Source organism: Hippocampus bargibanti, linkage group LG05, assembly GCF_051943395.1.
Source record: "Hippocampus bargibanti isolate YZ-2025 linkage group LG05, ASM5194339v1, whole genome shotgun sequence".
Lineage (NCBI taxonomy): Eukaryota > Metazoa > Chordata > Actinopteri > Syngnathiformes > Syngnathidae > Hippocampus > Hippocampus bargibanti.
This window is the reverse complement of record NC_142738.1, coordinates 23,482,501-23,534,879: the sequence shown is the minus strand read 5'-3', so window position 1 is coordinate 23,534,879 and position 52,379 is coordinate 23,482,501. Positions and strand designations below refer to the sequence as shown.

Below are 52,379 nucleotides of genomic sequence, written 5' to 3'. Positions count from 1 at the left end.
CGGAGGTCTGATAACTCCTAGTTTGTGTTGTAATGGGTGGTTAAAGTCAAAAAGTATGTATTGGTTCAGTGTGCGTAGCCTTCCTTAAAGACTTCTGCTTTTGGCGCTCTGTCCTCTTTTTATAATTACTTTACAATCCAAGAAGGCTAGTTGGTTCTCTTGAATGTCCTCACGACTAAATTTAATGTTGAAGTCTACAGAGTTGAGGTTAATCTGTGAAGGATTGAATTTTCTTGTTTCTTAATTATGACAAAAGTATCGTCCACATATCTAAACCAGTGTCAAGGGGTTTGGTCCCTGGGAAGGATGTGAGGGCCTGTTTCTCCATCTCTTCCATGTAAAGATTAGCCACTATGGGTGAAAACTGTGGAGCCCATAGCAGAAACCATGAATTTGTTTATAAAATTTTTCCCGAAATTGAAAATACGTAGTATTAAGGCAGATTTCTAATAATTGGCAGATGTGATCCGGTTTAAGTTTGGTTCCTCTCATGCAGAGAAACATCCGCACAGCAGCCTCGTCCTCACCACTGAGGACTGCTGCTGGGGTTGGGACAGATGTAAAGAGAGAAGTCACATCGTATGAGGGCCAAAGTTTCCTCAGGTTCCAATATGAGGTCTTTGATCCTCTCTACAAACCATGTGGTGTTCTCTACGTGATATTCTGTGTTACCTACCAACGGAGCCTAAATTAGTTTTTAAATATGGGGCTACATTGTATGTAGAGGAGTCAATGCTACAAACAATGGGTCTGAGGGGGAAACCTTCTTTATGTATTTTTGGGCAGGCCATAGATACATGGCGTGGCCTCTCCCGGGTATAATCTAAAATACATCTGTTTTGTTGTATATGTTTTCCTTTCTCTAACTTTTGGAGACAGTCAATCATTTCTTTCTTGTATCTATTGGAAGGGTCCATTTTTAGTTGCTCATACGTGTTAGAATCACTGAATAAACCTATTTATTTTGTTTTCATAATCCAAAGTGTTGAGATGCACTGTGCATCTGCCCTTGTCTGCCTGGCAAAATAGTAATATTTTTGTCTTTTTGTAGAGTTAGTTTACGCCTTTCTCTCTTCTAATGTGATGTTGGACGGGGGAAGTTTGGCACTACTGAGATGAGACTGATATTTTAATGCGTAGAATCATCAGCCTCTGCATACGAAAGTTTGTTATTTTTTAATAGCCGATTCAGTAGCTGTGATGTAATCTATTGTAGTCTATAGTTTTAGGAGTCACTGAGAAATTTAAACATTTGGTAAGTACCGCCTTTTCTGTCTCTGAAGAGATCTCTGTCTGACAAATTTTTGATCCAATTCTCCCTTGAAAACTGTTCATTCCTAATATTTCGCGTGTTTACCCAGTAGCTGAGATTGTTTCAGTAAATGTAATTTTTGAAATTTACCCTTTTGTCTTCCTCTTTGGTTTTGCCTATGGTGCCTCATATAACCGGATTTAGTAAATGCACCACACTTCCTGATAGATTTTTGTGGGTAATTTTAGTTTGTAATCGCTGATAATAAGTTTTTATTTCTGACTGTTTGTTTTTTATCTTCTAGGTTAAGTCTCCTAATTCCGCACCATTAGAATTTTCCTAGTATAATTTGGTTGCATTTTAACGGCTAAGTATCCGGGTTCCAGGGGTGCTTGCTTCAAGCATTTAGGAATTTAACCGAGAGTAGGGACCTATCATAGCTGTGTCCGGCGCCACCATGTCTGGACATTAGGGTTATATAAATAGGGCCGATACGACCAGTCAGACTTTAGTGCGCTGACGAAGCCTCTTGGATAGGAGGCGAAATGTCCGAAACCTTCACATTTGTACAGATGACGGCTGAAGAAACCTTCTCATCGATGGAACACTCCTGTACGACTGAGAGCTTACACAGACATAATGTTCACTCTCAAATTTCGTCAGCAGGTGGGTGTCTTGTGTTTAAAAAAACCATGAATTATTTGGAACAAATATTTTTAACATTGACAAATTTGTATGAACAGCAATCACAAACATATAAATGGAAGACAATATCAAGTACAAAAATAATTGCTTTTGTTTGAACAGTGCACATATTTGCAACATTACATGACACTTATCAACTTCAAATCTTTAGGTTTGTCACATTCTCGTTGCCATTCCTGGGCGCGCCCCGCCCCTCCTGTCATCCTCCTCCGCCAATCTTGGGGGAGACGGCCCACTCCAATCATCATTCACCTGGGTTCCACAGCTGATTGTCATTCTATGATTGTGCCTTCTGCCTATATCTGTCTGTCGCTCACTACCGTCTCCGTCGGAGTATTTTTGGACATTGCCGTTTCCACTTACGTGTTGCCAGGTCTGCTGTCATTTAGTTATCTTCCTCCACTCTTCCCTGTTTGTTATTTTTTTTCATGCGTGCCTCAGTAAGGACTTTTGTATCCGAGTATCTGTCTCGCCGTGTATTTTGGATCCACACTCCCCGCTGTCCTTTCGTCACTCGAGCCCAGCCCTCGAGGCTTCGAGTGACGTGACATAATACTCCGACCAAACTATGGAGCCGCCGGCGAAGACAGATATCTCGCGCCCTCACCGAGCAAGCGGAGCGTTTGAGCCAGCTGGCCCGAGCCATCGCGGAAATCAGCCAAATTACCACCAGGCTGGCTCAACGCTTCGAGGCGGCTGAGGCACGCATTTCCGCTCTCACGGCCAAGTCTTCCCCGCCCGTGAGTAGGCACGCTCCTCAATTTCCTCTTCCCTCCCGCTACGCAGGCGAAACCGGGCGCTGCGCTCAGTTTTTAATGCAGTGCACGCTCGTGTTTGAGCAACATCCATACGCCTGCGTTAGCGATGAGGCGAAGGTAGCCTTCATCACCAGCCTGCTCACGGGAGAAGCCGAGACGTGGGTGCTGGCCATCCGAGAATCCCGACCGGAGCTGCGCACCTCGTACCCGGACTTCGTCGCCGAGTTACGCCGGGTTTTCCATCATCCGGTGACGGAGTCCGAAGCGGAGAGGAGACTACTGGACTGCGTCCAAGGGGCCCGTTCAGCCGCGGAATACTCTGTCGACTTCCGCATCCGGGCCGCTGGCAGCGGCTACGGCGACCGAGCGTTGAGGGGGGTGTTTCGTCGCGGATTGAACACCGACCTCAAGGACGAGTTGGCTACCCGCGACGCGGGCACCACCTTCGACGACCTGGTCGCCATAGTCATCGGCCTGGATCACCGCCTTCGGGAGCGACAGAGGGAGCAGCGCGGCCGACGGCCCAGACAGCCACGCAGCCGGTCCAGATCTCCCACACCCGGCAGCGAGCGTGTGCGGCGCCTGGAGGAATCCCCCGAACCCATGATCATAGGGGGGGGGGAACGACCACACTACCCCCGGGGCTCGTCGCACCCAAGGCCCCCAGGCGAAGACCTCAGGTCCACGCAAGTCCCCGTCAAGACGGCGACCACAGCGACCTCTGGAGGTCAAATCCACGACCCCCGTTACGCGGTTGGAGCTGGACAGCGAATTAATCGGCCCGTCCAGCTCCCAAACCGTGCGGGCCATAGTGGACTCGGGGGCCGACGGGTGCATCATTGACCCCCAGCTGGCGGACTCGTTGGGCTGCCAACTGATCGATCTCCACCCCCCAAAGGAGATGGTCGACCTGGACGGCAGACTGTTAGCCCGAGTCACCCACCTCACGGCCCCGCTCAAACTCCGGGTCGCGGGGAACCACGTCGAGCACCACCAATTTTTAGTTATGCCCTCCCGGAATGCGCCGTTGGTATTGGGTCTCCCCTGGCTCAATACCCACGACCCGTCAATCTCCTGGGAGGGTCCCACCATTCAGGGCTGGAGCCCCTACTGCTACGCCAACGGCCTACGGTCGGCTACGGCAGGGCGAGACTCCTCCCGCGGTGGACCGCCTGAGGCCATCTGCCTCAAGGGCGTGCCACACTGCTACCACGACCTGCGGGAGGTGTTCAGCAAGGACAACGCCCAATCCCTGCCGCCCCACCGACCGTATGACTGTGCTATTGACTTGCAGCCAGGGGCTCCATTACCGGACTCCAGACTTTTCCACATCTCACAACCGGAACGGGAAGCCCTGAGCACTTACATAGACTCCTCCCTCGCGGCGGGACTCATTCGGCCGTCACAGTCTCCGCTGGGCGCAGGGTTCTTATTTATTGACAAGAAGGACGGAACCCTGCGTCCGTGTGTCGATTATCGGAGTCTGAACGACATCACCATCCGTAACAAATACCCCCTCCCCCTCATGGACTCAGCCTTCACGCCCCTTCAATCAGCAACCATTTTTTCCAAATTAGACCTCCGTAGCGCGTACCACTTGGTCCGCATCCGGGAGGGGGATGAATGGAAAACTGCATTTAAGACACCGTTAGGACATTTTGAATATCTGGTGATGCCGTTCGGACTCACGAACGCGCCCGCCGTCTTCCAAAATTTGATCAATGATGTGCTCAGGGACTTCCTCAATGTTTTTGTTTTTGTTTATCTTGACGATATTCTCATCTTTTCTCGTTCCGCAGAGGAGCACCGGCAACACGTCCGACGGGTCCTGGCGCGGCTCCTGCAAAACCGGCTCTATGTGAAGGCAGAGAAGTGTGAGTTCCATGTCCGCTCTCTGTCCTTCCTAGGGTTCATCGTGGAGCGGGGGCAGCTCAGGGCCGACCCCACTAAAACCAAAGCGGTGGTGGAATGGCCGATCCCAAAGACGCGGAAACAGCTTCAGCGATTTTTGGGGTTTGCCAACTTCTACCGCCGCTTCATACGCGGGTATAGTCAGAAGGCACTCCCCCTCACTAACCTCACGTCCACCAAGATTCCCTTCAGGTGGACGCCCGATGCTGAGGGGGCATTCAATCGCCTCCGTCTAGCCTTCACCAACCCCCCTGTTCTGCGTCATCCCGACCCGGATCTCCCGTTCACGGTCGAGGTTGACGCATCCGAGTCCGGAGTAGGGGCCGTCCTGTCCCAGGCTCTCCCACAGACCAGAAGCTGCACCTGTTTGGCGTTTCCCGACGTAGACCCGCTGGGCAAAAGGTCGGTAAAGGATGCAGGTTTCTGGGCCCAGCAGAGGAGCACCCTTGAGGATTGAGACACCCCCAATCAAGATTGAAAATGAGAGGGTTCATCGGCCAAGCAAGGACTTTGTTATCACCGTCAAAGACCTCAGAGCAATGCTCTTTGAGGTAAACACCTGCCTTTGTTCATGGGATTATCAGGGATGTCTATTCGTGCTGTTTGCAAAAGATTTTTGATTTACAGAGATGCTGGCAAAAGAATGGAAAGAACGAAGTGGAAGTGAAGGATGTAGGGAATGGGGTGAGCATACCCAAGGTAACAAAAGGGATGGCAGTGGTAAACATATCAGGTAAGGCAGAAAGACGGATCTGGGCGAAACGATCCCTTCAATTCTGTCAACAAGCGATGAGAAGGCCTTCCAAATCTGTCCTTTCAAGCCAAAATCCGCCATTAAACGCTTCTTCCCTCAAGCCATTAACTCTAAGAAATAACCATGTGAACCTGAATGCCTCCAGTTTTTGAACTCAGGATGGTTCTAGGAGAAACATCCTTGTTCTCATACTTGTGAATAAAGAATCAGTCGATTTTCGCAAAGGATGTTGTGATCTGCCCGATTGTGACAGCCTTCCTCAGCCCCAATAACTACTATCCCATGGTCAGCCCAACGAATTCCTTACCTATTTGGCACAAGGATTCTCCAATTACACAACATCGCAGCAAAACCAGGGTGCCCTTTAACTTGCCTTGTATCCAGATACTTTGCATGTGGCTCCTTCATGGCCTGTCCGGTCTATGCCTTAATAACCACGCTTCTGACTTTACATCACCTGAGGCCCTTACGCACTCTACACTGACTGAGTTTTCAGGTCACCTGACCTGGTGGACCATTGTGGTTTCAAGACCCAACTGGAACCATGCGACTAAATGTAAACCGAATTGCTCAACGCAAAACTACATGTCGGATGGAATTGGTGACCGATTTTAGGCCCTCAATGGTTGACATGACTTGATGAAGGCGAACCACAACCGTTGCCATTTCCTTAATTTTGGCGCATTTCTTTACATACTTAAATCCGGCGGGGATTTAGGACTACGTATAACATTTTCTCATAACTTTTCGAAATATCATTCCAACCATTCGATGCAAAATTACTGGGAAGGATATACCAAAACATTACCAGTGACGAACTGATTCCCTGACCCCAGAGGAATAAGTAAATGCAAATTGCCTCGAAGAAGGTTTCTTAAGCGTCGCTGTACAAAGTGAACGTTTCGGTTGCACCAATCCATGGCTTCGTCAGCGACAAGTCTCGGTCGATGGACTATTAATACCTAGACAGAGGTGCGCCGACACGCTGAAGTCCCTTTCTTTGGGGCGAGACCCCTCCCGTGGCCCCGATTGGCTCATCCTGACTAGAGGCCATCCCCCACTCCACCGGTATCCCTCACGCATACTACCCCGTCAGCATTGAAAGTGCCTACCGTTTGACTAGGAATTAGGTTGGAAGGAGCCAAATGGCTCCCACCCGCCGTTTAGAGGATTTGTGTTTTAAGACGCTTTACCCCCTTTCGACCATATGTTCTTTGCAAATTTTAACCTATGTGCAAAGATGGTGCTACTACGGTGTTAATTATGCCCTGAAGGACAGGATAATCCGCACAAGCTTTTGAATTATGAGCCCAAGTGGAACTCTCAACATTCTGCGGACAAGATGGGAGAACTAAGTCTTGGGTTTAATGCAGCCATTTTTGTGGACAACCCTCCCCAAGGGTGTCCGGTGTGACGTGGAATTATGTCCAAACGCTCTTGTATTTGGAGAACCGATGAGGATGTCTCTAACCGTTTAGACCACCAATTATTGGTCAGTCGTTCTCGAGAAAGGGAACGACCCTGGGGAGAGCGTTCTGAGTTCTCTTGGTGACCTTTTCTCCCATCAGGATGGTCATTAGGCACCTATTGAGGCTGCAAATCCTTGTGTCCAATGGGTTGTCAAAAGAAGTGCAGTGTCGTAGCCTGCAAAGATTCTGCCTTACGTCGCCTTTCCAGTGGTTACCACCAGGTTTGTGTTCTGAAGGCCTCACGATTAGGTGGGAAGGTACGAATAACGTGTGAGGATTGATTCGTGTGTGATCAGGGAAAAGCTCACGTATCTAAAGCAGGACTGTTTCGCCTGGCCCGATGGGGGCTGTTTCCCATCCCCATTAAAATTACCATATCGGTGAAAGCATAGCACATCCGAATTTGTTAAAATTTGTCCTTACAACCCTACTAGGCGAGGTAAATCCCTGGTCCGGTCCAAGTGGTGCCCCCATATCCGCCGGCGCCTCACGCCCACTGGTCTCTCCTGGGTGGCCAGTGTAGCAGGTCCTCGTATGTGCCAGTTTCCTCAGGTCCATAGGTCTGGAGGCTCAAAACCCGGCTCCACTATCGTCACCACCAACGGACTCAATGTTACATCCGGCTACAGGGGTGCCCTGAGGTGGGAGGTTGAGAGAAAAGTCCAGCAAGCCCAGGGGACGACCCCCATCCCCAGGGGCTGTCCGAAGGATCGCCTGTTCGTCCCCCCCCCTCTTCGCACGGAGGTGCTCGTCTGGGGGCACACCTCCAGGATTGCCTGTCACCCGGGGGTCAACAGGACGATCCAACTCATCGCCCAACGATTCTGGTGGCCGGGGTTCCGGAGGGACATCACCCTCTTCGTGAAGGCCTGCCCGACCTGTGCCTGTGGGAAAGCCTCCCATCAGGCCCCGGCAGGACTCCTCCGGCCGCTACTGGTACCGTCCAGACCCTGGTCCCACATCTCCGTCGACTTCGTGACAGGCCTCCCCCCCTCCCGTGGCAAGACGGTCGTCCTTACTGTTGTGGACCGATTCTCCAAGTCGGCCCACTTCGTCCCGTTAACCAGGTTGCCGTCCGCCATCGAGACGGCTCAACTCCTGGTTAACCACGTCGTCCGTCTCCACGGGATTCCGACGGACATCGTGTCGGACCGGGGACCGCAGTTCGTGTCCAAGGTATGGAAACGTTTCTGTCGGTCCCGAGGGGCGTCTGGATACCATCCCCAGACCAACGCACAGACGGAGAGGAAGAACCAGGACCTGGAGGCGGCCCTCCGGTGCGTGTGCCTCCACAACCCGGCGTCGTGGGCCCTGCACCTACCCTGGGTGGAGTACGCCCACAACTCCCTGGTCTCCGCAGCCACAGGTCGGTCCCCATTTATGTCCGCCTGTGGCTATCAGCCGCCCTTGTTTCCCACTCAGGAGGGCCAGGTGGAGGTCCCGTCTATTGAACATCACCTCAGACGGGCCCACCGAGTCTGGAAGGAGACCAGGGACGCCCTGACACGCACCGCATCCCGGAACCAGCGGGTGGCGGACCGTCACCGGAGACAGGCACCCAACTACCAGGTCGGGCAGAAGGTGTGGCTGTCGACGAGGGACCTTAGGCTGGCAGGGTCTTCAGCCAAGCTGGGCCCACGCTTCACGGGTCCCTTCCCCATCGAGGCCATCCTCAGCCCAGTCTCGGTGAGGCTCCGGCTGCCACCCACCATGAGGATCCACCCCGTTTTTCATGTTTCCCTCCTCAAACCAGTGGAGACCAGCCCCTTAGCCCCCACGCCCGCCCCCTCACCTCCCCCCCGGATATTGGACGACGGACCAGTCTACACCGTGTGGGAGATACTGGACTCCAGGCGCAGGGGCAGAGGAGTGCAGTACCTGGTCGACTGGGAGGGCTATGGACCTGAGGAACGTCAATGGGTCCCACGTTCCTGGATCCTCGACCCATCCCTCACCCGGGCGTTCCATGCGGCTCACCCATCCAAACCTGGTGGGCCGCCGAGAGGCGTCCCTTGAGGGGGGGGCACTGTCACATCTCCTTGCCATCCGGGGCGCGCCCCGCCCCTCCTGTCACCTCCTCCGCCAATCTTGGGAGACGGCCCCTCCAATCATCATTCACCTGGGTTCCCACAGCTGATTGTCATTCACTGATTGTGCCTTCTGCCTATATCTGTCTGTCGCTCACTACCGTCTCCGTCGGAGTATTTTTGGACATTGCCGTTTCCACTTCGGTGTTGCCAGGTCTGCTGTCATTTAGTTATCTTCCTCCACTCTTCCCTGTTTGTTATTTTTTCATGCGTGCCTCAGTAAAGACTTTTGTATCCGAGTATCTGTCTCGCCGTGTATTTTGGATCCACACTCCCCGCTGTCCTTTCGTCACTCGAGCCCAGCCCTCGAGCCTCGAGTGACGTGACAAGGTTAGGGGTCGGGAACCTATGGCGCGCGAGCCATATATGGCTCTTTTGATGATTGCATATGGCTCACCGATAAATATTACATATTATAATACATATTGTCGTTTTTTTCGTCGTTCATTTCCCGTTGGGGCTGCAGTTGGCGGAAAGTGCAATTTTGATTGGATGACACTGACCTAGAATGGCCGAAAGCGCCATGTTGATTGGATGATAGTGGCCGTCATGTTGAAACAGGTAAACGCCCCTTTAAATGAGCCTAACTAGTGCACTTCAGCGTTAATGCACCGGAGCATTAGAGGAGAGAAAATGTTCTAATTTGCAATTATACAATACCATGGATGAAACAGTGGAATGTCAGTGACATTTTAACAAGCCCCATGTTAACGTTAGCATCAACATACTTCTGAGAGAAGTAGATTGCAGATAGCAAGTGTGGAAGTTTATGAGCCGTGTGCAGGCTAGCTAGCAGTAACTTCGCCTCTGGACCGGCAAATTGAATTTCATTCCGATCGTTTGCCTGGATTTTTACCAAACACGAGGAACGGAAAACCCTCCATGTTAACGGTGAGTACTATCACAAAGTTATTTTAAATAATACATTCTGATATTTTCTTGAAAAGTGGTCGCGTGTGCGCGTGTGTGTGCGCGCGTGTGCGCGCGCTCACGCGATCGTTTGTATGTGCGCGTGCGTGTGGCTCTCGCTGAAAAACATTTCTAAATATTTTACTTTTATGGCTCTCTTAGTTAAAAAGGTTCCCGACCCCTGCTTTAGGTCAAACTGAAAGTGGCACCATATCCAAAACCATTGGGAGAATAAGTGATATAGAAAATGGAATGAATGAATAATAACCATGAAATCAATTGTAGACACAAATGGAAAATACAACCGTAGACTGCAAAGTGGTTGGTGAGAGTGGTAGGATGAAGAAACCAAAGGCTGAAGTGAGGACAAAATGGTGGAAGTTGAAAAAGGAAGAGTGTTGCATGGCATTTAGGAAGGAGGTAAGACAAGCACTGGGTGGGCAAGAGCTCCTTCCAGATGACTGGCAAACTACAGCGAACATAATCAGAGACACAGGTCGGAAAGTGCTTGGTGTATCGAGTGGAAGAAAGGTAGATAAGGAGACTTGGTGGTGGAACGGGGAGGTGCAGGAGTGTATCCAGAGAAAGAGGTTAGCAAAGAAGAAGTGGGACACTGAGAGGACGGACGAGATTAGCCAGCAGTACAAGGAGATGCAGCGCACGGTTAAAATAAAGGTGGCAAAGGCCAAACAAGAGGCCTATGATGACTTGTATGCTCGGCTGGACAGCAAGGAAGGTGAGCCTGATCTTTACAGGCTGGCGAGACAGAGACAAAGATGGGAAGGACCTGCAGCAGGTTCGGGTAATTAAGAATAGAGATGGCAATGTATTAACAGGTGCCAGTCGTGTGATGACAAGATGGAAAGAGTACTTTGAAGAATTGATGAATGAGGAAAATGAGAAGGAACAAAGAGTAGAAGACGTGACTGTTGTGGACCAAGACGTAGCAAGCATTAGCAAGGATGAAGTGAGGAGGGTGCTGAAGAGGATGAAAGGCACTTGGGCCTGATAATTTACCAATCGAGGTATGTAAGTGTCTTGGAGAGGTGGCGGTGGTGTTCCTGACTGGGTTATTCAACAAGATCTTAGATGGTGAACAGATGCCTGAAGAATGGAGACGAAGTGTACTCGTGCCCATTTTTAAGAACAAAGGAGATGTGCAGAGTTGTACTACAGTAAAGTCTCGTTATATCGATATTCAAGGGAGTCCGAAAAAATATCGATATAACCGGGACTATCGATATATCCGATCCTGCGCCGAACTGCATTAAACAAAAGCCGCCAAAAGAGGGCAGCCAAGCGCCATATAAGAAACGGAGCTGGCCATTAGCTCCCTTTTTTTTGGGAGTTGTTCCCCCAATGTTGCCTCAAAATGGCACATATAATTCTTTAATGATTTTAAACATGTATGCTTTAATCTTCAGAACTACAGTGTATTTGAAACATATTCATAACTGGATGTGTAACAAGAAAGCATATTATCCGAATCTGAAACCATTGTTTGGATTCACAAGCAATGCAAGACGTCTTGGCGTGAAGTCATTTTTATTTGCATTTGAATAAAAAGTGACATCGGCTGTCCTTTAATACGCAGTATGGAATGTTAATAATTTTCAAAATCATCGCGCTTCAGCAGACAAAACAAGAAACATTGTTGCAAAAAACGATTGCATTCATATACAGTACAGTGGGCATGTACATAACACAACAGGGAAACTGCAACACTTACATCTTACTGTATTATGTATACAATTTAAAAAAGTCATCAATCTTCTTCTGCTTCCCATTTTTACCTTTTAACACAAACACTTCAATCTCGTCTGCTACACACAAGCTAGCGTCTGAAAATGAAAATGGCTCTGCTACACGGGTGCTGGGCACGTAACCAAGTCACCTGACCAAGTCGACCAATGGCGCGACTGATGGCGTGACACGTAACCAAGACACGTGACCAAGTTGACCAATGGCGCGACCGATGGCGTGTCACGTGACAAAGTCACACGGCCAAGTCGACCAATAGCGCGACCGATGGCGGCTCATGTGACCAAGTCGACCAATGGCGCGACCGATGGCGGCTCACGTAACAAGACACGTGACCAAGTTGACCAATGGCGCGACGGATATATCGATATAAACAACAAAAATGGCCGGCGGGGGATGAAAAGGAGCACCGTAATAACTGGATTATCGTCATAACCGGGTATCGTACTAAACGGTACTAATTATACATAAAAAGACTGGAAATGTGCAAGGGAAATGAAAATAGTATCGTAATAAGCGGTACTATCGATATAACCGATATCGATATAACGAGACTTTACTGTAATTACAGAGGAATAAAGTTGATGAGCCATACAATGAAACTCTGGGAAAGAGTAGTTGAAGCTAGACTAAGAGCAGAAGTGAACATTTGTGAGCAGCAGTATGGCTTCATGTCAAAAAAGAGTACGACAGATGCAATGTTTGCTTCAAGAATGCTGATAGATAAGTACATAGAAGGTCAGAAGGAATTGCATTGTGTCTTTGTAGATCTGGAGAAAGCGTATGACAGGGTGCCCAGGGAAGAGCTGTGGCATTGCATGAGGAAGTCTGGAGTGATGGAAAAGTATGTCAGAGCGGTGCAAGACATGTATCATGACTGTAAGACAGTTGTGAGGTGCGCTGTCGGTATGACTGAGGAATTCAAGGTGGAGGTGGGACTCCACCAGGGGTCAGCTCTGAGCCCCTTCTTGTTTGCTATGGTGATGGACAGGCTGACAGAGGATGTTAGACAAGAATCTCCTTTGATCATGATGTTTGCAGATGACATTGTGATCTGTAGTGAGAACAGGGAACAGGTGGCAGAGAAACTAGAGATGTGGAGATATGCCCTGGAAAGGAGAGGAATGAAGAGCAGTCGCAGCAAGACGGAATATATGTGTGTGAATGAGAGGGATCCAAGTGCAAGAGTGATGCTACAGGGAGAAGAGATAAATAAGGTGGAGGATTTTAAGTACTTGGGGTCAACTGTCCAGAGCAATGGAGAGTGTGGAAAAGAGGTGAAGAAGCGTGTCCAGGCAGGCTGGAGCGGCTGGAGAAAAATGTCAGGTGTGATGTGCGATAGAAGGGTTTCAGCTAGGATGAAAGGAAAAGTGTATAAAACAGTGGTCAGACCAGCCATGATGTTTGGACTGGAGACAGTGCCACTGAAGAAAAGACAGGAAGCAGAGCTGGAGGTAGCAGAGCTGAAGATGTTGAGGTTTTCTTTGGGAGTGACCAGGTTGGGTAGGATCAGGAATGAGTACATTAGAGGGACAACTCATATTACAGACGTTGGAGAGAAAGTCAGAGAGACCAGACTGAGATGGTTTGCACATATCCTGAGGAAAGAGAGGGACTATATCAGGAAAAGGATGCTAAGCCTTGAACTGCCAGGCAGGAGACCGAGAGGAAGACCGAAAAGGAGGTTTATGGATGTGGTCAAAGAGGACATGAAGGTAGCTGGTGTGAGGGAAGAGGATGCACAAAACCGGGATAGATGGAGGACATTGATTCGCTGTGGCGACCCCTGAGGGGAAAAGCTGAAAGGAAAAGAAGAAGAAACTGCCCTACGCAAAGTTGACCATGACATGTTTTACATCTCAAAGTACAAATAATGAAGTTAACAATACATCTGCTGTTGCACAAACTTGGACACATCATCAGTGTTGATTCCTAGAATCACTGGGTGTTTCGGGTCTTTCAACAGACACCCTCCTCCAGGCGACCCGACCGGGGTTTGCAAGGCCCCGGCCTGTGTCCAAGTGGCATGCCACTGCTCCACTGACCCCATGGCTCTCCTCAACCAGAGCCATCTGGTGGCTCTTTCTGCTGCCTCCACGTTGTTGCCTATGGCTCTTCTTCGGTTTGCACCTGTTATGCCCAGTGTGCCATAGGCTTTGCTCAGGGAGTGGCTGGCAAATCCCCGACTGCCCACCTCCACCGGCATACACCTCGACCTCCATCCGTTCCTCTGACATTCCTCCACCAGCTCCTGGTACTTCTCCCTCTTCCTTTCCTGAGCCTCCTCCTTCCTCTCCTCCCAGGGAACCGTCAGCTCCAGCAAGAAGAGTTGAAATGCTCCTAAACTTATGTGTGTGCATGTGTGTGTAGACATAAGAGAGTTAAGAAGCATTTCATTATTTGTACTTTGAGATGTCAAACATCTGTCATGGTCAACCTTGCGTAGGGCAGTATACAGTTGTATTTTCCATTTGTGTCTGCAATTGATTTCATGGTTATTATCCATTCCATATTCATTCCATTTTCTATGCCACTTATTATATAAAAAATCATATATATTCTCATCCTGATCTCTTCCAAGGCTGTCATCTGGATCCCATACCACGGTATCTTCTTCTTCACAGACCTCATGAGAGATGCACCCCAGCTCCGTTTGAGGCTGGGCATCGGGAACTGGTCTGTCCGGGTCAATGATTTCTCAGCAACCATCAGAGAAATCTGTGGAATTTGGGAGGTCAATCCAAATGGCATCCTGGTCATTTGTGCCAATGGCAATGTCATTATTTGCTGTTGGAGTTGAATGAGACGGTTGGGATTCTCCTGCCCCTTCTGCAGTCATTCGTCTTTGGTTTTTGAACCTTGCTTGCAAATGGAGTGTCTGCAACAAATAGAATGAAAACTCACAAAATAATTATGTGTAGCAATTGAAAGTCATGTAATGGTAAACATTATGTTTTGATTCGGTGTTGTACAAACAATACATTTTAGGATTCAACTTCAGAAACACGATTAGATTGTTGTGAATTATCCCTCAAATGTGTCATGATCTGGTTGGCGACCAACGGGGGGCGCTGTCGGCCCCGCCTGCACCTGCACAGGTGCTGGTCATCCCAATCAGATTGGCGACCAAAGGGTAGCGACGTCAGCCCTGCCTGCAGCCTCGCAGGTGCTGGTCGTTTTAATCACTGACACTTAAAAGGACACCCGGCACGACCATCCGGTGTCGGTTCATTGCATGCATTGTGTATGTGTTTTTTTAACCTTGGCGGACTTTTACTTTTGGTCTTCTTTTGCTATACTTTGTATATTTTTCCATTCAGATGATTTTGATGTTTTACATTTTGTTCCCGCTGACCTTTATTTTAATACAATTTGTCCTCCTCCTGCTCCCTCCTGCTTGCTTCTTGGGATCCGCACCCGCCATCACCACCTCGCAAACCATGCCAGAATGAACCGACCAACCATCGGATCCCACAGGTACATCGGACCCGTCTCATTTCCACCCTGTGCCTGGCAATGCTACGTCCATGTTAGCCCGAGCCTCGTCGAGTTTGAATTGCGTCACTCGATGAGCCGTAACGTCCACGTAAACGTCCGGCCGAGACCTCCTTCCAGGTGGCCGTCCAGGGTGACACTGGGTGTCTGGCAGTGCACGCCCACGTCCAGCCACGCTGTCATCGTGCTTGAATAAATTGAGTCTCATCCACGACGAGCCGTGCAACGTTCGCGTCAACGTCAGTCCGAGACCCCTCTCACCGCTGGATCCCGGAGCGGCTCAGGACTGGTCTCGTTTCCCCGGCGCCGGGCAGTTCACGCCCACGTCGGCGTCCGGCCGAGACCTGGTCCCATACGGCCGTACGGGGTGCCATTCTGCGCCTGGCAGTTCGACGCCCACGTTGAGCCATGCGCCGTCGCGTGAACGTGCGAGAGGGATTGCACTCACGCCCACGACGATCCGTGCCGCGTCTTCGTCCACCCCAGGCTGAGTCCCGTTCCCATCAGGCCGCCGCCCGTCGTATGCTGGAGAGGCAGCGGTTGTCGTCTCCACCATTGTTCCCTGGCGAGTGGACCTTTTGGGAGACTGTTGGGACTTCTGGAAGCAGCCCTTTGAAGGGGGGGTACTGTCATGATCTGGTTGCCGACCAACGAGGGGCGCTGTCGGCCCCGCTTGCACCTGCACAGGTGCTGGTGGTCCTGATTAGATTGGCGACCAACGGGTAGCGACGTCAGCCCTGCCTGCAGCCTCGCAGGTGCTGGTCATTTTAATCACTGACACTTAAAAGGACACCCGGCACGACCATCCGGTGTCGGTTCATTGTTTGCTGCTTGTTTGCGGCATGCATTGTGTATGTGTTTGTTTAACCTTGGCGGACTTTTACTTTTGGTCTTCTTTTGCTACTTTGTATTTTTTTCCATTCAGATGATTTTGATGTTTTACATTTTGTTCCTGCTGACTTTTATTTTAATACAATTTGTCAAACAACCTCCTGCTCCCTCCTGCCTGCTTCTTGGGATCCGCACCGCCATCACCACCTCGCAAACCGTGACAAAATGCAATTTTGAGCAAACATATTCATAGCTAGGACACAGGTTTTCAGTTTTTTTAAGAGCAAAACTACTTCACTGCTTTTTTACTTTTATCCAATATAAAAATATCACCAAGTGGTACAAACCTGTTCTCACATGTCACTATCAGACGAGTGTCCATCATTTGCGTCATGATGAGATCCGCCTTCAATCAATTGCGCACTTTCTCCCACCAGATGAATGAGCTTCACTGCATTCATCCAAATGAGATGTTGGAGTATTTTCTTTTGTGCCAATGTAAAATCTTAACAGTTTCAATTTGTTTTTTTTTCATAGAGTCTGCCAATTGTTTCATCTAAAGCAATGCGGTTTCTTTTGAAATCACAGACCTCAAAAGTAAAGTCTTCAACAGGTCCTTTGGTTCAGCTTCCATCTGGGAAAAATAGCCCTTTTCCCAGCTCCAAAATCTGAGCGACAGTTGCTGTTTTTTCCAGGATGGCATGCCTTGTTCCTCCACCTTTGCTTGTCCTCACTTGATGGTAATTGTTGTCATAAAAATGGAGCCACCCAATTTCTATCTTCCTTTGAGTCTTTACTGCAGAAACATTTTTATGTCTTGCCATCCCATCAACATGGTTTTGGAGTACTCCCAAAGCCTCACCCAGTACACCTTTTTTCCTTGATCTTATTTTGCCTCTTAATTTTTGGAGGAGTAGTTCATTATCGCAACTGGACATTTTCTGATGACAAAAGCAAAGGACAGCTATTCGATCACCATAAGAAGTGATATATTTGCCCATTTGCTCTTCGGTCATCATAGCAATAACTGCCATGTCAACCTGCAAAGATAAATTGTGAGAATAAATACGTGACATCTTTATTTAATCATCTATGACTTTTAATAAATTTAACATATTCACATGAGTGATGGGAAACTACAGTCATCATTATTTGTATTCAATATTACACGAGAATAGTAGTTTAGGCAGCGGCAGCACATTTACTAACATATCGATATTAAATTGTGCTAATACATTATTAAAATACAATTAACAGTACAGGCAGAGTAGATAGAAATGTTAGCTTCACTTTCACTTTATTGACCTTCTACTACCAATACTACTTCGAAAAAAAATGTCCATGTTTCTCTTGTTTTGCTTATTACATCAGACTGTGTAGCTGTATGCCCACCTTGTCGCTTTTCATACGTGCAATGTCCACGCGAGGGACATTTCTTGACTGCAAGAAGTGTTCCAAGTCTTCCTCCATGATGCGCCGAGTTGTTGCCTTCAGACAATCAGCAGCGCGCGCGAGCGTCTACCTGAACCTGAAAATGTAAAATATAGCTCTATGCGGTGGAATCTTATTAAAATACGCTCAGTAGAAGTAATTTGAAGACATTTTACAAATTATGGACATAACTTGTCCGGAGACGTCGGTTGTCCTTCAAGATGTGATCCATGAATTTCTTGACCGTCAGACAACGATAAATTGACCCAGTGAGAATGTCAACCATGTCAGAATAGTGCCAAAACATGCTCCGAGGTTGAGACAGAAAATTACACAAATTACTAAAATATCTACAGATTTTTTTTCAAAACTCATTGGAAATAAATGTTAGTTATCCCGCAACTCGTATTGCACGGGATCAACTGTTGCTGTTTCGGCTGATTTGACTTCAATTTCGCAAGCGGAGGCTAGCCTGGCCGCAGTTGCGTGTTTGTGCTTGCGCGTGTGTCTGTGTTTTTTTGCGTTTTTGCGTGTGCGTGAGTTTGTGTGCGTGTGTGCGCGTTGACGCGTGATCTATAAAGTGAGGCTCGTTAAACTAAATGACCAGCCGACAAGATGATATCGTGCAAACAAGTTTGTAAGACTAACACATGGCCAAACGCCTATCTGACATCCAATACAATATTAAACCCGGTCAGTTTGAAAAAAAGTGCAGATGACGGCTGAAGAAACCTCATCGATATCAAAGTAGAATTACAAAAAAAAAAAAAAATCTTTAGGCATGTTGGCGCTATTTTGAGAAAGTTTTCATTCTCCCTGGGTGAAGCCGTTGTTGCCTGACAGCTAAGAAATTATTTTATCAATGTTTTTTTAAACAAATTACCGGTACTGACATGCTTGCATTTGTTGGAGTGCTTTTATTTTTAAATTAGGTAATGCGGCTCGCTGGCGGCAGTTACCGTAATGCACAGTATTAACAATCGCCGTGGCAACTAATTTGTCTTCAATTTTGGGAGTGGAGACTGGCGTGACCGCAGTTGCGTGTATCTGTCAACGCGCGATTTAAGGCGAGACACCATTTTCTTAAAATAAATGACACATCGGCAACATTAAGCAAAAGAGTTTGTATTATTAACATATGGTCAAACGCCTCTCTGACGTCAGCCCAGCACTAAATAGGTAAGTAAAAGTAATTCATACAGTTATGACTCGTTTTTGATGGAGGTTTATCAAAGTACTCATTTGAGAAATGTTTCTGTAAACATTTAATATCGCGAGAACTTGATTTTAGGATAAATTGCGTAATTATTTAAATTGGGACACATTTATTAGGGCATAGAGGTAAATTGGAAAGACGAGAACGCAGTAAAACACAAAAGACAGTGCCCCGCAAATATAGGCGATCTTGTGTGGTATGTCGAATCACCAGACATCGGCCGCCTGATACACACAAATCACAAATATTTGAAACCAGGCAAGCGTCCGTCCAGGGCACTCAAGCAATCATCTTTCTTGAAAAGTAAAATCAGACAATTATTCTCAACTAGAACTGTTTATATTTTTTGGCACATATTGGGGCTCTTGAGTTGGGTTGCCCAATACCCACAGACGGTATTGATCCGTGTACAACTGTAACCATGCTTTTGTGAGGGTTTCACAAATTATGTTCTTGTGAAAGTGCAAAGTTACTAATTAGAAAAGCGGACTCATATATTTTAATTGAAGTTCAAGAGGAGTATATTCATGTTGGTTTTAAATGCTCTGCACCCTTGCGACGAGCAACAGCAAAAATCACATTTACACTTTTAAAATAATAACAGAAGCATTTGTACTACACCAGCCTTAGAGCCAGACAAGCCTTTATGGGATGATGTGTGATTATTTGAAAACCAGCGTGCAGAGATGCATGAGATTGAACTTCTGCTCTGTCGCCTAGCCACAGCTTTTGGAAACGAAGCAGCTTAGTACAATGCAGGTAAATGCCACTGTTAAAATGTTCGTTTTGGTTTATGCCGCTATAAATGGAGAGCAGTGGTTTGGACACGTTTGATTGAAATCACGCAAACCGTTTTATTTTATGTTATCGGTGCACCCTAAAGCAGGGGTCGGGAACCTTTTTGACTAAGAGAGCCATAAAAGTAAAATATTTAGAAATGTTTTTCAGCGAAAGCCACACGCACGCGCGCGCGGACATACAAACGCTCGCGTGCGCGCGCACATACGAACGCTCGCGTGCGCGCGCGCACACACGTGCACGCGCGGCCACTTTTCAACAAAATATCAGAATGTATTATTTAAAATAACTTTGTGATAGTACTCACCGTTAACATAACCTCGTGTTTGGTAAAAATCCAGGAAAACGATCGGAATGAAATTCAATTTGCCGGTCCAGAGGCGAAGTTACTGCTAGCTAGCCTGCACACGGCTCATAAGCTTCCACACTTGCTATTTGCAATCTACTTCTCGCAGAAGTATGTTGATGCTAACGTTAACATCGGGCTTGTTAAAATGTCACTGACATTCGACTGTTTCATCGATGGTATTGTTTCATTGCAAATTAGAATCAGAACATTTTCTCTCCTCTAATGATCCGGTGCATTCACGCTGAAGTGCACAAGTTGAGCTCATTTAAAGGGGTGTTTACCTGTTTCAACATGACAGCCACTATCATCCAATCAACATGGCGCTTTCGGCCATTCTCGGTCAGTGTCATCCAATCAAAATTGCGCTTTCCGCCAACTGCAGCCCCAACGGGAAATGAACGGTGAAAAAAACGACAATATGTATTATAATATGTAATATTTATCGGCGAGCCATATGCAATCATCAAACGAGCCATATATGGCTCGCGAGCCATAGGTTCCCGACCCCTGCCCTAAAGGAATCAGACTGTGGAACTCGAAAGAAAGCCTAAAAGTACTTTACGTCTGTGTAAGCTCTCAGTCGTACAGGAGTGGTCCATCGATGAGAAGGTTTCTTCAGCCGTCATCTGTACAAATGTGAAGGTTTCGGACGTTTCGCCTCCTATCCAAGAGGCTTCGTCAGCGAACTAAAGTCTGACTGGTCGTATCGGCCCTATTTATATATCCCTAATGTCCAGACATGGTGGCGCCGGACACAGCTATGATAGGTCCCTACTCTCAGGTTGGGGGGGGGGCAGAGGACCCCTCCCTGTGGCCCCACTGATTGTTCCTACATTCCTGACTAACGACTGGCCTATTACCCCCACTCCCACCGGTATCACCTCATCAGCATAACGACCCTCATCAGCATTACGAAAGTTGCCTAACCTGTTTTGCCTAAGCAGGCTATTGTATGAACGATCCAAATTGAACCTCACCCCACCAGACCGGTTTAATGAAGGATTTTGTTGTTTTATAAGAATCGCTTCTTTTACCCCCCTTTCAAACCATCTACGTTCTTTCGCTAAGATTTTAACCTCATTGTCGTCAAATGAGTGGTTGCTAGCTTTTAGGTGCAAATGTACTGCCGATTGAGGTCCACTTATATTATCCCTGCGATGTTGATAAAGTCTTTTTTTGAGAATTTGTTGAGTCTCCCCAATGTACTGCTCTTTACAATTTTCATTCTTACAATGTATGGAATAAACTACATTACTTTGTTTTTCATTTGGTAGCCTATCTTTTGGATGCAATAATTTTTGCTTTAACGTGTTTATCGGTTTGAAATAAGTAATAATTTTATGTTGCCAAAGGACTCTTTGTAATTTTTCAGAAACTCCTGCAATGTACGGTACTGCTACTCCTCTCCTTTTTGTATCTTGAGAATTATTGGTTTCATTCCCTATCCTTTCTTCTAAAAGTACTTTCTAACAACGTGTATTTGGGGCTGCGAGGATCAATAGATGACAACGCCGGCGACCAAAAGCGTCGACAATTAATTTCAGTCGCTGAGTAGTCTGCATTATTTTTGCAGATTTGTTTCTCCTCTCTGAGGAGAGTCTGTGGTTCCCCGCCGCCCAGGCTCTATTTTTTGCACCGCTGAGTTAACGCACATGCGCAGTAGCGTTGATCCATGCCAGCCATGATGTTACTGACAAAGTTACGCCTACTAATTGGAACGAACAGGGTACCGTTAAGTGTAGCAGGATAATAGTACCTTGGCTAACCGTCATCGGACATCCAAAGTTCGGGAACATTTAAAGCAAGACGACAGAGCAAAGAGTGTGCAATGTAGATTATGCAAAGAAGACCTTGCCTTTCATGGCGGCGCGACAGCAAGGCGCGAGCATTTGCGATGGAATCACCTTTTGTTCGATTCTATTTCTGACGACGAGGGACAGTCGTCTCGGATTCTGTAAACAGCTTGTCTGGTTAGCTTAGCTGCTAACAATAATGTCAACGTGAGTGAGCTATTCATAGCTGTAAAGTTGTCATGTAAACGCTAATATGATCTTAAAACAGCAATGACATGTTAAACACTTATCGCACAGACACAAACGTTGTTACAGCGATTTTATAACGAAATAGGAAATGTGGCGATGCAATTTTTTTAACGTTACATCCCCCTCATCGGTGCTGATTTTCGCTGCAGCAATATGCGCTCAAAAACAAGCAAGCTTTCCGCCAGAACACAAAGTAATGCTCACTTAAGATGAGAGGTGGCAAGTAGTACAAATTGTTACCACTGAGCACAAAATGCACGTCTTCATTTTCTTTTAGTGAGCCGAAAACTGTTTGGTTTTTTAACATGATTGAATACTTTAAAGATGTGTTTAATTGTGTTTTCTTGAGCCGCACTTACTACGATGGTCGCGCAGGCATGTAAAAACCAAATTAAGGACATTTAAGGCTATTGAAGTTGAATTATGTTTTGTTATGATGATATTTCTTATTCGTAACAGTAATTAGTGTACATACGTGTTACTGCAGTTTTGTTGTCTATGTTTGCACTTTACATGTTATAAATATGAAAGGCATCAGTACTTAACTAAAGGTTCAAATATTGTACTATATCAGTCGAAATGTCTTTGTTTTTAGATTGCCCACATAATGCTGAAAATTGAATAAAAGTTGAAGATATGATCAGAATTTTCTTCCTGGTTAATTTTTACGTACTTTAAAGAATTCAAGATGTAAGTTGCTGGTTTTTAAGAGGTTGCTTTTTGGTGCTTTATGTTGCATACCGTCACCCTCTTAAAAATAATGGCTGAAGTAGTTAAAAACGCTTTCAATATCGGCTACATCCAAAGTGAAACAGATCATGTATTTATACGCATTAAGTGAAATCACAATGTTAGTTTTTATGAGTTTTCTAGGAAAAAAGACTCAAGGTAGTTATTTTAGGAGGCTGACGATATGAACTCGTCGACTAATCGCGATTACTGTTGATTAATCGACTATCAGATTTTGTGTAAACCCTACTGTATTCTGAAATACCATACCACATTTGCAAACAAAATGCATGGAAAATGGGTCAAATTTTCTGTTTTGAAAATTAACATTTTGAGTAAAGTCTAAAGATTTAATATAAATGCTAAAAATAATATTGTTGCGAAAAAAGTGTGCAAGCCTTGTAAATTAAAGACAAGGATTGACACGAAAAAAAAATGTCATTGCCCCCCTGCTCAACTTGCGTGGTCTGCGTTTCTCAAATTGTGATGATAATGTTTAGCCTGCTGATTGTTCTTGCCAGTTTTGCAGATAACTTCATAATCTCCAGCCAGAGGAAAGATGGACCCTTGTTGCAGGAATCACGAGCACGTCAGCCACTGGACAGACCAAGAAATCGTGGAGCTGGTCCAGCTGTGGTCCGAGGACTCCATCCAGATAGAATTGCAAAGCTCATTGCGCAACCAATATGTGTTTGACCGCATTGCACTCATTTTGCGCGGAAAGGGCATGTTCCGCACAGGCGACCAGTGCAGGGAGAAAATTAGAAAAATGCAGGTGGATTATCGTCGCATTAAGGACAACCACGAATCAACATCGTGGAAATTTTACGATGTGATGAATCAAGTTGTTGCTAATCGACCGTCACTCACATCTTCCACTCAGGGTGGAACATTTGTTGCGCAGCAATTGTTTGAGAGCCCAGATAGAATGGACGCATTGCAGGGGAATTCCTCCCCATGTTCCTTTAGTCGAGCTAATTGCGGTGGGTTTCCCTTTAGTCAGCCTCCTAAAACTGAAGATCCACTGGATGTACCATCTGAGGATCATGAGGCGATCCTGCTCAACACCAATGTTGCACAACCAGATCTGTCTTACAGATCCGGAGATGAACAGGAAACGGATGAAAGATTTTTCCGGGGAACAGAGGATCTCCTCAGTCAAGGCGAAGACTCTGCTTCTTCCAAAAGTTGTCCTACAGGTTGTTTTTTAAATTCTTTTTAATTACCCTTACATTATTTTTTACAGCAGATATTGCATCACAACCTTATTAATGATGTGAAAATGTAACTTAAAAACTTTACAAAGATAATGTTACATTTGAATTGAAAGGGTCAGAATTTTAGTAATTTGATTTTGTTGACATGCAAAAAAATCAACCCCTGCTTTGTTGATTTTGCCAGTACAGTACGTATATAATTATTTTTATCATAACAAAAAATCAGGCTAATATAAAAAGGAGGTCTTCCTACAAATGTAAACAATTTGTTCTAAATCTTTCACACATTTGAATGTTGACCCCCAATCCTCTATTGATTGTATGTAAATATTGTATTTATTTTTATTTTTTATCATTTATTTTTGTGAGTATTTGGATTTGCCTTTATTAGTCTCTCAATGGAGAAATTTACATTTCACAGCAGCAAAGTGAAGAAAGGAAAGAAAGTAGAAAAACAAAATACATAAGCTGCTGGAAAGGCAGCCACTCTCGCGGCGCCGTCTTGAAGTATAAAGAACAAAAAAAACCTGACTGGTCCAACAGCACCGACCTTTCCGCTGAACAAAGCGGGGCTGTATAGATTTTGCCCATTACAGGTGCAAAAAAAGCACAATGTTGGACACCACAAGCCCCTGTGGTGTCCAGCGATGACAGTCGAATGGCACCGACATTCCTCCCATTCAAAAACAGTACTGGCATATTCATGCTGCCGAAAAGGTGCAACCGCTCAGCACAGTCTCCTCAGTAGTTTTCAACAATACGCCTTCCTGTGAGGAATTCAAATGATGAACTTGTATGCTAATTGGAACGTTTTGTTTTCATCCAGCCCATTATGCTATCTTCAAACCAAAGTGACCTTTTTCCTCACATTTCTTGCAAGAGTTTGATTAAGGAACACAAACATAACTCCTCCATTGAGGCCATGCCTTCTTCTTTTCCTTTCAGCTTTTCCCTTCAAGGGTTCGCCACAACAAAATCAGTTTTCTCCATCTTTAGAGGTTTGATCCGCATTGAGGCCATGCCACAGCGGAAAAAAAGAGGTGCTTCCAGGTGTGACAGAAAAAAAAAAGTTTTGAAACGTCGTGTCCTCCCACGTTCCAAAACGCAGGTTAATGGAACACTCTGAAATTTCCCTGTAGGCGTGACTTTGACCGCAAATAGTTGTTTGTTTACTGTCAAAACAGTTCAGGGTGTAGCCTTCCTATTGCACGGCTGGGATAGGCTTCAGCATGCTCCACGACACGAGGATCAGCGGATCAAAAAATGTGGATGGATGGATGCAACATCGCAAGCCTGTGAGGTGGCCTGTGGTTGCGTTTTGGCTGATGGGCATCCACTCTTGGTTGTGTATTAGTAAAGCAATTTCCCAATTTGAAATTGACGGTGCAGTAACCATCATATGCTCTCGCACCCATGTAGGAAAACAGAAACTGACAAGTATACTTGTTAGAGGAAGTCATTTAGTTACAAAAAATAAATAAATAGATTGCTGGTTCACTACTGAAGAAAATACAAAGGAAATGTTTCAACCATTTTTTGTACTGCTTGTCCGCATTAGTCTGACAAATGATGTGGCTCATGTCCAACTCCATGCTGACATTGGGCGAGAGGCAAAGTAAACCTTGGACTGATCATCAGCCATCGCAGAGCACACAAACGTTTCACTTTTCCATTCACACTTATGGGAAAGGGATGAATACATCTAAAATGCAAGTTGTCGGGATAACTTGTAGTCAAGGTAGAATGTACAAAATACACTCAGCCCGACTCAGGATTTGGAGTAGACTCAAGATACATCTGTTCCACAAGATCAGTTCAATCGTTGATCAGCTGAAATCTGCAAAATAAGAGATGAACACAAACGCAATGGCATTTACTCCAGAGACATTCTGTGCTACCATCAGTAATAATCCTAGGGTTCTTATCATCTAGGCACAGATTTGTAAAATTTTAGGCAACACAAACGAACAAATAAACAATACAGACAATTATTTTCCCCAAAATAAAAGTGTCCAGTACACAAGGCCAATATAAAGGAGACACCATATGGAATACTGTTACTGTATTCTCTACAAATTGTTCTAAATTCCTCGTTTGTAGCCCAACTAAATTATAATAAAAACATGGATTGTACATCACTCTCAAGTTTGTCAGAGATAGGAATCAGACAAAAGAAGGCAGAAGTGGCAAGTAGTTAGGTGAACTGGGTGTCGATGCTTGGACTTACTTGGAATTCCCACTTAGTCAATGTTCCTGCGGCCCTAGACTCATCTCAGGAAAGCCTCCCTCCCCGAGCTGCGACAAAACAGCAAAGAGGTCGTGAGGCAGGCAAAACCGTGTGTGCCCACGGAGATGGAAAGTGTTGCAGTCAGGGCCCCATCAACAAAGCCCTTACCGGCCTCCTCTTGTGTGCTGAAGATCGCTTCTTCTGTTGGGAGAAGGCACAGCGAGAGAAGGAGTTACAGGCTGATGAGCGCAGATAGCAGCAAGAAGAGAAGAGAGCGGAACGGGAGCGCCAGCATGAGCTACACCTGTTCAATGTGCACACTGGGGCGTTAACCGCAGTGAGACAGGGTGCTGCGACCACCGAAACAGCACTCACTAACAAACACCCTTGTCTCCCTGCTAGATCATCAGTCAGCTTTACTGCCAAAATCAACGGCCTCCTCTGCCCAATCCTCATCTGAGCCGCGTCTACAGACTCCCTCCGCACTGTCCGTTTCCAGTAAGGCGACAATAAAGTCAGAGCTGCACCCATCAGTCAAGACCTGCACAACTTCAGAGAATGCATTGGCAACTGTGAGAGTTGCGAAGTCTCCTGAGGCTAGTGTGTACCTGTCCAATCGTGGTAACAGTATTCGACAGCAACAAGGCATCCTCCAGGCAGGCTTCGCTCACTATGGAGAAAACAGATATGACATAGACAACCCTAACGTGAGTCAACTGCTCCACGGTAACGTTTCGCAGATTAGTTTTAGAAACGCAAACGGGATTATGCTTGTCTCTCTGTCCCGTGTCCCAGGGTGTTATCAATTTGGGCACAAGCGAAAACAAGCTCTGCTATGATCTTCTTCATCAAAGGGTAATGCTCAGTTTGTCCTGCATTTATATATTGATGAACTTTGTCATGCATTAATACAGTCCAAGACAGTACTGTTTCACTTTGCTTTCTAATGCAGTTGACCCAATCTGACATGCTCCATGTTGACCCTGACCTTTTGCAGTATGGCGACTGGAGGGGACACATGTTGTAAGTGATTTGCGTTGATTTTGAATTACAAAAAAGAAAGGGGCAATTTCCCAAAAATGCTATTTCAATCATGTTCTTTTAGCCTGAGAGAAGCGGTTGCCGACTTTCTAACGCACTATTGCCGTTCTCCAAAGCTATTGAAAGCTGACAACGTAAGTGGAATTCATTTCATAATCTAATGGTCATTACATTTGTAACATGTATGATTTCCTCTTCAGAACTATTTGAATCATATTCATAACTGGATGTGTAACAAGAAAGCGTATTCTCCCAATCTGAATCCATTGTCTTCATTCTCGAGCAATGCAAGACGTCTTGGCGTGACGTCACGAACTGAGGGCGGGACTTTCTGAAAATGCCCAATTCGCAGCTCAATTTTTTGCAGATTTTGGACACTAAGTCATTTTTATTGGTATTTTGCATTTGCCTAAAAATATCATACGTGTTTTGGGTATTTTCGATGCTATAAAACGTTTTTCCGATGTCAGTTAGGAAACAAAAAAGTGATGTCAGTTGTCCTTTAGGGGAGAGGAAAAAAAACAAGGTCACACATTTTTTTTCAGCTGATGTTGCCAAGTGAGTTCATTTGCATTTTTTGATTGGCCAAATCAGCATTCGGTTCAAGTTCAGCAACTTTATTCATTTGTAGATCATCGGGCCCTCCTCAGTGACAACATGTTTATTGTCAGCTTTGAAATAACGCAGTGCATTTGTGTATTTATGCAGGTTATGGTGATGAATGGATGTAGTGCAATCTTTTCGTGCATTGCAGCAGTCATTTGTGACCCAAAAGGTGAGTTCCTAAATGTACACTACTACATACATTTTTTTGTGGGCGGGGGGCGTTAAAATTGATGTTACACTTTACACCGCAAATAATTTGGATGTTAAAACTGACATGTAATAATCTCTGACTGCCACCCTGCTGTCTGATAAAAAAAAATCACAAGCTGTAATAGACTGACGTGACTGGAACATAGAGTATTTTCTTTACTTTTTTGAAATTGTGTTCCCCTTCAAGCACTCTACACATTGTATTTTTCAATAAAATATTTCCAGATTTAGTGTCCGAGTTGCATCGTATTTCTAACCACTGTTTTCTGTTTTGTAGATGCCATTCTTATTCCCAGCCCTTTCTATGGTGCTATTACTGAGGACGTGCGCTTGTACAGTGATGTCAAGTTGTTCCATGCCCCTCTCGACTCTGAGGTAGCAACACACATCCTGGATTAATTTGCTTCATATAAAGAGTCAATATCCATTTGGACCATTGTATATTTGTGATATGGCATTTGCTAATTGGCATATCCTGACAACCTCCACCCCTCATTCATCACTTGCTTGCTTTTTGTTTTTTGGGGGGCTGTGGAGATCCCCGATTATTTGCATTTTCCCCATAGTTTTTTTCCATTATAATTACGAGGAAGTGTCAATTATTCACAAAATTTCCCTTATACCGCTATAATCATATACAGTCCAATCAGCAACACTCTTTCCACTTTAGCTTAATGTACCCCAGTAAATGTGGTCCAGCGGGCTCTCGGCTAATGTTGAGACTTGCCTTCTTATTTTGAAAATTATTTATAGGATGGTAATGAAGATGGTCGACTTTTTCACCTGACCGTGAGAAAACTGGAGGAAGCCATGCAAAGAGCTAAGCAAGAGGTAATGTACACATCCGTTTGCTTCCCGATTCATATTTTGAGAGAGTGCTAATGCATTTGCAGTGAATTCCGAATTGATTGATGAGTAAATGTTGCTTTTCAAATAGGGGGTGAACATCCGGGCTATTATTCTGGTGAATCCTCACAACCCTCTTGCTGAGATCTACACCCCAAAGGAGATGCTTTCCTACTTGCAGTTTGCCAAAAGGTGTGCTTTGCCCCTCAGATTATACGTGTTTAAGGATAACGTAATTGATAACTGAGGGTAACATACGACGGGTAGAAAAAGTTTACACACCCACGCTGAATTGCCAGGTCTTTGTGATTGCTGAAGAAAAATGTGACATGAGTGACAACATATTTACGTATTGGGGTTTTATCACTTTGCTGCTGTGAAATGTACATTTCTCCACTGCGAGACTAATAAAGGCAAATCCAATCAAATCCAAAAAGGGGTAAGACAGGAATCTTATTTGGGGTTTTAAAAGCCCCAATATGAGCATATTGGTTTTTCGAAACCTCCCGCTACATAATCAATGTGAGCCTGAATTATTTGTGCCCCGTGATTGGCTGGTGACAAGCCCAAGTAATACCCCTCCTCCTGCCTGAAATCAGTTGGGATCGTCTTCAGCTCTGCCAATTAGGAAAAGCGGTCTTGAAAATAGATGGCAGGATTGAAGATAATTTAAAATACCATGACCTTACTTGTAAGATCTGCACTCCCACAGTTTACCCAAAGACGCCATCCACCACTTGACATTTTATGGTCGAGAGCCTGTGTCTGGCAGGAAGTGACACGTGTCCATGTTGTTTTAACTGCCTTCTAATGAATCAGCATATTTTCATTCTAAGTGATCTTGGCAACAAAAAAGGCCAGTGTCGACTCTCACAGTCACTCAACTGCTGTAACCATGAATCACAATGTTTTTTTCTACTTGTGTAGTATGCATTTACTTTACTTTTCGCATTACATATGGGTATTCTGTGCTAAATCACTTTGCCGTCTGCTTGAGGAATGAGATCCATGCCATCATAGATGAAGTGTACATGCTGACGGTGTTTGATGAATCAGTCACATTTCACAGTGTCCTCAGTCTGGAAAGGTACTGTGTTAACCTCTCCTCTTTATTATTACTCATGTGTACCCTTTATCATGATAATTATGGCTGGAGATTGCCTCTTAACTGCTAATGATGTGCTCTTATTTCAGTTTGCCCGACCCACAGAGGACACATATAATGTGGGGGCTGAGCAAGGTACGCGGTTGTGCTGCTTTGCATTATGTGGATGACTTTTTTTATGACTCCTGATAGAACTGTAAATTCTATGCTTTTCCTGTACGGACGATTTGCTGTCAGTGTTGCTTTGCTTCTTGACTTCATCTTGTCCTTTCTAGGACTTTGCTATGGCTGGAAATAGATTAGGCACTCTTTATACTGAGAACCTAGACCTTGTGGAGGCTTTGAGCAAATTGGGCTCATTCCATGGTATCACTGGGACATCTCAGCATCAGGTTGCACAATTTCTTCAGGACAGAGGTATGGTTCAATGCCTCATGGAAAATATATCTAAATATTCTCTTTATTGTGCATAACTTTTACATTTTTGTGTGACCTCCCAGGGGGAAATGACTTTGTTTCTTTTGAAATGCTTGCATGACAAATGACGCATACTGAATTGTTCAGTGAAATCGGTTGATGAAAGCATGTTACAGACTGTAATTAAACACTTTGTTGTTTTTTCTAAAGCTTATCTAACTTTTTTTCGGGACAGGTTGCACACTAATTTATATCATGTTCCTTAACTCATTCACTGCCAGGCTATGTGCATAAATGTGTCCACTCCAGTGCCAGGGTTTTTCACTCAAATTGCAAGACGCACAGAGTATTGAGTTGTAGGACTACATAAACATTCAATGCAGCGTGAGAAACTTAAGACTCTCTTCTTTCATCAGAAAAAAATAGTTGATTCCTAAATTATATGGGTCTGGAGTTATATGAGCATGAACTGAGGGTGACTGTCCAAAATACAATGCAATACATACCTATTGGTTTATATAGTGCTTTAACAACAAGCTGAAGCTGTAACAAAGCGCTATCATAGAAAAAAGGGAAATGCTGCCACTTGTGGAAGGGCAAAAATAAATAAAAATCATTGACAGAGGTCTGACTAGCGCTCTATCGGCACTCCCCGCAGTAAAAACCAAAGCGCAAACACATTTGGGAATGGTGCTCCACATCACATTTTCAATTCCCGAATAAATTTGGGAATGGCAGCAAATTAGTTAACCACTCCAATATGTGAATAACTCAAATTCATTCATTCATTCATTTTCTGAACTACTTTATCCTCACTATGGTCGCGGACGGGTGCAATGGGCGGGGCACACTCTGATCCTGTTGCCAGCCAGACGCAAGGCACACAGAAATGAACAATCTGGAGTGTTCAAGCAGCCTGCCATGCATGTTTTTGGAATGTGGGAGGAAACCGGAGTACCCGGAGCAAACCCACAAAGGCCGAGGGAGAACATACAAATAGGGTGGCCGGAGTGGGGCTAGAACCCACGACCTCTGCACTGTGAATTCGATGTCCTAACCACTCGACTACCTTCAAACTAATTTTACAAAGCATCAATTTTAAGAAATTATCTGCATTTCCATTGAAAATAATACATTTTGTTTTAGCCTTTGTGCCAATGCAACATATGAATACGTCCTTGATAGATGGCAACGGTGTATCTGATCACGATTAAAGTTTGTCATGGACAATCAAATGTCAGTGCCTTTGAAATCTACCATATTTATACCAATGAAGTGGAAAATTACTGTTCTTAAATCAAGGGGCTCACTTTATTGCATGGCACTTACTCTGATAATGTTTGTCAACATGGCTGTAGATCATCTTGCACAGTCGAGGTCAAAATGTAGGCTTCGGATTTATGTGTGTCTCTCATTCACTTTCAAGGTTCATCTTTGTGCTGTTCAGCCTTTGACGCAAATTATGCTGCACAAATATTTGAAACATCATGTGCACTGCTGCTGTGCGGCTAATGATGCCTCATGCTGTTACGTTGTAGAGTGGATCAACAAGGAATTTTTGCCTGAAAATAGACGCCGATTGAAAGCTGTTCGTCGCTACCTGACGGATGAGTTGCAGACAATGGACATTCCCTACCTGGACAGTTCTGCTACTTTGTATGTCTGGGCTGACTTCAGGAAGGTAACTTGACCGAGGTCACATTGTAATGCTTTGGATGCTATGGTGATAATCAAATGATAATTTGTGCAAAGGTAATTGTTGAAAGTCCTTGTCTTTAAACATCATTGGATTCATTGGGTTTGATGTCACTTGCTTGTCTGTTTTTGCTAGTTTCTCAGATCCCCATCATTTGAGGAGGAGTTGTGTATGTGGCGCTGCTTCCTCAAACATAAAGTTGTATTAAGCTGCGGGCAAGCCTTCTCCTGCTCTACACCTGGCTGGTTTCGCATCGTATTCGCTGACCGATTGGAACACCTTCAACTTGGTCTGTCATTCTCTATAGATTTATTATAGATTAGATTACATTCGCCTTTATTAGTCTCACACTGGAGAAATTTACATTTCACAGCAGAAAAGTGATGAAAGCAACCCATTGTGTTCATGCCATTGTCTACAAATTAACTAGAATGTTTTTTTAAGAGATGAACCGCTGTTATTTATAGGTAATAGTAGAACAAAGTCGTGTCGCAAATAGTGAACGGCAAACAATAGCCCCCTCTAACCAATGAAATAGGTTATATTTCCCTATTGAAGCCACAGGGTGGCAGCAAAGACTGATATTTATCTAAATAAAGCTTGCAAATTTACCGGTTCTTCAACATAACTGTTGGGACCAAAATAATTGTATTGCTTTGCCCTGAGCACATTATCACTTAGATAATGCCAAACAGAGATTGTCGTATAAATCATCAATCATTAGCCTTGCCTGTGTGCCAAACAATGTAATTTGACATTCATACAAGGACATTGATTTACTACTAAGTACAACTGTCACATTTTAGTTTGGAAGAGCTCATATTATACAACATTTTTTTACTAATTAAGGGGCGTTTACTCTGTCAAATGTTGAGCTTAATCTTTAAGGATTCCTGGTGAAAATGAATGAAAGGAGCACTCAACCTTTTCTTTACTGCACTATAAATGAGTGAATAGCTTTAATATGACTTGCTTGGATCCTCGTTCATACATTAACTGAATTCCAATTACTGACGTGTTACTGACGTGTTTTGTGTTCAATTTCTTTTGTTTTGTTTTAGGGCTCAAAAGAATCAGAGAGGCCTTGAAAGAAATCAAAGAAAGCAGTACCAACAGAGATTTCTTTCATGTCAAAGAAGCTAGTGAGGAGCGTGAAAGACCAATGATTGAGGACACTTCACCTTCCGACAAATCTACAATTGAAAATTCAACATCATCCCCCCAGAGCAAGTCAGCGGACCAGCTGAAGGAGAAGGCGTGTTCTGTTCTTGACTCGAGCTCACTGGGCCCTGATGAGCTTGTGTTGCTGGACTGCCAAGCCACTAAGCCTGCAGAGAGCCTAGATGTTTTGATTGGTACGCTCAAGCATCAAATTCGCTCTTCTGATTGGTTGGAAAAGAACACGCCAGAGCGGTCTGCAGCGGAGGACCCAGAGATTCTTGATGTATTTCAAACCCTGTTGGCACAAGCCAGAAAGTAAAATTACGGATAAACAAGCAGAGATGTGGCTGCCAAATTACAGCGAGCAGCACTTAAAAAACTCTCATGTGATGTTATGTATATGGCAAAAAGCTGAACATGCACACCAAAAGGAGGTCGCTTTATTTCTTAAATTTGGTGTTTTTGTTAATCGGAGTGTGGTGGTGGGAGTAGGGGCTCAATTTTCGAGAAGGACTGCAAGAATTAAGCATTTGGTGGACCAGGTGGTAGAGGAATCAACCAACACAATAATATGTTAAACGTTTTATTTCCATGACGCCTTTTAAAACATCTTTGTGAATTTACCAAAAGTTTTCTGTGTGCGCACGCGGGGTCAATGGGTCAGAGAGGGCCAACTGGCACATAATCTGGAGGGCTGAGGGCTCTTTGAAGTCACAGCCGCTTGACCTCAAAAGAATGCAGACTTGGCTTGAGAGTAAACAGTTTGGGAACATGTTTTAGGATGCAAACAAGGTTTTAGGAACTGGTAATAAATGTTAAAAAGCCCAAGAAGATTTTTTTTATCACTATGTTAAAGTATCTTTTTTTGAAGGGAGTACACTGTCTGAAGTTCAAAGCTTGGCAAAGGTTATACTAGTAGTAATAATAATAATAATACATTTCATTTCATTTAGCCCCCAGTCCAGCGGAACAGCTGCACTGGGGGTTTGGTATGCAAATATAGGGGGAAATGTTTTTTCTCAGATGTTACTTGTAATTTGCAGATGTAATCAATAAAAGGTCGGCAAGGAGCACGGGGAGTTTCAAGTGCGATTTGCGAAGCAATTACTTTTGTCGCTTTGAAGAATCGTGCCCCCTGTCGACAGTAAAGACAATCTTCCTTGAGTCGAGTCCTATGTTCAAACTTGTCTGGTGGTATTCCTTGACACCATTGCAAATGCAATGAAACCAAAACGACCAACATTTTTTTTCTGATCCAATTTCCTATTCAGAATTTCAAATTTACACTCATTGCAGCGTGCCTCTGAATTTTTAATTTAAAGGACAACTGACACCGCTTTTTTTCAAGCTGACATCAGAAAAACGTTTTATATGTATCTAAAATACCCAAACACGCAGGATGATATTTGTAGTCAAATGCAAAACATCAATAAAAATTACTTTAAGTGTCTAAAAACTACTTCAAATTGAAACCGGAAGTGGCCAGTTTCTGAAGGTCCCGGTGTCATTTTGAGGCATCTGGAGAGAAATGTAGCACCCACAAGATGGCGAGAAAGCTCCGTTGACATGGGCTGATTTTTCTCCTTGGAATTTTTGTCGGCGAATATCAAATAGTTTTTCGGTTTAACACAACGATTCACCATCACGTTATTTATGTGTTTTCCTTTTAATTTCGCCATCAAAACGGGTCAACATGAAGTTTTCAAACCAAACAAAGTAACGCAAAAAGCATTGAGGTGATGAAAGGACTGCTACAGTGTGTCCTTTCTTGGTCAGGAGTGTTCCTTCCGTGACGTGACGTCAGGACTCGTCACCAACTCAAAAAGAAGACTTCCGGAAGATTCAGCGCAAGTCTTAAAATGTAAAATATACCTATATGCGGTGGAATCTTTGTAAAATACGCTCAGTAGAAGTCATTTGAAAATTTTACAAATTATGAACATAACTTGTCCGTAGGCATCGGTTTCCCTTTAAGGTTTATTTATTCAGCAAGCCAATTAAGAATATATTTTCAATATTTGCAATACTGAATTGGCTGCATTAAAAAATTGTAACGTCCAGTTGCTTGTTATTCGCATATTTGAGGGCTGGGTTTGTCAAAAGAGCATGATGTCACACAGAGAAGGGAGGAGCCTAGAACAAACAGTTCACTCACAGTCTGAGTTAGGAGAGCATGGGTGTGAGTTGTGGCCGCCAACAACTCCGGGATGTGTGTGCTAACTTCTCAATTTGTTTATTAAAAAGACTGACCCGCTATACCAGCGACATCCTTTATCACGCTGAAGGGCATTACAATATGTACTGAATCAATACCAGTGGCGGGCCGTGGATTTCACCGCTAGGTCTTCAGTCGTGCTATGTCTGAATCAATCCAGACTGAAAAAAGTGTGTTGTGATTCACTACAAGTCCACGAGAGGAGATAACTGACCAACCTTTATTAATCAAAAACGTTTTCAAAATATAAATAAATATATAAAAGTTTCCCAAATTTAAGGCACAGCACATCATAAGGCGCTACAGTAGAGGCTGAGGTTATGTTTTATGTATCCCAGCATCCCACACTACTTCTTCTACAAGGGCAAATGGAGTCGGTGGCTGCTAGTTGTGAGACCTGATGTGTCTCACATATAAAACGCACCAGCGTATAATGAAGGTTTCTGCGTGCACCTTGTACAGGTACCAGCCGACTTACAATCGGGTTTCGTTCCGACCAACCGGTCGTAAATCGAACTCCATTCCAAATGTTGAAGTGCAAGACTCAGTGCAAATGATTTGCAAATGACGCGAATGCCACGGGGGCGAGCGGGCGGGTGTCTGGGTCGCTGGTGTTCTACCGGTTGTCCACTCCCTGGCCTTACCCCGCTCTCCGCGCCCGACGTGTGGCCCGACCCCGTGGCCGTCAGCTACGGCGATGCTCCCTACCCATCACCCCGCCCAGAAGCAGAACGAACTGTTTCAAAGCGGCGGTGGCGCCGGCCGTGAGCCCAACGCAGCGTTCTCGTCGCACGCCCGACTTGCCTCGGCTCTCGTCCTGGCCGTGGCCGGCAGCAGGGTGAGGGAGGTTCAATGTTTCGATCTGTTCAACGTCAGTTCTCTCCTCGCTTTCTTGGCAGGATTTCCTGTATACCGAAAAATACGGTATGCTTGCAGTATGCACATAATGTGCAACACCTTTCATCACCATTTTAGAGAGTAGGGACTTGGTTCCACTTTGCAAGCAAAATGTATTATTATTGTTAAAACAATTTTTGCTTTATCTGTACAATCAAGTACCCCTAAAATCATCTGAATGGCTGTAAATGTGTGTGTGTGTGTGTGTGTGTGTGTGTGTGTGTGTGTGTGTGTGTATAACATGTTTATTGACTAATGCAGTTCACTGATGCAAGACTCAGGGGGCCTGGCTCGTAATTTCTGTTGTAGTTCTTCCAAAAACTGCCTCCTGGGTTCAAACTCACCAGATTCAAGTCGAAGATGACGTAGATCCCGCTGGAAGCTGAAGCCTGCGCTACTAATGGGTTTAGTGTGAGGGACAATTCCTTCTACCACAAACTTGGCCACACCCACTGTATTGGGTGTGGCATGAGTGAAGACTCAAGACGACCTTCAGGTGAGTGCGGTTGCATGGGGCTGCCGGTAGTCCGATCTGTTGGACTTCGCCTATGCCGAACCCCGGGTAGGCCTAGGGCCTTGGCGGATAGCTGCATAGACTGATAACCACTTGAGTTTCTAGATACAGTATTGTATACCTTTTAAAACCTTGAATGGGGTGTAACAGTTCTGCCTTAAAAGTGGAAAGCGAAGCGAAAGATAGTTGAACAACAAAGGGGAGCCAAATGAACCGACACTGTGAAAAGTTGAGGGTGGGTTTCTCTCATTCTGATGTAACATGCAGCGATGCAATGGCACCGACAAAGTACTGTGTCTCACGAATGAGAGCACAAAGCTGGCTTGCTTTTCATTTTTATTTTTCGTTTGTGAAGCTTCCTCAAGTTGGTCCAACATGTTCTTTTCACTTTCACTGTGAGATGATGGGCTGCAGAGATGTCAAAGGAATATGATACTACAACAAGGGGGAGGCTCCATGACAGTGTAGGTGGAGAATGACAAAGAGTGTTCACCCTCGGGTTGAGTACCGCAAAAAAAAAAAATGTTAGTGAGTGTTGAATAAAGTACAGTAGAGGTACAGCCAAGAATGACTGAGGGGCTTAAATTTAGTTTTGGACTTTCTTGTTATTTCTAGCTGATCAAACAAAGGTAAGGTCATTTTTATCGTTTGGTATCATTAAATAGGTTTATATTTGATCAACACTATGAACTTTGAAGGGTGTTTAACTTGATATTTTCCCTTCTGTTTCCCTGATCTTAGTGCTCAGTAACATGCCATTGCCAGAATTAAAGGACACAATCAGTCGTTTCAGATTCACACAATCTTGTGTGGGGCTTACTGGTAGCCTGTGTGTGTCTTATGCAGTCTGGACACCCTTCTGGTTGAAAGATGGTGGACTCTGGACTCAGGGGAATAACACAAGGAGTGACCGTGGCGGTGATAGTGTGATCTTCAACGGTGAGTATGAAGTGCCAATTAATGGCAACAAGTGTTTAATAGCTTTCAAACATAAAAAAACCCGCAAACCCAAACATTTATCTTTTATGATGAAAATAAACAATGTTCCTATGCCACAAGTCAGGCTTTGGTATTCATACCCCATGGTAAACATAAGAGCCTTTTCTGAAGACATAAACAAGTTTGAACTTGCTTCTGTGCTGAGAGGTGCATTCTTTTTACCAACGAGAGCTGACAGTTGCTGGATCCAAGACAAGCACTCGACCAGCTTGAAAGTACCTGTAGAGTATGTAGATTTTTTTTAATGTAGTTTGAAAGTTGCTTTGGTTGTAAAGGAAAGTTCCTGATTCCTCCAACGTGTTTGTTGTAGGCCGAGACTAATAAAGGCCAATCCAATCCAATCCAAACTAACGTTTTACGTGACACACAATATGGTTTCTTTCCAAAGGCTCCAATAACAAACAAAAATGTCACCTCATTATATTATGTCATGTACAGTCTACAACTGCCCTTGCATTTCATTTTTATGCATATTTTGACCAATTATTTGCATTTCAAATGGTGACAACCAAATACTTAACCATTCCATTGTGCAATTTGTAAAAGTGATTTGGCGAGAACAAAATAATGTAATCAGAAAAAAAACTTTACCTTTTTTCTTTGTCACCTAGATCAGGGGTAAATATTTTTCTGCCAAATTGAAAATAACGAGTCCATTTAGCAATAAACATGATAATGGCGGACTTTATTTGTTTTAGATGGGCTTTATTTGATTTGGTCGGCCTAAAAAATTGCTGTGGTAGGCTGGTTGTGGCCCACGGCCCACAAGTTTGAAACCTTTGTTTGATAGTACCGTTTCCGCACATGGAAAACAATGTCAAATTGAGCATCTAGAAAATACTACAAAAACAAGATAGTCAACCACATTGTCACAACTTTCACTTGTAAATGCTCTCCAATGCAAGCATTATATTAGAAATGTTGGGCATTGTCCATCCATAAAGTCTGTCTGGGATGCCTCATGACAAAGACAATCAAAGGTTGCGCTGTCAGAACATCTGTTCGGATTGGCACATAGTGTGACATGTTCTATGTTGTCCATCGATTAGTTCTTTGGCATTACATTTACATACTTGGCAATAAAGATGATTCTGATTCTGATTCTGATATCCTCTAGGGCAGCATGTATTTAATGTGCTGTAACCATGACAAGAGACCGGATGTGGCACACACAATCACAATGTAGTGTACAGTATTTAAAAAAAAGCGACTTGAACAAAAGGGGAAATATTGGAAAGTACACATAGTATTTCCTCTCATTCAATGTTTCATAATCTCAATCTGAATCAGAAAACCTTTATTCGTCCCACAATGGGGAAATTTGCAGTCCACAGGAGCAATTTGAAAGGGGGATGGGGTGGGGTGGGGGGGGGGGGGGTTAAAGGATATAAAACAAGATATTCTAAGCATAGTAAAATGAAAATGTCAACTGTATACTGTAAATGTGCAAAACCGTTTCATTAAAAAAAAAAACTACATAGTGCAAGTATCAAGAAAGTCATATTGTTATATGTAGCTGGATTGCAACAACCCATATTTACGGTACAAGTGTCAAGTGTCCAGTTTTTTTTCACGTGATTATTGAGAATTGCGAAGCCTGACAGCAGTCGGTAGGTAACAAATGGCGGTACATCTCCTTCTTGCAGCGTGGGTGTAACAGTCTGTGGCTGAAGGAGCTACCCAGTGCTGCCAGGGTGGGCAGGAGGGGGTGGGAGGGGCTGTCCATCATAGCTTTTAGTTTAGCTAGCGTCCGTCTGTTGCCCACCTCCTCCAGAGAGTCCAGCGAGCAGTCCGGGACAGAACTCACCCTCTTGACAAGCGCTCCAGTCTTTTCCTGTCCCGGGTGGTGATGCTGCCTGACCAGCGGACAATTCCATAGTGGATGGCTGAAGCCACCACAGAGTCGTAGAAAGTCTTTAGGAGTGACCGCTACACCCCAAAAGACCTCAGTTGTTGGTCAAATATTACACTAAGTTCTTTTTGGAGAATGGACAGTCCATACTGCCCCCCTCCCCATCCTCAAATGGGTGCATTGAGTCTTTTTTTTCTTTTCTTTTCTGAGCAGAAAACAAACGCACATGCACATAATCCCTCCACCGATTTGACTTTGGCAGCAGCTCAGACCTCAATGACATATTATTTTTATTTCAACAATCATCACACTGTGTGTGTGTGTTTAGTTTTATTATGTTCTTTATGAGTTTAAATGTCAGCGCTTGAACGGGACTTGAATAGCGATTATCTTATGCCGACGAGGAACAGAGGAACAAGGTTGACGTGTTTCGGCCCTAAATACTGGCGGAAACGGTGATGGACTGACGGACTTTTCATGATCTCTAAAAGCATGATGGTTAGGAATCACTGTTCTGTCAAGGAAGTTTCAAGAAAGGTGGAAGAAGAGAGTGAAGTCTGGGCTTTCGTGCTGAAGCTGTTGTCCCCGCAACTCGACCTTTCAAGAAAGGGGAAACCATATATGTATGTTCATGTATTTTGTTTTTCTACTTTCATTCCTTTCATCACTTTGCTGCTGTGAAATGTAAATTTCTCCACTGCGAGACTAATAAAGGCAAATCCAATCCAATCCAATATTGACCTTTCTGTATTTTGTGCCTCTTATGATGCAGCCCTTGAAGCAGAGCAAGTTTTTGGGGTTCTGTCCTTCCTATTGGCCTTGAGCACAGGGGCTCTCTCGCTTGTTTTTGCTCTGTGCTGGACATCAGAGACAGTGCGTTCCTACTCCAACACTCGCTCTCTGCTGATGGCAGGCCAGGCGCTCTATCCAACCACCCTGTTGCTCCTCACCATGTCATGTACAGGTAATGAATAAGATTACATGCCCAAGATTACTTTCATTTAGCAGAATAACACTGTCGGAAATATGAATACTATTGCACCCTGAGTCATTATCAGGTAGATACAGTAAGCAATCAAACAGCAGGCGGTGCTGTATTTTCTCATGTATACTTTATTGCACTTTATTTATTTATTTACACTTTATTTTTATTGCACACTGGAAAGTTATGTACCAAAAATTGTGAAACTAACCCCACTGAAACCGTGTGCTCCACTTAAATAGATAAAAAAAAGATAACATGTCCATTGGTGTACCTATAAAGGGTTCTCTGTGTGCTACACATGGACGGCTCCAGCAATTTTTTTTCTGCCCTGAGGCGAAAGGGAACACATAGATGAACTGATAAAATAATTAATAAATGTATTTTTATGTCTGTGTAAGCTCTCAGTCGTACAGCAGTGGTCCATCGATGAAAAGGTTTCTTCAGCCGTCATCTGTACTTTTTTTTGAAGGTGTCGGACGTTTCGCTTCTTATCCAAGATTCTTCTTCAGCGAACTAAAGTCTTACTGGTAGTATCGGCCCTATATACATATCCCTAATGTCCAGACATAGCGGCGCCGGACACTGCTATGATAGGTCCCTACTCTCAGTTGGAGGGAGCAGAGGACCACTCCCTGCGGCCCCACCGATTGTTCCGACATTCCTGACTAACGACTGGCCTGATTGCCCCACTCCCTCCGGTATCCCCTCATCAGCATTACAAATGTTGCCTAACCTATGTTGCCTAAGCAGGCTATTGTATGAACGATCCAAATTGAACCTCTCCCCACCAAACCGGTTTCATGAAGGATTTAGTTGTTTTATGAAAATCACTTCTTTTACTCCCCTTTCAAACCATCTATGTTCTTTCGCGAAGAGTTTAACCTCATTGTCGTCAAATGAGTGGTTACTAGCTTTTAGGTGCATATGTACTGCCGATTGAGGCCCACTAGTATTATCCCTGTTGTTGATAAAGTCTTTTTTTGGGAATTTGTTTAGTTTCCCCAATTTACTGCTCTTTACAATTATCATTCTTACAATGTTTTTCATTTGGCAGCCTATCTTTTGGATGTACTAAAGTGTTTTGAGTTGCCTTAAAGTGTTTATCGGTTTGAAATAAGTAGGAATTTTGTGTTGCCAAAGGACTCTGTAGTTTTTCAGAAACTCCTGCTATGTAAGGTACTGCTACTCCTCTCCTTTTTGTATCTCCCTAGCTGAAAACCTTCTATCACACATCACACCTGACATTTTTCTCCAGTCGTTCCAGCCTGCCTGTACACCCTTCTTCAGCTCTTTTCCACATTGTCCATTGCTCTGGACAGTTGACGCCAAGTACTTAAAATCCTCCACCTTCTTTATCTCTTCTCCCTGTAGCATCACTCTTGCACTTGTATCCCTCTCATTCACACACATAAATTCCATCTTGCTGCAACTGATCTTCATTCCTCTCCTTTCCAGGGCATACCTCCACATCTCGAGTTTCTCCCCCACCTGTTCCCTGCTCTCGCTACAGATCACAATGTCATCTGAAAACATCATGGTCGAAGGAGATTCTTGTCTAACATCGTCTGTCAGCCTGTCCATCACCATAGCGAGAAGGGGCTCAAAGCTGACCCCTGGAGGATTCCTACCTCCACCTTGAATTCCTCCGTCACACCGACAGCACAATAAATGCATTTTATAATGTGATTAATCTGGGCCAAATATATTTCAGACAGAGTTCTACATGTTTTAAACGTATTATACAAGTCCAAGTACAGTAAAGTCTCGTTATATCGATATCGGATATGTCGATAATCCCGGTTATATCAATACTATTTCTATGCACGCACGGAGAAAATTACATGCAAACAGGGTCGGATATATTGATAGTCCCGGTTATATCGATATTTTTTGGACTCCCTTGAATATCGATATAACGAGACTTTACTGTATTTACAACGCACTTACGGGCTAAATACTAAAAAATGAGTATTTTTTGCACATAATGCCACATGATAATGGGGTTGTCACGCAGACGTCATAATAAATCATCATCAGCATAAAAATTATTAATTAGTCGTGTTTACTAAATTGAAAACATATTACTATATTGTTAATGCCAAATGCTAAAAGTATAGCACTATTTTTAATGTGAGGATAAAGCGGTTCGGTAAATGAATGAATAATAATAATAATAATAATAATAATAATAATACATTTAACTTGAAAACACTTTTCATCATACTCAGAGACATGGTATAAGAGTTTAAAACGCGGGATACTAATGTACCCTATGTGAAAAAAAGTTCAAATCATTTCGTCAACAATATGTTAAAACAATATGTTAAAACATATTTGCAAACATTGTTTAATGTATTTGGAAGTCAAAAATGTTAACACTACAGTTCCACGCTTCTGTACACGTTCCACACTTTTTTTGTTGTCTTTTCTAAATAAATATACAAAAGAGCAAAGACATCTATCTGCTGGATCTGTAGGGACGCTGTTGCTGTCTTATATGACTTTTAAATATAGTAGACTTTCTGAGCAAAATCCTAAAAATACCCATTTTTTCTTTTAACCTCCCAAAAAATACTTTGTTGTGTTGGTTTCAAGAAGACTTTAATGTTTTCCATTTACATATCCTCAAGGGCAGCATGTATTGAAATAGACTTCTTAATACCTTGTTCATTATCATAAAAACACTCTTGTAAAGCTCTAGGCATCCAATAATAGGCCTCAATGAGAATTTTCATTTTGTGACTCTTTGTTTGACCATTCTTTTTTTTCCTTCCATTGACAGGTTTCTTCTTCCTACTCAGCTGGTCCTTTTTCACCTTTCATCACTCTGAAGAAATCTACCAGGACTTTACCATTTTAGGCTCATCTTACTGGCTGGGGGCTTTAGGCTGGATCTTATTGTTGGTTGTCGAAAGCATCATCTTCATGGCTGAGCAAGCTATTGTGCCAGATATCCTAGAAGACCTGGAGAAGGCGCTCAAGTCATGGCGGGTCAGCTCTCGGCTGACTCGTAGCGTCAGTGATGGTTGTCCTCGCCTTGCAGTCAGTAAAAGTAAGATAACTCCAAAGCGATACATGTCAGTACCATGAACGGGCTGCAACACTTAAATGACAGAGAAAATTGCAGTTGTATTATCACATGAATATGTTCAAATTCAATGTGGAAATCTTGAAATTACTTAATTTTCATTTTTAAATACCTGTACAGCGACGCAAAGGCTGCTGAAAACAATACCTCTACGTCTAACCACGGTGAAAAGTTGCAGGAAAAAGTGAGTGGTTGTGAGGGAAACAGATCTTATGTGCTTGAGTGGATGTTATACAAACACTCGAATAAAAAATAATGGTGATATATTGGTTGTTCCCTTTGCAATTTTAAAGCCTATTTTTGAATGAATAAGGCGTTTACAAAAGGCTTTCAACTTTGTGTTTCCTCATGCGTGGTCATTTCAGTCACTGCGACAATTGTCTTGGACTGGTTTTTCTCGTGTGCTATCCGAAGTATTGTATTGAACATTCTGACATTCAGTGGACATTTTTATTTTGTTATGCTTAGAATATCTTGTTTTCTATCCTTTCACCCCACCCCAACCCCATCCCTTTTCAATTGCTGCTGTGGACTGCAAATTTCCACATTGTGGGACGAATAAAGGTATTCTGATTCTGATTCTGATTTCTGACTAAATCTTCTTCTTTTCCTTTCGGCTATTCCCCTCAGGGATCGCCACAGCGAATCAATGTCCTGGATCTATCCCGGTTTTGTGCATCCTCTTCTCTCACACCAGCTACCTTCATGTCCTCTTTGACCACATGCATAAACCTCCTCTTCGGTCTTCCTCTCGGTCTCCTGCCTGGCAGTTCAAGGCTCAGCATTATTCTCCCGATATAATCACTGTCTCTCCTCTGGACATGTCCAAACCATCTCAGTCTGGCCTCTCTGACTTTCTCTCCAAAGCCTCTAATATGAGTTGTCCCTTTAATGTACTCATTCCTGATCCTATCCAACCTGGTCACTCCCAAAGAAAACCTCAACATCTTCAGATCTGCTACTTACAGCTCTGCTTCCTGTCTTTTCTTCAGTGGCACTGTCTCCAGTCCAAACATCATGGCTGGTGTCACCACTGTTTTATACACTTTTCCTTTCATCCTAGCTGAAACCCTTCTATCACACATCACACCTGACATATTTCTCCAGCCGATCCAGCCTGCCTGGACACTCTCCATTGCTCTGGACAGTTGACCCCAAGTACTTAAAATCCTCCACCTTCTTTATCTCTTCTCCCTGTAGCATCATTCTTGCACTTGGATCCCTCTCATTCACACACATAAATTCCGTCTTGCTGCAACTGATCTTCATTCCTCTCCTTTCCAGGGCATACCTCCACATCTCTAGTTTCTCCCCCACCTGTTACCTGTTCTCGCTACAGATCACAATGTCATCTGCAAACATCATGGTCCAAGGAGATTCTTGTCTAACATCGTCTGTCAGCCTGTCCATCACCATAGCAAACACAAAGGAGCTCAGAGCTGACCCCTGGTGGAGTCCCACCGACACCTCAAATTCCTCAGTCTTTCTGACTAAATATCTTTGGTTTTTCCCTAACACTTCCAATTGCACAACTTCAAACTTTATTTGCTCTCAGATGCTGTCCCAAATGTTCCATGATGAAAACCATCTGCAATACCTAAAAAAAAGCTCAAAAAGCGCAAAAAATGCTTTAATGCGGCTCCCACCCCCACTTGTACACCTGTTGCTATCACTGGACACAATCTGTTAGAGACTGAACGTGCTATTCGGCTTGTGTAGAGTGGGATCTTGGTAAAAGATTGTCATCTTTGGACACCTTGTCCAACATGTCCATCAAAAGAGCACACAGTCAGTTAGAGTGAACTCACAATTCAGGGTCTGCTTTTTGGGTTCTTTCTAAATCACCCTCGAAATTATTTGCTCCACGATTGGATGGCTTGCCACCAGTCTTGCCAGTCCAGTCCAGTCTTGCCCAAAGTCAAGCTGATGTTTGTTCCTAATACACAGTATAGAAAATGGGTGGATGATTGAGGGTCTCCCTGTCTTGGGGAATATTGAAGAATTATGAAAAAAAATATAAAGAATTACTCCTACAAACACTTTAAAAAAAATGGTGTGACTGTGCTGAAACAAATGTGCATAAGTGTGTTGTCCCTGCATAAAATACACAATGTGCTATGACTTTTTTTTTCGTGCGCCTCCACAAGAGTTGCAGCTATAATATATAGTATGCATTGTTCCCTCTAATTTTTCATGTCTGAGCAGACACACAAGCTCCCTGAGCACACTGAGGACCACTGTGAGCAACATCAGATGTGTACTAGTGATGTGTCGTTCGCGAACGAGCGGGATCCTAACAAGTAGCCGAAAATGGCAGCCGACTTTTTTGTCCTCTATTCCCCGCCCCCAGTCTTTCGTTAAAGCCCCACGTGATTGGTCGATATCCGTGGTAGAGGAGGGAGGGGAGAATTACAGACACACGCAGCATTGAGGAGAAGGAGGAGGGGGAGGGTGGCTAGGGTCGACAGGTGGACAAATGTTATCACATTATGTTGTCATTATTATTCAATTATTATATTTTTTACTAGTTGGTATTATAGCATTATTAATATGAAAAGCAAATTAGTGACAGCTAATCATCAGACCAGAGTAACCACAGGGAAAGTGAAAGTTCGTGGATGCTCTCTGTGCACATATGAATCTTCTTCTTTCTTCTTTTCCTTTCGGCTTTTCCCATCAAGGGGTCGCCACAGCGAATCAGTGTCCTCCATCTTCAGAGGTTTGATCCGCATGTTTGTTTTGGCCAAGCTTTTACGTCGGATGCCCTTCCTGACACAACCCTCTGTATTTATCCGGGCTTGGGACCGGCACAAAAAGACTTATGTCCCCTTCTGGCTACAGAACAAGCAACTCACTCAGTCAAAGGCTCCCAAACACAAAATGGTCATCGGCACAGCAACATTCAAAAAAGCAAAAACTATACTCACCATTCAGCTCTAATGGTAATCATTACTATACAGTATGCCTATTTTGCTTGATGCAGTGTTTATTTGCATGTGTTTTGTCAACCGTGGACAGTAAAACAAGTTTTGCGTTTCCTTTGTTAAAGATGAAGCATTTGTTTTGCCTGATCAGCCTACTAAATTCACTAACTGTCACCTTACTTCTATTATTTATAAGTCAAAATTAATTCCCAACTGCTAAGAGTAGAATGTCACGCCACATAGTCATTGTTGTGCTTGAGGCTAGGTGTTCATCAAGCCATATAAATAAAACTATTTGATGTAGTGTATTTTTTTACATGAGTAATTGGTTTTTCACATACATTTACACGATTTTTGGTTGTTAATTAATTTAAGCAAAAAAAAAAAAAAAAAAAAAAAAATCAAAAAAACAAACAAACAAACTGAGGATCCATTTGGTAGCCAAAAGACCCGGATCTTTTTAGTGAGCCGAGCCAAAAGAACCGGCTCTCTGAAAAGAGCCGGAATTAATTTGGACGCTGTGGCTACACACCAGTTTCACGCCAGTAACACGGCGCGTATGAGCAGGGCACATTCGCGCTGTTCTGCTCCGATTGGCTGCATAGCGTACGTGAACTGTAGGGCATAATTGGCTGGACACCTGTCACTCATTGAGTTACATTGCAAAATGTGCGCTGCGCTGCATAGACGTTCTTGTGCGCTGATTATGTGCAAGCAGTGCGCGATTGCGCATGCGCACAGCTTAGAGGGAACATTGATAGTAGATGAACAAAGTATCAAAGTAAGACCTCAAAGTATCATTTATTTACAAATACAATGATACCTGGCCTTACGAACGCTTTAGCTCCCGAACTTTTAGCCTCACGAACATTAAATTTGCGAGCATATAGTCTTGGCTAACAAACTAGCTTTCGGCGGACAAACCAAACCACACAGCGCCATGGTGGCTGGCGGACTAGTTTTCCACACCCACTTTCTTTGAGTGCAGACGTGGTTTGTACACGAGTGGAGTACTTTTGCTATTATGGGACCGAAAAAGACCCCACCAGGGGCTAGTGTTAAGCCGAAGAGGACACAAAAGAAAATTACGGTCGACCAGAAGAAGATAATCGAAAAACACGAATGAGGTGTGCGTTTGTGTGACTTAGCGTCCCAGTACCTGTATGCTAAGTCAACCATTGCTAGGTGTGGCTTAGGGTGTTTCTGTTGTCTAAGCAACGGTCTCAGGCAATAGAAGAGGTTCAAAAACTTCTGTTGATTTCGATTAACGAAAAACAACTAGCAGGGAACATTGTGAGTGAGGGTATTATTTCTGAGAAAGCACAGCAACTTCACTCGGATGTCATCAAGAGGCAACTACATCAACGACCATCACAAAGGTAAATAGTATGACTTTGTTATACTGTAGTTTATTTCTTTAATTACAATACAATAGCACATTTATTATACATAAAACAAAGTATATTTTGTGTAGTTTAAAGGCTTATTTAGTCGAAATGTATTTTTTATGGGGACCTGGGAACTGATTATTAAAATTTTAATGGTTTCTTATGGGAAATAAATGTTCGACAGACGAACTTTCCGCCATGCACACACTTTCTGGGAACCAATTAGGTTCATTAGATGAGGTACCATTGTACCTTAAACAGAGCAATGTTTTGGTCATACTGTACATAGTTGTGTCCTTGAGAGCACAATGCATGAGTGTTGAGCACATCTGCCTTGCAGTATAGAGGTTTTGGGTTCGGATCCCTGCTTCATGCCTACTGTGCAGTGGTTTGTGTTTTCCAAGCTTACGCAGGTTTGTTGCAGGTTCTACGCCTACCATGGACATTTATTTTTCTCATTTGGAATCTTAACCCTTCACTGTAAACGACTGATGTATTTGTCAAGTACAATTTTTAGGTTCGGGAGAGCTTCTCTTTTATTGTGTCTCTTTATTAGGATGTCCGCTTGGGGTGCCATTGGTGTGATCACTTGCTTCTTTTACCACAAATCTCATCATACCACTTATTTATTGAACTGGGTGGTACCAATCTGAGCATATGTGCCTTATCTGTGGCATAATTACATCAAAGATTAACATGAACAACAGAGCGCATTTCAGCATGGTTAATTGTTACAAACTGTTTCACATCCTCTGCATGAATACTGTACATCCAGATGGTACTGTAAATACATACTGTATTATATGTAGACATTAAAAAACAATTCTTCACTCATGTGTTAATGTCTTTACAGGAATATTTCTGGTTTCTTTTTTAATTTTATATTGGGTTTTTAAATGTTTTTGAACACAAACACTCAATTGGAGCAACCCATTTACATTGTAAGGAGGATCTGTTGCAGGTGTGTTTGTTACTGAGTATATATAAATGTAACATTTTCAGCTAATTAATCTCAAAATGATAATTTGTCTGCTTATTGTATGCATGCATCATCCGAATGTGAGTTGGAAGGGTGCTGCAAAAAAGATCACTGCTACCATGTGTTAGGAACACCAGACTACTAGACCTGCTCCAAAGACATTACATTTAACGTCTCACATTGCCCCGAGCAGGATTAGTATCGACCACACGTGTCAAAGTCAAGGCCCAGGGGCCAAATCCGGCCCGCCACATAATTTTTTTCGGCCCACGAAAGCAAATCAAACTTGTGAAATTCCATGAAAGAACATTCCCTAACCAAAATTTCACATTTTTGGATGTAAACCACAATAACAGTCATTCGCCTTGACTTCAGATTTGAAAACTGGTTAATCATTAATTTGTTGTGCGCTCTATATGTAATATGTGGAGGGGATTAAACATTCTAATGGCTTCCCCAAATTCACAACAGCCCTCGAGAGGTAACCATAACTACAATGTGGCCCGCGGCAAAAAAACGACTTTGACACACCTGATATAGACTCTTTCGGCTGCTTCTGCTTGTATTTTAAATGTGCCAAAATGGGGAAAAATGATGAGGACTTGCCTTTGTTAATTGGGCCCCGGCTTTGTTAATTAGGCGTTAATCAGATGATGCTCTGATTAAAAGGCAATTCCACCCTGTTGGACCCTGCTAATGAATGTTATTTAATCCACAGAGGATTTTTGTCTCTTTTTCAATTAAGCAACGGGGTGGTGCTTAATTGCTGTGTAAATGAGGCAAATGTCCTTGAGGGTCGTGCTGCATCAGCACTCCAAGCACAAATAGAATTCCACCCAAACTGAAAACCATCCGATTCATTGTGGAGTGTACTCTTGTGTCCACCTGTGCCTCTCAGCATTTGCTGTTGTTTCAGGTCCGCCCACACCTCTTTAAAAGAAAGCTCTTGAAATCTAATTTGAAACATGAGAGAACTGGAAACCCACTTTATGTCCAATATTGAAGTACTTTTCAAATTGATTAGTTTTTATTTTAAGCTTCTATTCTCTCGTGCTTATAATTAATTTGTAGTGTACATTGCAATTTCCAGCAACAAACATTAAAATGTCCTTTTTTGAGGTTCAAAAGGAATTTTCTGTCTTGAAAATACCTTCAAAAATGCAATTATTTATGCACAAAAGAAGCAATACAAGGCAGATGCAACCAGTCAGATATGAGATTGTGGATGCTGATTATTGAAGGGCATTCGCTAAACAAACATCAATCAGACGATGTCTCCCTGCTTAAAGGCCATTGACACTTCCTGCAGGCAGCTGGCTGCATGTACAGAAGAGAACCTGTGCTCATCCACTGCTTTCATATTAGAGCCTCATTATCCAGCCATGTCGTGCTAATTGTGTTACACCACCCCCAACAGGAAGAGAGCTTAGTATGTGCAGTACTTGCCGTTCTGTACTTGTGCTAACTGAGTTAAATAAATGCACCGAGAAAGCATTGTAAAATTTTGCAGATCAGTTTGTATTTTGCAGGGGACGAAGGTGTACCACTGACTGAAGTAACCAGTTTCCTATCTGGCCTGTTGGTGGTGCTAGTGTAACATTAATATCTTAGAATGTCATTTGGTTGAGCAGAGGAAATTTAGTCGGATAAGTAATGCGGCATGCGTATCTCCGCAGGGATGCATGCATTTATGTTTATTTCTCTGTGAAATGGGCAGAATGGGATGAGAATAAAATACCAAATGATATGTTGAAGGCGGCCCAGTCGTGAGTGGTTACCACGCCTGTTTCACAATGCAGAGGTCGTGAGTTCAAGACCTGGTCCGGCATCCCAGTACTGTATAGAATTTGCATCTTCTCCCCAGGCCCACGTGGGTTTTTTCCGGGTCCTCTGGTTTCATCCCACATTCCAAAAACATGCATGGCAGGATGATTGAACACTCTAAAGCAGGGGTCTCCTAAGTCGGTCCTCGAGGGCCGCTGTCCTGCCCTTTTTTCCAGCTCTCCCAGGAGCAACACACCTGATTCAAATGATCAGCTCATCAGCCAGCTCTGAAGCAGCATTAAAATGGTCCTGAGGATTTGAATAATGTGTGTTGCTCCTGTGAGAGCTGGAAATCCGGCAGGACAGCGGCCCTCGAGGACCGACTTTGAAGACCCCTGCTCTAGAGTCTAATTTGTTCCTGTGTGTGAATGTGAGTGCGGCTGCTTGTTTGTCTTTGTGTGCCCCGCGAATGGCTGGCAACCAATTCAGGGTGTCCCCCAACTTCTGCCTGAAGAGGGCTGGGATAGGCTCCAGCACCCCCATGACCCTAATGAGGATAAAGCAGTCTGGAAAATGGATGGATGGATAATATGTGGACATTTTTGAAGCATGATTACCGATCAAATACAGCAACGTTTTTAATTTGAAGTGAAAAAGAGTAGAAATTTGCAGACTGACATGCAAGCAAGGGAGTAGCAGACTCGGAAATAAGTGAGGAAAGTGACTAGAAAATAGAGTTGAAGGGATAATTTTCGATGCCCGAGAATAGTTTCACAATGTCCCTAAAATCTGGAGAGTATAGTGATGAACGTCTGTGTAAGCTCTCAGTCGTACAGGAGTGGTCCATCGATGAAAAGGTTTCTTCAGCCGTCATCCGTACTTCTTTGTAGGTGTCGGACATTTCTCTTCTTATCCAAGAAACTTCGTCAGCAAACTAAAGTCTTACTGGTAGTTTAGGTCCTATATATATATATACCTATATATATATCCCTACTGTCCAGACATGGCGGTGCCGGACTCTGCTATGATAGGTCCCTGCTCTCAGGTTGGGAGGAGCAGAGGACTACTTTCTGCCGCTGCTCCACTGATAGTTCCTATCGTTCTGACTAACGACTGGCCTGATTGCCCCACTTCGACTGGTATCACCTCATCATATTATATGATATATTATCATCGTATTACTAATCATATGTTGCCTAAGCAGGCTATTGTATGAACGATCCAAATTGAACCTCACCCCACCAAACTGGTTTAATGAAGGATTTAGTTGTTTTATGAAAATCACTTCTTTTACTCCCCTTTCAAACCATCTATGTTCTTTCGCTAAGATTTTAACCTAATTGTCGTCAAATGAGTGGTTGGTAGCTTTTAGGTGCATATGTACTGCCCCTTGATATACCCAGGGGAGGCCACACCATGCATCTATGGCCTGCCAAAAATACATAAAGAAGGGTTCCCCCTCAGACCCATTGTTTGTAGCATTGACTCCTCTACATACAATGTAGCCAAATATTTAAAAACTATCTTAGCTCCGTTGGTTGGTAACACAGAATATCACATAGAGAAGACAACAGGGCTTGTAGAGAGGATCAAAGACCTCATATTGGAACATGAGGAAACATTGGCATTTTACGATGTGACTTCTACCGCAGTCTTGTTCCATCTCCCTCATCATCATTCCCCTTTAACCTCGAAACATCTGAGGTAGTCAAAATAAGAACATGGCCAATGCAATATGGCCATCATCACTT

General features: G+C 43.8%; 2 protein-coding genes and 1 pseudogene across 5 annotated transcripts; 2 read left to right on the top strand and 1 right to left on the bottom strand.

The window, feature by feature from the left end:
* Positions 1 to 13,096: 13,096 nt before the first annotated feature.
* On the bottom strand, positions 13,097 to 17,402 carry LOC148898250 (uncharacterized; annotated as a pseudogene).
* A 1,062-nt stretch (positions 17,403 to 18,464) lies between these two features.
* Positions 18,465 to 34,167, top strand: accs (1-aminocyclopropane-1-carboxylate synthase homolog (inactive)). Of its 4 annotated transcripts, none has more exons than XM_088997359.1 (16): positions 18,465 to 18,542; positions 23,019 to 23,696; positions 26,344 to 26,648; positions 26,737 to 26,796; positions 26,894 to 26,964; positions 27,047 to 27,116; positions 27,691 to 27,757; positions 28,076 to 28,173; positions 28,552 to 28,629; positions 28,736 to 28,836; positions 29,642 to 29,731; positions 29,839 to 29,884; positions 30,025 to 30,166; positions 31,705 to 31,847; positions 31,998 to 32,151; positions 32,924 to 34,167. In XM_088997359.1, the coding sequence occupies exons 2-16, from the start codon at positions 23,057 to 23,059 to the stop codon at positions 33,340 to 33,342; spliced, it is 2,484 nt and encodes an 827-aa protein (XP_088853485.1). In that variant the 5' UTR covers positions 18,465 to 18,542; positions 23,019 to 23,056; the 3' UTR covers positions 33,343 to 34,167. The 4 variants fall into 4 exon arrangements, with proteins under 4 accessions (XP_088853485.1, XP_088853486.1, XP_088853484.1 ...); XM_088997360.1 differs by lacking the exon at positions 18,465 to 18,542 and adding an exon at positions 21,398 to 21,726 and having other exon boundaries at positions 26,939 to 26,964; XM_088997358.1 differs by lacking the exon at positions 18,465 to 18,542 and adding an exon at positions 21,398 to 21,726.
* A 2,997-nt stretch (positions 34,168 to 37,164) lies between these two features.
* LOC148898248 (uncharacterized) lies at positions 37,165 to 43,839 on the top strand. The gene is made up of 4 exons (XM_088997357.1): positions 37,165 to 37,278; positions 37,391 to 37,588; positions 40,273 to 40,464; positions 43,268 to 43,839. The coding sequence occupies exons 2-4, from the start codon at positions 37,402 to 37,404 to the stop codon at positions 43,573 to 43,575; spliced, it is 687 nt and encodes a 228-aa protein (XP_088853483.1). The 5' UTR covers positions 37,165 to 37,278; positions 37,391 to 37,401; the 3' UTR covers positions 43,576 to 43,839.
* The last annotated feature ends 8,540 nt before the right edge of the window (positions 43,840 to 52,379 follow it).

Excerpts from the sequence above, each read along its gene's own strand:
- accs (XM_088997359.1), top strand. The coding sequence starts at position 23,057 with ATGGACCCTTGTTGCAGGAATCACGAGCACGTCAGCCACTGGACAGAC. Across the intron at positions 23,697-26,343 it reads TTCCAAAAGTTGTCCTACAG|ATCATCAGTCAGCTTTACTG; the intron begins GTTGTTTTTTAA and ends TCTCCCTGCTAG. Across the intron at positions 28,174-28,551 it reads ATGCCCCTCTCGACTCTGAG|GATGGTAATGAAGATGGTCG; the intron begins GTAGCAACACAC and ends AATTATTTATAG.
- LOC148898248 (XM_088997357.1), top strand. The coding sequence starts at position 37,402 with ATGCCATTGCCAGAATTAAAGGACACAATCAGTCGTTTCAGATTCACA. Across the intron at positions 37,589-40,272 it reads TGATAGTGTGATCTTCAACG|CCCTTGAAGCAGAGCAAGTT; the intron begins GTGAGTATGAAG and ends CTTATGATGCAG. Across the intron at positions 40,465-43,267 it reads CCTCACCATGTCATGTACAG|GTTTCTTCTTCCTACTCAGC; the intron begins GTAATGAATAAG and ends TTCCATTGACAG.